The sequence below is a fragment of the Prionailurus bengalensis genome, chromosome D1, assembly GCF_016509475.1.
Source record: "Prionailurus bengalensis isolate Pbe53 chromosome D1, Fcat_Pben_1.1_paternal_pri, whole genome shotgun sequence".
Lineage (NCBI taxonomy): Eukaryota > Metazoa > Chordata > Mammalia > Carnivora > Felidae > Prionailurus > Prionailurus bengalensis.
Genome location: NC_057346.1, coordinates 113,764,789 through 113,826,331, shown reverse-complemented (window position 1 = coordinate 113,826,331; position 61,543 = coordinate 113,764,789). Strand labels below are relative to the sequence as shown.

At 56.5% G+C, this 61,543-nt stretch overlaps 2 protein-coding genes across 4 annotated transcripts; both read right to left on the bottom strand.

The window, feature by feature from the left end:
* Nucleotides 1–8,308: 8,308 nt before the first annotated feature.
* LOC122484389 (spidroin-2-like) lies at nucleotides 8,309–10,248 on the bottom strand. The gene is made up of 2 exons (XM_043582336.1): nucleotides 9,981–10,248; nucleotides 8,309–9,801 (listed from the first exon to the last, which is right to left on the bottom strand). Exons 1-2 carry the CDS (start codon nucleotides 10,246–10,248, stop codon nucleotides 8,309–8,311), a joined length of 1,761 nt encoding a protein of 586 aa, XP_043438271.1.
* Nucleotides 10,249–11,169: 921 nt separating this feature from the next.
* Nucleotides 11,170–58,889, bottom strand: NAP1L4 (nucleosome assembly protein 1 like 4). 3 transcript variants are annotated; one of them, XM_043581995.1, is made up of 17 exons: nucleotides 58,773–58,889; nucleotides 50,007–50,146; nucleotides 39,565–39,595; nucleotides 38,683–38,741; nucleotides 34,565–34,664; nucleotides 32,432–32,573; nucleotides 31,862–31,948; nucleotides 30,362–30,493; nucleotides 29,547–29,618; nucleotides 25,012–25,151; nucleotides 23,662–23,807; nucleotides 21,858–21,880; nucleotides 21,485–21,604; nucleotides 19,165–19,194; nucleotides 18,714–18,770; nucleotides 18,583–18,585; nucleotides 11,170–12,281 (listed from the first exon to the last, which is right to left on the bottom strand). In XM_043581995.1, the coding sequence occupies exons 3-17, from the start codon at nucleotides 39,576–39,578 to the stop codon at nucleotides 12,246–12,248; spliced, it is 1,161 nt and encodes a 386-aa protein (XP_043437930.1). In that variant the 5' UTR covers nucleotides 39,579–39,595; nucleotides 50,007–50,146; nucleotides 58,773–58,889; the 3' UTR covers nucleotides 11,170–12,245. The 3 variants fall into 3 exon arrangements, with proteins under 3 accessions (XP_043437930.1, XP_043437932.1, XP_043437931.1); XM_043581997.1 differs by lacking the exon at nucleotides 18,583–18,585; XM_043581996.1 differs by lacking the exon at nucleotides 50,007–50,146 and having other exon boundaries at nucleotides 58,773–58,846.
* Between the last annotated feature and the right edge of the window lie 2,654 nt (nucleotides 58,890–61,543).

Here is a 61,543-nt window from a genome sequence, read left to right as displayed (position 1 = left end):
CCGGCGGCTAGTCCCGCCGCTCGAGGGCTCGCGGCGGACGCCCCCCGCGCCTTGGGGACCCTTCCTGGGGACACCGTCCGATGGCCCTGCCCGGCCGGCCTTGTCTCCCACCTGCCCCTCACCCCCCGCCCTCCTGCGGGCCGCGCCTGGCGGGAACCTTCGCTCGCCCACCTGGGCCGGGCCTACCCGGAGAGCAGGTGCTCCGAGCCGGCTTTCTCTTCTGTGACATGGGGACAATAACACTTTCGTTAGATTGGGGAACACGTGGCAAGTGCTGGAACAGCACCCCGAGGGGGCCTGTCCTCCCTAGGTCCTCCTGGCGTCTGGGCAGAGGACTCCCATCGCCTGCACAGCCCCATGGGGCTCGGCCCTAGGCGCTGTGGGTGCTGGAGGGTCGGCCTGGAGAGGGGCGGCGGGGCGGCTGAGTCATGGGTATTTCCTCCCTTCCTCTGAAGGGTTTACGGGAGCAGGAGTGACGGCTGCCCGCTCCCGGCTCCTCAGAAGGGGTCTCTGGGGGGCGGGGACCGCTCCAGAGCACCCACCTTCCAGCGCCCCCCAGCCCCCCAACCCAGCTGTGGGGGTGGGGCGGGGAGGGGCAGGGGGGGCGGAGACTGCGCACAGAACGGGGAAGGACAGAGCCCCCTGGGGGCGGTGACCGGCACTCCAGGCGGCACACCTGTGGGGCGGTACAAATGAAAACCAGGTTCCCAGGTTTCAAGCCAATGACAGTGGAGCATAGAACCGAATGCAGGACCTTCTAGGTGCAGGTCTGTGAAGCTGCCCCCACCCCCCACCCCCGGCTCTGTGGCCTTGGCAAGTCCCCTAAGCTCTCAGAGGGCGGCCCTTCAGGCTCCCGGGGAAGCAGGACACCGCCAGCTCACACGAGGGCTTGGGCCAGGCCTGTGCAAATGGCGTCAGGTGTCAGCTGCCCAGCGGTCCCCACCGGGGTGCGAAGGGCAGGGCGAGTGAGAGGGAGTAGGTGAGGCCGGGTAAGGCCGCCTCCCGCCGGTCCAGCGCTCCTCTCTTTGGCCGCCACTGGCGGGGCCTCTCTGGGGAGCGTTGACGGGTCAGGGACCCCGGGGTGGGGAGGGGGGTGCTCTGACAGGTGTGCGTCAGGCAGAGCTGGAGGGGCAGGTGGAGAGTCCTGGCTCCGACCTTGGCAGGGAGACCTGGGGCGGCACAGCCTGGGTGGGTGGGAATCAGGCTGGGGATTCCGGAGGGTTGGGGGTCGGGGGCCCGGCCCACCCAGGCATCTCCACCGCCAACAGCCCCTGGCCTGGGGCCTGAGACCCGCATCCCCCAGACGCCCCGTGGGGAGCCTGCCGGCCTCTGCTACCCTCCCCACAGCTTAAGCCTGGAGCCAGGAGGGGGCCCTGTGCCCCCCCACCCCCAACAGGCCCATCTGGGGGAGCTGCTGGGGAAGGGGGCTGGGAGGGATGACGAGGGAGCAAAACACTGAGCCAGCACCCCCAAGGGAAGACCTTTCAGGGGGAGCCCGCTTTGGGCCATCGGACAGCCACCAGGACGGCTTCCCGCCGGGCACTGGGGACCCCGGTGTGGATTTGGGCTGCACCTCAGGGGCGCTGGGGCCTCCCCAGGCTTCTAGGCCCGGCGGGTGCCGGACTGCCGCAGGCTGGAGAGACGGGGCCCCAGCGCCCTCTACGTCCCTGATGGTCCCTCGACGAGGTGGGGGCTGTTGGGGTTGCTCTCTTGGATCCGCGGGGAACGGAGTGGGGGTCTCAGAGAAGTTAGGGACTCGGCTGAGGTCACACTGCCAGCCGGAGGGGTTCAAACCCAATCCCTCCTCCTGCGCCCCAAGGCCTGGGGGCAGGAAGCGGCCCCGCCCAAGTGAAGGGGGTGGGGCCGTGCTGGGCCTCGCCTCGGTCTGTGGCGTCAGACTGTGGGTCAGAGCCAAGTTTACTAATGTTTATCCAAGGGTCGCATCTGGGATTCACGCAGGGCCTGCCCCGGGGGGACACCCCCTTCTTCCCCTGGGGGCAGACAGACTGGTCTCCAAACTTCCGGCCGAGGCCACTCGCTGTCCTGTCCAGCTGGGCCCAGACGGAATGAGGGCACCTCTCCGAAAGGCCCCTCGTGAGGTCATGCCCACAGCGGTGAGAGGCTGGGCCCGGACGCTCTTGCCCAACCAGCCCTGGGAACAGCAGCCTGTGAGGAAGCCGTGCGTCACAGCTGGCCCATGTGCCTGGGGCTCAATACTACCCTCTTCCTGTGGGAGGCCGTGCTCAGGGACAGCCTGACATGGGATTCCCTGCTTCCCCTGCCCGGGAGACCCTCTCCTCCACTCCTCTGGCCTCCTCCAGGAAGCCCCCCGGGTTGCCGGGAGGGGCATGCCCTCAGGACTGCTCCCACCAGCTTTGTGACTGCTGGGCCTTGGGGGTCCCGCAGATGCTCCAGCATGAACCTCAGGAGGGCGGGGAGGCCCACGCTGCCTGGAGTCACAGCACCAGAGGTCGCGGCCTGTGACCGACTCAGGTCTGCCCTGCATCCCTCTCCTTACTGCTCCAGCCTGGGAAAAGCGAGAGGCCCCAGGGCAGGAGGCTGGTTTCAGGCTTGCACCGCCAGCCTGGCTTCGGCCCCTGGGACCTGTGTCTCTCGTCGCCCCGTCTGGTCCTCTGAGCCCCTTGGCTGGAGTCTCACAGGTGGGGGGCCTGCCTCCTAAGACACTAAGGATCCAAAGAGAAAGGGCCCAGAACGCCTTTCTCCCCCTTGGCCCCTGGCAAGCTCCCTATCCAGCCCGCACTACCTTGTTCAGAGGTCACTATCAGCTCCTGGAATGCAGGGACAGTGTCTCAGTGTCGGGGCCGCCAGGGCCCAGCCCAGGCCCTTGGGGAATGTTTTTGGAAACCAGTGGCCCGAAAAGGCACCTGCCTCACCGACCAAGAGATGCGATTAGAGCATCTGCCTGTGTGGAGGCCGCAAAACCAGAAGGGCAGGCACGGGGTCTGGGGTGGGAGCGGGGAGGGGGAGCCAGTGGGCATTCCCGTCATGTCATGTGGCCGAAGACGGCCCAGGGCTCAGCCCCCGGGACACGGGGACGTCTCCGGAGGCCTGAATGAAAGCATGAATATGGATGAAGGGAACGGAGGGTGACGAGGTGGGCGAGGCTTGGCTGCCACCCTGTGGACGGCGGTCAGTCCTCACAGCCCCCGGGCGGTGTCCGCACGGGGACACACGGGGGGCCGGGCTGCCCCCCCCACGTCCCGCGGCTCTCACGCAGCGGGTGCGAGGCAGGGCCCCGTCGTGCACATTTTGATCAAGCCCCTTCCTACTTTAAAAATTTTCCAAAATTAGGGCGCCTGGGTGGTTCAGTCAGCTACACGTCCCACTCCGGATTTCGGCTCCCGTCGTGATCTCACGGCTCGTGGGTTCGAGCCCGCGTCGGGCTCCGCACTGACGGCGTGGAGCCTGCTTGGGACTCTCTCTCTCTCCCCCTCTCTCTGCCCCTCCCCTGCTCACTCTCTATCTTTCTCTCTCAAAGTAAAAAATACGTAAACTTCAAAAAAGGAAAAATTGCCAACATAGTAACCGGTTGTTGGCATAAAAAGTAATAAAGGCTGAAGCGATTCCAGAGTGTCCTCATGTTGCCCACCCTGGGCCACTCTTGCTGTCTTGAGTGAACTTTCATCCTTGTTAAGAGGCATTTCCCGGGGCGCCTGGGGGGCTCAGTCGGTCGAGCGGCCGACTTCGGCTCAGGTCATGATCTCGCGGTGTGAGTTCGAGCCCCGCGTCGGGCTCTGGGCTGACGGCTCGGAGCCAGGAACCTGCTTCGGATTCTGTGTCTCCCTCTCTCTCTGCCCCTCCCCCGCTCATGCTCTGTCTCTCTCTGTCTCAAAAAATAAACGTTAAAAAAAATTTAAAAAAAAGAGGCATTTCCCCCCAAAATTAAAAATCGAATTACCATGTGACCCAGGAGTCCCACGTCTGGGTCCATCCCCAAACGTGAAAGCCGCCCAGAGGTGGACTGATGCTGACCTGAGGGTTGCATCCAGGATTCACGTGGAGCCTGCCTGGGGGACGCCCCCACCTGCCCCCAGACAGAAGGACTGGTCCCCCGATCGGGAAGCGACCCCGTGTCCACCGACGGACGGATGGATGGATGTGGTCCGTCCGCTCCCTGGACGGTCCCTCAGCCTGACGAGGACGGACGTTCTGACACCTGCCACCACGTGGGTGGACCCCGGGGACCGTGATGCTCACGTGTGATCCGCTCACACGAGGCCCCTGGAGTCTCCAGGTTCCCGGAGACGGAGAGCGGACAGTGGGCGCCCTGGCTGGGGGTCAGTGTTTCACAGGGACGGTTTCCATTTGGGAAGATGGAAAGTTCTGGAGACGGAGGGTGGGGATGGGCGCACAACGGTGTGAACTGTGAATGTGTTCCATGCCACCGAGCTGTGCACCTGAAAATGGTTGATGGTAACGTAACGTCACATGTACTTTGCCACAATGTAAGAACTGTATCCACGCACACACACACACACACACACACGCACACACATGCACGTCCAGATAGAAGCTTCCCAGGTTTCGCAGAAGAGAAACACAATGTCTGTATTGTTCCGTGTGTCCTGGGTGTTCCCCACACATCTGCCTCCCTTCCCGGGAAGGACTCCGGGATTTCATCACCTCCCATAACACTCAGGCTGCTGCGCCCAGGCTTCTGCGATTATCTCGATGTCGTGTGAACGTCCCTGAACTTCACTGGGACTCACGGCTGGATGTGGAACTGTCGTGTTAAGGGCGTGAGAGCTCTGGCAAGACCGTCTGCCGGCCGGTTTGCAGTCCCACCTGCGCGTGCCGGGCGCCCGTGCCCCTACAGCTGGCCCTCCAACGGGCAGTCTGCATTTGTGTCCCTTTTCCCCAGTCCGGGGACCAAAACCCGGGGTGTCGTCTCCATGGAGTCAGCGAATGTGACTTTACGTGGTGAGAGTGTCACCTAACACAAAAGATGCGATTCAGGACCTGGAGCTGGTGGCATCCTGGGTCACCCGGGTGGGCCTGAATGCCATCACGGTGTCCTTCCCAGACACACGGGGAGGGGTGGGGGGCACATGACCACGGAGGCAGAGGCTGAGGGGATGCTGGGGCCCCAGAACTGGAGGCAGGAGGGACCCTCCCCCTGAGCCTGGCCCCGCCCACACCTGGCCTCCGGAACCCAAATAGGCACAGACTTCCGTGCGAAGCCTCCCAGTCGGTGGTCATTCGTCACAACCACCCTGAACCGGAATGCAGCCCCCAGGTGGTCTGGTGTCAGCCCTTCCTTGGCCTGCCACACAGTCCGGTGGCAGATGAGAACCAGAGTGATGGCATTAGCTGGTGACTTCTGAGCTGGGGTTTCGAGGACGAGCGGTTCTCCACATCACAAGGCCGTCCCAAGGCAAGGGCACGGGAGAGGGACATTCGGTGTTCTGTGCTCCCCTGGCCTGGGACGCCTCTCATGGCCCCCCTCCCCCACCCCCACCCCCACCGCAGAGCTGGTGCAACCCCTCAGGGGGGGCAGCCCTACTGGTACCTTCCAGCCCCCCCCCCCCAGAAATGGGGGCGAGCTGAGACCCAAGGAGGTTCAGAGACCTGAAGGACATTCCCGTCAAGCCAGCCTTCCGGAAGCCCCCAGCCCGGCCCAGCGGGGGAGGAAGCAGCCGGTGCAGGACATGTGTGTGGGGTCTGCCGCAGAAGGTCCTGGGTCACAGACCCCAAGAGGCCCCGAGCCCCGGCTGGGCCAGGCACGCCTGTCTGGTCGTCAGAGAAAGTAACATCCGGCCACCGCCCTCCCTGCGCTGAGTCAGCCTGGCATCTTGGGGGCGGGCAGGGGCCCCGCCCAGGTGCCCCGAGAGGACTTGGCCTCAGGGTGTGCCCGGGCCTCACCCTCCCGGTGGCCGGGGTCAGTATTTGGTGGGAATGCAAGCTTCTGCCGGCCACCGTGCCCTCGGGGGTGCCGGCTCCTGCCCTCCGAGCCTCAGGGGCTCCCAGGAGGGTCCCAGGCAGACGAGGTGCCTACAAATTCTGAAGAACGGAGGGTTCGGCCGGGGCCAGCGGAGGACGGTCCTGGGGCCCCTGCTGTCGGGGGGGTTCTGCCTGCCACTACCTCCCGGCGGACGGGAGACCGAACGGCTGGTCGGCCCCCGTGTCCAGGTGGCCAGGCGCTGAGGCTGGAGCGGGAAGGATGTGTCCAGGGGCCAAAGTCCAGGGTGCCTGAAGGCTGGGCCGGGGCCAAGGAGCCCTCCGGGAGCGGGAGTGGGAGCGGGAGCGGGAGCGGGAGCCATCCGGCCGACTCGGCCTGGCTCCGGAGGGGGTGCGTCAGGCCTCTGCTCGGCCCCCGGACCCACGGGACAGGGCCAGGAGCCCATCCAGCAGACTGGCCACCACAGAGCTGCGGGCGCTGCGGGCACGCTGTGGAGCCCTCACCCGTAGGCGTGGACAGGGGCGTGGGCGACCCGCCCCCGCCCCCGCCCCGGGTGGCCACAATTCCCAACCCATCATGGGGGAGAACCAGGATTTCAGGTGGACGGACCCCGACTTGGGAGCACTTCTGACAATGCGGGTTCCCCGAGGTACGGTTTGCACACACAGCCAAGCGCACTCACTGAGGGGTTTCCACGAGTTTCCACCGCCCGGAGGGACCCTGGCCGCCCCCACGCCTACTCCCCAGTGACCACAGTCCGCGCAGAGCCTCCAGAGGCCACCGTGTCACCTGCACGCCCTCCCTTGTGTCTGGCTGGCTTCGCTCAGTCCCTGCTTCCAAGGTCCCCCCGCTGGGACCCCACCTTGAACTCCAGGCATCTGTGGAAACCCTGGAACGGCCCAGGGCAGAGCCGAGCCGCCCAGGGGCCGGGACACAGAGGCCGGGGCAGGACGGAGCTCAGAGACGGCAGCCACTCGATTCTGAGCATGCCTGAGGGGGCACGGTCTCGTGTGACGTGCGAGACTCCGGCCCTGTGGCCTCAAAGGGGGCAGTCTAGGGAGGGAGGGAGGGCATGGACAGCAGAGGCCGTGAGGACGGGAGGTGGGCCCGGATGCTCACCTGACCCTCTCAAAGAAGCATCGTGACGGCCCCGCCCACGAGGGTCCCAAAGAGGGGCCGGGTGGGCCCGGCTCCAAGCGGTTCAGGGGGTCAGTGGAGACAGAGGTCAAAGAGCAGCCAGGCGGGCAGCCCTGGGGCCCCGAGGCGGCGGCAGCCCAGCCCCTGCAGAGTGGGCCAGCCCCCAGAGCTGCTGTCTCCTGGCTGCTCTGGAACTTTCGGGAGCAAGCGGCAAGGGAGCGTCTGCAGGTTCCCTGAGGTGCTGAGGGCCGGCCGGCAGAGGCCCCGCCTTCCCCTTCCTGTGACTGCGCAGGGGTGAGGTCAGGGAGCAGCTGCGACGACAGGCCAGGAGGCAGGGCTGCCGTGGACGGTTGGGGAAGGCACGGCTTCTCAGGGCTTCGAGCTGCATCTTGCCATCCGAATATGTTTGGAACAACCAGCACCAGCCTGAGGCCGCGGGGACCCAGCTCCGTGGAGCTCGCGCACTCTTCTTCCCGCAGGGAAATGAAACCCAGCGTCTCCGGGGACGGCCGGCATCCAAACGTCCCTCCCGCTGCCCGTCCGTGCACCGGGCACAAACTCTGACACCCACGCCCGCTACGGCCTGCAGCGCGACTCACCACGGCCAGCCAGCAGGCCCGGAGTCCCGTCCCACCGCCCCCGGGGCCCAGCCGCCCTCTCCAGCTCCCCGTTCAGCTCAGACCCCGAAGGTAACCCCTGTGAACACGCACTCACAGGCGTGCACCCACACGGACGCCCGTTCTTGGTGGCCACGCATGGACTCGGCTGGTCTCCGAAGGGACGGAGCTCTGCACACACGCGCTCTGCACACACGCTGGGTGCAGACTCCCGCCCGTGATGCACACCTACTTTTTTGAAGGCCTCGGAACTGCCGGGCAGGGGGGTCCTCGGACGGGGCCGCCCCCCGCCCGCGGAGCTGTGCCCTTCGAAGACTCTTCCCACGTGACCTGCGTTTCTTCAGTGAGGCCCGGCAGCCGCCAGGCAGAGAGGTGCTGCGGCTCCTAGTGGGCGTGGGTCCGCCAGGGGCCGGCAGGAGGGAGGCTTCCCCTGAAAGGTCACGCTTGCAGTGAGCCCTGGGCCAGTGGGACCAATGCTCACAGAGCCGTGTCCGTCCCTGTGAACCTCCTGCACATCACCCCGGCACACGGTTGTTCCCTATCCTGCGGTTACTCGAAGCCACAGGTTTGTAAACAGGTTCATTCTGGATGCTCCAGGGGAATGTGCCAGTCGGGAGTCCTTGGGGAGCCTGGATCAGTCAGGATCTGCGGGGACAGCAGCTGCCACAGAGGTCGGGGGCCCCATCCTCCAGGGGCGCTCCGAGCCGGGGCCCATCCTCCAGGGATTCTCCCAGCCGGGGGCCTGTCCCCCAGGGGCGCTCCCAGCCGGGTGCCCGTCTTCCAGGGGTTCTCCCAGCCGGGGGCCCGTCCTCCAGGGGCGCTCCCAGCCGGGGGCCCATCCCGCAGGGGTGCTCTCAGCCGGGGGCCCGACCTCCAAGGGCGGCCTGTCCCCCAGGGGCTCTCCCAGCCGGGGTCCGTCCTCCAGGGGCGCTCCCAGCTGGGGCCTGACCTCCAGGGGCGCTCCCAGCCAGGGCCCCGTGCCCCAGGGGCTCTCCCAGCCGGGGGCCGTCCCACAGGGGCGCTCCCAGCAGGGTGCCCGTCTTCCAGGGGTGCTCCCAGCTGGGGGCCCGTCCTCCAGGGGCTCTCCCAGCAGGGTGCCCGTCCCCCAGGGGATCTCCCAGCCGGGGGCCTGTCCCCCAGGGGCGCTCCCAGCCGGGGGCCCGTCCCCCAGGGAATCTCCCAACCGGAGCCCCGACCTCCAGGGGCGCTCCCAGCTGGGTGCCCGTCTTCCAGGGGTTCTCCCAGCCGGGTGCCCATCTTCCAGGGGCGCTCCCAGCCGGGGCCCGTCCTCCAGGGGCGCTCCCAGCTGGGGCCTGACCTCCAGGGCACTCCCAGCCGGGTGCCCGTCTTCCAGGGGCGCTCCCAGCCAGGGCCCCGTCCTCCAGGGGCGCTCCCAGCCAGGTGCCCGTCCCCCAGGGGATCTCCCAGCCAGGGCCCCGTCCTCCAGGGGCTCTCCTACCCGGGGCTCTCCCAGCCGGGTGCCCCTCTTCCAGGGGCACTCCCAGCCGGGCCCGTCCCGCAGGGGTGCTCTCAGCCGGGGACCCGACCTCCAGGGGCAGCCTGTCCCCCAGGGGCTCTCCCAGCAGGGTGCCCGTCCTCCAGGGGCTCTCCCAGCCGGGGCCCGTCCTCCAGGGGCGCTCCCAGCTGGGGCCTGACCTCCAGGGGCGCTCCCAGCCGGAGGCCCGTCCCCCAGGGGCTCTCCCAGCCGGGGCCCCGAACTCCAGGGGCTTTCCCAGCCGGGGGCCCGTCCCCCAGGGGCGCTCCCAGCCAGGGCCCCGACCTCCAGGGACTCTCCCACCCGGGGGCCCGTCCCCCAGGGGCTCTCCCAGCCGGGTGCCCCTCTTCCAGGGGCACTCCCAGCCGGGGCCCATCCTCCAGGGGTTCTCCCAGCCGGGGACCCGTCCCCCAGAGGCGCTCCCAGCTGGGTGCCCATCTTCCAGGGGTTCTCCCAGCCGGGGGCCTGTCCCCCAGGGGCACTCCCAGCCAGGGGCCCGTCCTCCAGGGGTTCTCCCAGCCAGGTGCCCGTCTTCCAGGGGTTCTCCCAGCTGGGGGTCCGTCTTCCAGGGGTTCTCCCAGCTGGGGGCCTGTCTTCCAGGGGTTCTCCCAGCCGGGGGCCCGTCAGGGGTTCTCCCAGCCGGGGGCCCGTCCCGCAGGGGTGCTCTCAGCTGGGGGCCCAACCTCCAGGGGCAGCCTGTTCCCCAGGGGCTCTCCCAGCCAGGGCCCGTCCTCCAGGGGCTCTCCCAGCCGGGTGCCCGTCCCTCAGGGGATCTCCCAGCCAGGGCCCCGTCCTCCAGGGGCTCTCCCACCCGGGGGCCCGTCCCCCAGGGGCTCTCCCAGCCGGGTGCCCCTCTTCCAGGGGCACTCCCAGACGGGGCCCGTCCTCCAGGGGTTCTCCCACCCGGGGGCCCGTCCCCCAGAGGCGCTCCCAGCTGGGTGCCCATCTTCCAGGGGTTCTCCTAGCCGGGGGCCCGTCCCCCAGGGGTTCTCCCAGCCGGGGGCCCGTCCCCCAGGGGCGCTCCCAGCCGGGGGGCCGTCCCCCAGGGGTTCTCCCAGCCAGGAGACAGGGAGCTGCATGCAGGCGTCTTCTCTGCAGACTGTCCTCCGGGATGGGGTGTTTAACTGTGTGTCAGCGGGAAGAAGGCAGGCCTGGCGACCCAGGTGAGGCGCACCCGTGGGCTACTCTGGCCGGGGAGTCTGAGCCCCAGCTCGCCTGGGTACTTCAAGAACCAAGAACGTTCTGGCTCCAGTTGTCTGGGGCACGCTGGAAACACGGCTCTTCCAGCTACTCCCGGTTGTGGCCGCTTTCCCCCTTCCAGCTACTCCCAGGGAGAGGCTGGTCCCCGGGCAGACAACGGGTGGACCGGATGCCGGCTCCTGGGCCGCAGGGAGGAGCAGGCTGGTGTGCTTGCTCTCTCCCGGCCCCGGCCCCGGCCCCGGCCCCGGCCCCGGCTCCGGCTCAAAGAGCAGACAGACACCCCCAGGTCAGGTCCTGAGCAAGAGCCCGTGCCGCAGGTGTCCTGGGAGGGAGCGCTCCCTCTCATGAAGGAACGGGGACCCCAGCAGAAAAGCCCCAGTGAGAAGACACAGCAAAGGTGGCCTTCGTGCGGGACCTCTCCCTCCTGGGAACCTCTGCGTCTGGAAGGCACAGCCCCACAAACTCTGGGAACGGCTTTCTCCTCGGGGAGGGCAGACCCTCTCCCGTGGCAGCAGAGGGCCCACCCGGGGACCCTGAGACCCCGCTGGCGGTGAAGCGGGTCCGGAGGTCTAATGGGCCAGGTAGACGCAGCCTCCTCCCGAGAACCGGCTGCAAGAGCCCCAAAGACAACACGGGAAAGGCCTGAAGTCCTGGGTCTGCTCACTCCCCACGGCTCTACAGACACAGTCCGTGCGGGCGCGCGGCCACGGCCCGGAGCTGCCGCGTGGGAGCAGGTGCCAGGACCCCCGCCCGCTGCTCCCACCAGGTTCTCCCCCAGAGACACACTGCACAGCGCTGGATTCGTGTTTCACAACTTTAATAGAATATTCTAACTATTCTGTACAAATTGAAAACACCGTATTCAGTTACAAATGTATTGTAAGTAAGGCTGAGCACTCTACAGGCCTGGTCACAGTGTGGACACGGCATCCCCGGCTGCCAGAGACCGCGGTCACACACTCGGAAACCTCACACGCCAGCCAAGAACGGGTCACTCCGAACCCAGGGCTTTGAAGACAAGATGAGCACAGGGCCGAGAAACAGGGGCTACTGAGGAAGCAAGACCCGACATGCACACACTAGGAGAAGCGGCCCCCCGCCACGGGCGCCCCCCGCGCGCCCCTGCCAGAGCCGGAGGTCCGTCCAGCAGGAAAACGAGCCCGGCCTCGGCCGCTGGCGGGACAGAGCGAGGGTCCCTCTACGCAGGCCTGGCTCGCGTGGGAGCCGCCAGCACACCCACCTGGGGAGTCACCGGGTCACCAGGCACACACACGGGTTCAGAGACTGTAAGGACAAGCGACGGCAGGCGCCCCGAGCCCTCACGAGCAGGAGAGAATAAATAAATACGAGGATGGGCCACAAGCACTGGCGCCTCGGGGCCGGGGTGCGCGCACCCCCTACGCCACCCCGAGGGAGACAAAACTGGAGAGGGAACGCTCTAAGAACGGGACTCGACTCCACCAGCCCTTGGGGCACGACGAGAGCACAGGAGACCAAGTGGCGGAAACACAAAGCGTGTGAGTTTCTCCAAGTGAAGAAGAATCCGGTCCGACTGCGGAGGGGAGTTACTGGCTCTAGATGCCCTGGAACCACGTCCCCAGACGTCTGCCCTTGGCGTCGACCGACCTTCCACCGCCCCCTCCTCCCAAAGGCAGGGCCTGGGGAAGTCCACCGCGCTGCACCCAAGGCCGTAGAGGGTGCTGGAAGCAAACCTCCTATCTCTGAAATGCATTTAAGTCGCCACTGTACAGGTTAAGCCAAATAATAAGGATAAAGGAAGAGTTAACGTCAAAATCATGCACTTGAAAACGAGTTAGAGGCGAGGGCCGCCGGTGCAGTCGCGCTGCGGCCGCGACGGGTCCTCGGTGGCGTCGTCTTACTGCTGTTTGCACTCGGAGGGCTGGCTGGGCTCCTGCAACGAGAGAACAACACTTGTAGGGAACCGACCTCATCAACCAGCCGTCTCCAACCAACGACGGAAGGCAAGACTCAACGAGTGTGCTCATTCTTACTGAAAAAACGGTCCCTGCAGACACACTTTTAAAAGAGTAGTGACAAAGGGGCGCCTGGGGGGCTCAGTCGGTTAAGGAAGCGTCTGACTCTTGATTCAGGCTGAGGTCACGATCCCAGGGTCGTGGGATCGAGGCCTGCGTAGGGCTCTGTGCCTACTTGGGATCCTCTCTCCGCCCTCCCCTGCTTGCTTGCTCGCTGACTCTCAAAATAAAGAAACTTAAAAAGTAATGTGAAATAGTGGAGCGCCTGAATGGGGCTCAGTCGGCTCAAGTCACCATCTCACGGTTCGTGGGTTCAAGCCCCGCGTCGGGCTCTGCGCGGACGGCTCGGAGCCTGGAGCCGGCTTCCGATTCTGTGTCTCCCCCTCTCTCTGCCCCTTCCCCATTTGCACTGTCTCTCTCAAACAGACACTAAAAAAAACTTTAAAATTTTTAAACGGTAACAAAAAATAAGTCAGCTTCCCAGAAACAATCTCAGTAGGGCAGCCTTTCTGTTTCAAGCCATGCCCCGAGTCTAATCAGAGGGCTTGCGTTCAGAAGGAGGGCCCGTCAGGGCCGCAGAGACTGAGCACGCGTGCAGGAGGGCCCGTGTTCCAGAGCTGCAAGGTGGCCTCGAAGCTTCGTGGCGGCCCCTAAGCGCCGCCTGCGTGAAACAGCAGCAGACTCCCCCTTTCTGCTCCCGCCGCCCCGAGACAGGCTCAACACCGGAGACGAACAGGGGCCACCCCACCCAGTGTGGGCCAGAGGCAGCCGAGCAGCCACACCTGACGCCGGGAGGCCCCTGCGACGGCTGCACGCACCGCCCCCCACCCCCATGTCCCTCCCCAGGGGGGAACCCTACCCTTCCAGAAAAGGTGTCAGGGAGAGAGGGGGTCTCCTCAGCACAGAAGAGCACGTTCACCTCGATACAATCTGTCTCCCACCTTTACGAGCACATTTAGCAAATCCTAACACACGTTTTGTGTGAAGGCCACCAACAGCCCGACTCACACGACGAGGTCACTGGCCATCCTCAGCATATAAACGCACCAGTCAGTCGCCTAGAATTCTTGGCTGCCAAGGCTACACATCACTCGGAACACGATCTGGCAAGCCTAGGGAGGCTAAAACCCCCGCACTACGTGGTCCAGAAGAAACTTCTGGGAAAACAGAACTGGCAGCTGCTACGGTGGAAGCTCCAGCTCGTTCTCCAGAAAATCACACTGAAGACAGGGAAAAAAATCACACGCAGAGTCCGCAGAAACATGAAACAACATCTGGGACCCTGTGAAAGCGGATGGAGAGGGCACAGGGACGAGGCCGGGCCCCAGCTCTCTGTCCAGCACCCCCAGCAGCGGGGCCGCTCTGGGAGGGGGTCCTGGCCCTGGCACCCGCCTGGCACCCGCTCATCTAAAATACCGCTGAAAAGGCGGGGCACCAAAACAAAACACACGTGACCAGAAATCCAGACTAGAAAAGATCAAAGTCCCACCCCACACACCTGGAGGTGACCCACCCAGGCAGCCGAAGAGGCCCCGGGCCGCTGGTTCTCCGTCGGTGCGGCGATGGCAGGAGGGGGGGAGCCGCAGGCAGCTGTCCGCGCACGGGGGGGGGGGGGGGGGGGGGGGGGGGGGGGGCGTGTGTTTCCACAGTCGTATTTGCGACAAGGAAGTGGGTTAGAGGAGATGGGGCAAAGGAGGTGGTCGAGTAGGGGGACAAGGCGGGAACAGGGGAGGGCGGCACGGGACAGGAGGGACTTCTCTACCTTTCCGCACACGAAGGGTTCCACATATACAGTGTTTTGTAACACTGGGTGGGAAACAATTTACGATGTGAAGTCTGGATGATTTCACACGTATATGTATAGGTTTTAAGCCTGAGAATGTATCACCTACTCACTCAAAACACATTCAGTAGCTTAGGTGATAAAGGCTACTGGAGGCAAGCAGGGCCTCACGACAACCAAGACCAGGAGAGAAGCTGGCGGCCCCACCTGCGGGAGCAGCATCCACAGGGACACAACTCCTAGCTGGTAAAGGTGACCCAGAATCCCAAAGCTTCTGATGTGAGTCTCATCAACGAGACACCAATGGTTTTCAACCTGTGACACAGGCCAAAACAAAACTGCACTGAGCCCCAGCACCCTCTGTTTCACATCACAGAGTCTGATGACGGCTCAGTCACTCAACGCCACTGCTCATCAAAGGAAGGGAGGCAGGGGTTTCAAAGGCGCACTCTAATAGCCCAAACCCTGCCTGTCTGGGAACCATTTAAAAGACAAGTTTTCCCAGACAACACGTGCCGGGGAAGGAGTGGAAAAGGGCCACCAAGCACACAGCCGGCCGGCACTGCGTCACGGGGGCCCACGGCCCCAGGGCCCAAGAGCTGCCCGACTATGGGGGGAATGGCCGCCTCCCCCCACCCCCCCGGAGAAGCTGGGACCCCGGCAAGAACCTGACGACATCGCCACAGGACTGCCAAAACTGCCGAGGCACGCCGGTGTTACTCGGGGTGGCCACACGCCAGGAGGGTCCCTCTGTCCTAGAGACACGGGCTGCTGGGCTGCGGACGCTCCCAAGCGACTGGCGGGGTGGGAGGAGCGGGGCTTGGGTGGAGCAAGGCTGGCTGCTGGTCCTTCAGACGGGTGGGGCGGCGGGAACCAAGCAATCGCGCTGTCATCCGTGCACGTCAATCATCAGACTCGACCCTTCAAACACGCGGGTCCGAGGCCGCGCGTCTCCCCTAGCTAAAACGTTTCTTTGGCTTCGTCTATGAGAACGAGCCCACGCGAGGGAGACAGGAAGGCGATGCAGACAGACGCTCAAAGGTGTTTGGTCTAAATGACGGTCAGGATCAGCTGGTCACCTGCAGCGGGAAGTTCAAGTTCCTGCTCACGGGCTCCGCTGTATAAGCGGCCACTGCCGCTCAGCCTTCCTCTCCTGGGTATGAGCATCGCCTCCCGCCTCCCGTGGCACCTGCCGACCACCACCCCGGACCACCTCCCTCCCCAACCCCACCAAGTGAGGACGGTGTCCCCGGGGGGAGGGAGCTGATGACTGGAACAGAGCTGCGATGGCGAGGATGGCCCTCGCCGTGGGGGACGGGAGTGGGGGGTGGGCGGCCCCCAGGAGACTGCTGCTAGCTCTTACCCGCTCAGAACTCTCCAGCAGCCAGCCACACCAGCACCTGCCACTAACGCTACACCAGACCACAGCTTTGGGCACAAAAATTCTGGCACGAAGTTTAGTTAGCCCTTTGTGACCTACCGGTCTGCACCACACCTGATTAAAAAGTATAAACAATCACTAGAAACACATCAAGAATAAAGCAATGGGCTCATTCCTACCGCAAGGGGTGTGGCTGGTCCTAGCACAGCCCAGGAAACACGGTCTCCACCTCCCAGGGCCCTCACTCACTGTCCTCTTCCTGGAGGGCCGTTCTGTCAAAATGCCACACCAGTCATGCCTTTGCTACTCGGTCAGAAACGAACACTGGGCTTGCAAAGCAGGAGCCAAATGTTTCTGACAGTCAGTTTTAGAGGTACACAAAACAGGGGCACCTGGGTGGCTCGGCCGGTTAAGTGTCTGACTCTTGACCTCAGGGTTGTGAGTTCAAGCCCCACGCTGGGCTCCATACTGGATGTGGAGGCTACTTAAAAAAAAAAAAACAAAAACAAGGCGACAACAGATGCTGGCAAGGATGCAGAGAAAGGGGGAACCCTCTTGCACTGCTGGTGGGAATGCAAACTGGTGCAGCCACTCTGGAAAACAGGATGGAGGTTCCTCAAAAAATTAAAAATAGAACTCCCCTCTGACCCGGCAATTGCATTACTAGGTACTTATCCAAGGGATACAGGTGTGCTGTTTCGAAGGGACACGTGTACCCCAATGTTTTATAGCAGCACTATCAACAATAGCCTAAGTATGGAGAGAGCCCAAATGTCCATCGACGGATGAATGGATCAAGAAGATGTGGGATGTATACGTATATATGTAACGGAGTATTACTCGGCAATCAAAAAGAATGAAATCTTGCCATTGGCAACTACGTGGATGGAAGCAGACAGTATTACGCTAAGCGAAATTAGTCAGGGAAAGACAAACATCATATGACTTCACTCACATGAGGACTTTAAGAGACAAAACAGATGTACATAGGGGAAGGGAAGCAAAAACAAGATAAAATCAGGGAGGGGGACAGAGCATGAGAGACTCTAAAACATGGAGAACAAACAGAGGGTTGCCGGAGGGGTGTGGGAGGGGGGAGGGGCTAAATGGGGGAGGGGCGCCAAGGAATCTACTCCGGAAATCACTGTTGCACCAGACGCTAACTAACTAGGGTGTAAACTTAAAAGAGAAATTGAATTAAAAACAACTTAAAAACAAAAGCCAAAAGGCCGCATACACAACAGGCCCCTGCGCAAAAATACCGTTCCTCAGGAAGCCGCACGCTCAGCCTGGTGCACACTGGATGTGCCTGGCCGGCAGCTTCCTCTCTGTCCGCAGAGCGACAGTGAGGCACAACCGTAAGGCACAGGCCAGGAGACTGGGTTAGAAACGAATACAGCTCCACCTTACCTAGAAACGTATGAATGATTAGCAGACAAAAATTACACCTACGTGGGGAAAAAATTGAAAGGAACTGTCAGTGTAAAGGAAAATAAACTGCACCAAATTATACCGGCAGAAACAGCGACTCTCTCGTGATGCCAACGGCTGCAAAATCTCGAGCTTGAGATGAACCACCCCCACCCATCACACCGGCCCCTTTAGTACCCAAACAGCCCCTGTCCCGGTCTGCCTCCACTTGTGCAGACCCTGACGGGACAAATCCCTCCGCAGGACCAGACGCGGGCCCTTCTGGCTGCCCAGACCCGGCGGTCCTGGGGCCTCACGCTGGCGAGGCTACTCGTTCAGTCACCGCTCTCCCTCCCCTGACCGACACCACAGACGGAGACCCGTGGAGCGCTAGTCCTGACTGCCCTCCCCCGTGTCACGTTACTGGTGAGAGGACGCTCTTCCAGCAAAACAGACGTGGCAGGAGACGGAAGGCTCGGCGAGGAGAGAGGAGAGGACAGACAACAGAAGGAAGCGACGTGACAACGGAGCCCTCACTGCCGGCAACAGGGGAGACCGGAGGCAGCCGGGCCCCGAGTCTGGACGCGGTCTCGGCTCTAGAATCCAAACTGTGGGCGTGTGCGCCAGCGGGAGAGCAGGAAGGAGCAGGCGGCCGGTGGGGGCCACCCCAGGCGGGGCCCCGGTGTCGCGGAGGCGAGCACGGGCGCGTCTGCGCGGCAGTCCTGCCGTGGTGCGCGGGCCGGCTTTGCAAAGATGCCCCTCTCCGTGAGCTTACGCCCAGAGGAGAATTCTGAGCGTACCTTTTCCTGAAAGTCTGACGCCTCCCTCCCATCCTTCCCTAGAAGGAGCTAGTACGGTAAGCATGCATTTACGGAAAGACTTGGTGTTAAAAACAAAACCAAACCAAACCACTTACAGAGCCAGGTTATTACGCCGACAGTTTACGCACGTCCCACTCGGGGCAAAAACGGGGGACGGGTGGACAAACAGTGTCTAGTTACGCCGAGACCCAGTCAGCACACGCAGGGGACGCCAGGGCTCTGCTGGCCCACCACGGATTCGACTCTAAGCTGCGCGCGCGTTACCGATCCCACGCTCGCAGACACGACGTGCGGCTTCGGGACTGCGTGAAAGCGGGTCTGGATTCAGAGGCTGTGGCAAGCGGCACGGTGCCTTCATTTAAGCTGACCTGAGACCAGAAGTCAAAACTCACCTCTACAGGTACAGTTAATGGAGTTGCCCGTTCTCCTCAGCTGGTTTTTTTGTTGGTTTAACTAAAGCTTCCTAGTTCATCTGCAATCGTGGGAGATATTTACACGCAGCTCCGAGTAATCTCAGCCCAAATACAGTCACAAGATTATGTCTACAACTTCACTACTCTATTCATTAAAAGAAATAATAACAACCCCCCAAAGTCCCTCCTTTCAAAGTCCCTCTTTTCCAAAAATAAATACACAGAAGTTTACCACGTCGCCATTTAGTCGTTACCTTAGAAGAATTAAAGACCTGGAAAATAAGGCTGCCCTCCCGACTAGTTTAAGAAAACAAAGGACAGCTCAGGAAGGAGCTGGAAAAGCACTGACTGGTTATCTACGCCTCACACCAAATGACACCTGAGGTGTCTGAACAGCCCCTGTTCGAGAACCTTCTGCTCTGCTCTCAGGACTGACGGGAGGACACGCGGGCCCCGCACCCGCACCCGCACCGCCTCCTCGTGGGGGGCCGTCTGAGCACACGGCACGGGGCTCGCAGGTGCGCGCAGCCCCGACAACTGACCTTGGGGTTAATTTCGGCGTCGTCCTCATCCTCTCCCTCCTCGTCACCTTCCAATTCCTGCACAAGAGAGTGAGAAGGAGCTGAACGGACGGGATTTAAACTCTCGGGGCTTCACTTGCCCCAAACCAACTAAACAACCCCTGGATTTGGAGGGAATCGACGATCACTGTCCGGGACTGATTATGTCACCTCCTCCGGACACAATGGCTTCCGGGTACTTCATCCCCTCGCAGATAATGGGCATCAACACACCGCTGAAAACGCAGGGTCAGCCACCGGACCCTGGGGCGGCGCTGGCCGCCCCCCTGGTTTTAACAGGGTGCAGCCCTCGGAGGCGGCTCCGCACAAGTTGGGTGTAACTGGTCTTGTGCTTCCGCGACCTCGCGCACTCGAGCAGGGGCAGCCCGGCGCGGCCGCAGGGAAGGGACGCTCCACGCGGGCCAAGTCTTACCTCCTCTTCTCCTTCCTCACCCTCTTCAAACTGAAAGAAGAAAACAGAGACGAGTTTTTAAGTCTCTGGAGCGCAAGGGTGCCCCGACCCAGACACAGTCCCCCCGGCAAGTGCCCCTACTGGTCAGGCCCGAGGAAAGAGGTCGGTCGGCAGCACCCGTTCCAGGCCCAGTTCTCAAGGGGAGGGTCTGCTGCTGGGCATCTTGGCCTTGGATCGGGGACTAGCCCACTGCGGTCACAGGACTCCGGGTAGCTGAAAACAAGGCCTAAGGATGGGCGGCGGGGGGAGGGGGGCGCTGGTCAGCATGAGAACATACTGGGTTCACCTGGGAAACTGGCTGACCTAAGCAAGCCGGCAGAGGGCGTTTACTACAAAGATGCATGAATTTCCACGGCATTTTATGTCTCATACAAGGGTAAACGTTTCCGTGTTAGAAGTATGATAAAACCTTGGTGCTTAGCCTTTAAAAGAAGTCAGAACTAAGGCGTGCAGAAGAGACCCCCAACACTGTAGCTGGCTGGTCTTGAGTGAATTTCTCCCAGGTCCAAAGACGTCACGGGTCAAGCTCTCATTTAAGCTCCAAACATCAGACTCCGATCACAACCAAACCCACAACAAACCTTATCGCTACTGCCTGCACGGCACAAGGGACCCATTTAAGCCGGCTTTTTCTTCGTTGGAGTCCACACACGTCCCCTCAGGGACAGCTCACACAGAACTCCAGAGAGCGGGGGGCCGGGGGGCCCAGGGCGTGCGCCCTCCCGCGCCGGCAGGTTTCTGAACACACCCCAAGGCCCTTTCCCCCTTGTGCCCCGACCAGCCTGTGGCAAAGGAAGACCCTGGCCTGGTGTCTGGCAGCTAACTGCGTTTCGGCTCAGCCTCTGACTGGAACGGGCCTCCGACGGGCCCAAGTGCGGCTTTCCCGGGGTTCTCAGCAGATCACCTCGCTCTGGACCCGGAGGGGCCTGGGGGTCCTGCCGCAAGCACACCTGACACTCCCGCAGAGCGCAGAGTGGCGGCCCCCGGGTGGGGGCGGGGCAAGCGAGCTGGGCCCCCCGGCACCACGCGCGGGGCTTGGGCAAGGCTGCCGACGCCACGGAGGCCTGCAGGTTGACCTCTACCCGACAGGCGCCAAGGAGCGGTGCCAACGGGAGCTACTCTCACCGCCTGACGCGTCACCAGACCCCCCACCACTGACCGCACTGTCCCGGGCAGACTCCGCAGCAGAGGCTGCCACGTGGCTGCTCAGGGGTCAGGACCCCGGTCCGAGCAGTCAGGGTGCGGCGGTGCCTGCCCCTTAAATAAACACGTGCGGGCGCTGCCCCCTCAAGTTTTAACACTCGTGGGTGTGTGATCAACGGAGTCCGGGCACCCCCGGTCTGGAGACGAGCTTTCCGGGGCACGCAGTGACGAGAGTCTTGGGCCACACTAAGTAAAGCCAAACATCCGGTTCCTCAGTTGCCAACAATCTCAGTTACGGTCTCTACGCGTCCCATCAGGGGGTCCTGCTGCATCGGACAGTGTGGGCAGGGGAGCACAGAAAGTTCTGCCGGATGGGCCGGTCTACCACCCGTGGTGTCAATTTCAGCCGTGCTGCTTACACACCTGACACGACACGACCCCACCCCACAGTCGCCTCCTGCCCCAGCCCGGGATGGAAGTTAGCTCATCTCACATGGTCTCCGGCTCCACAGCTGACCCCCACACAACGACCGTGAGCACAGAAGAGAACTGTGGGAAGCAGGCCTGCACTGCCCCTGGGCGCCAAGCACCCGGAACCTGCCTCGCTCCCGCTGCCCCGTCTAAGGCCTCGGCAGACCCCTCAGGAAAGAAACCTAGAACCGTCTGGAACACTCAAGAGCTCTAAAAGCAAGAGAGTAAATACCACCTAAAACACTTGCAGCAGATGCTACAAAACTGTATTTCCATGTGACCCGGGCCTCAGTTGTGATGGAGAACCGTCTCCGGTGACCACGGGACAGCTCGCTAGACCGTGCTCAAGCAGAGAGAGCAGCCTGGCCACCCTTCCATGCAGCAGCACGGGCCTCGAGTCTTCGGGGCTGGTACGCCACAGGCTAGCAGGGGGCAGCTCGGTGGATGACCGTCTGCTGTGCCAGACCTCCTTGAGTGACACTTTCCTCCCGTTTCAAAGTTACCCAAAGCTTACAGGCAGAAAGCAGGACACGGCAAGCACCCGGGGCCCTCCGAGGACAGGCCGGCACTCCGCTCTGAGGCCCCCCAGAGTCCCGCTCCACCCCTGCCCTCTGCCCCGCCAGCAGGGGACCCCCAGCTGCCCCTCAGGGCACCCCTGCCCACGTACGTTGTCGTCATCCTCTATGGCCTCGCCCGTGAAGTAGAGCACGGCCCGCGGGACTATCCGCTCACGGAAGAAATGTCCGATTTCAAAGTCGGAGGCTAACGTGAATTCCGAGTCTTCATCCTGAGAGGGGAAAACGTCAACACGACTCGTTTCCACGAGACGAGCACCACGCCCTCCCACCCGCACTGTGCCCGCGCTCTGGGCGGCCTGGCAGGCAGGGGCACGGGGACACGTGCTCCAGACCTGCCCCATGGTGCAGTGGACAGAAATGACAGAAACGCCCCCCGGGTCTAAGGGAGGAGGAAACAGGACTAAAGGGAAGGCAGAACGACTCTGGACACAAAGGAGACTCTGAGGACGACACAAATCTTACCAGTGATTCTCCATCCCCAGATGCTAGAAAACAAAGACAAAACACATCAACGTTACAGGGACAGCCAGGACCTGGGTAAAGCGCCCTCGGGCGGCCCGGCGGACAGGTCGAGTGCCTCGGCGCACAGCCCGGCCCTGCGCCTCTCTGCCCGCCGCCCGCACCGCCCGCAGACCTGTGCAGAGGGCCAAGGGGGAAGGCACGCCCAGCAGGTTAGGGCTGCCAGGTGGAAAGGCCCATCGAGCGGCGGCACACTGGCCGTTCTGCGCCTTCATGCCATAAGCGGAGCTCGCACCCGCGCCCCGCAAGCCCGCGCGGGACCCCGCCGAGAAGGGGGACGGCAGCGCCGTGTTAGCAAAGCAGCGCCCCTCGGCTGGGTCCGCGGGACGTCCTTCCTGCCAAACGAACGGATTCCCTGCGGGCAGCAGGAAGCACCGCACGCCTCGCCGATGTCCCGCTCGGCACACGCACAGCCGCCCAGATCGTGGTGCCGAACCAGAGCCCGGCCCAGGACCGAGCGGGACAGGAAAGACAGGGACCGAAAAGTGGACAAAGCCCGGTGACGTTCGGACCCCCGACTTCAGAAGTGCTCGTTCTAGGCCGGGTCTCAGGAGGCGAAGGCTTACCGCGCGGTGGGGGCTGGGGCCCGGCGGGCAAAACCCAGCCCTGCGGCCCGCGGCCCCAAGCCTCGGCATGTCAGCCCCACACCGTGCCCCCCACGGGCTGAGCCTCGGGTGTGGGGACTCTGGCCTGGGGGCCGGGGCTTTGCTCCCCTGACTTTGGGACCTGTTTCTTAGATCTAAGAACAAAAAGGCCACCTTAGATCTTCATCATTTCAAAAAGCATTTTATCGATTTCGGTACTTTTTCTTGAGTATCTGTCACCAACCCACCGTCACCTCACACTCGTTTTTACAGAGCTCATCACCCGACAAGCTGATCACATTCATCACACGACAAACTTACCCTGTCTGTCTCACTACCTTAACAACAGCTGTACACGGGGTGCCTGGGGGGCTCAGCTGTCTGACTTCGGCTCAGGGCACGATCTCATGGTCCGTGAGTTCGAGCCCCACACTGGGCTCTGTGCTGACAGCACGGAGCCTGCCTGAGATCCTCTGTGCCCTGCCCCCCCCAACCCTTCCCCTGCTCACGCTCTGTCTCAAAAATAAACAAACGTTTAACAAATAAATAAATAATACTCGTCGGAAGAGTCATTCATCTACCACAAAATTTCGGTGCACGGTTCAGGGACCCCTGGCCCGTCTGTAGAGTGACACGACCAGGACAGTACAGTTTTGGGGTCCCAGAAGTCACCTGCCCAAATGGAGTCAGTCCACTTAATCTCACTTCAACTTTCTTCAATTACTTAAAACCCAGTTTGGAGGCTTCCAGCAAACGCACCGCCTTTCAGGGCGAAGCCGCGTCTACTTCGCGGGGAGCGCGTGCAGGTGGCGGCCACCGCGCACGCGAGGCTGCAAAGGGCTTCTTCTCAAACAAGGAAGCCGAAGCGCTGAATGGACAGCTGCGTTTACCCCCAAGGCAGCAGGCACTGGCACCCCGGAGGCTCCAAGACGGACCCAGGAAGAGAGGGGCCGAGCGGTGAAGGCAGCGAGCCCAGAGCGCGACGGCCCGCGGCCGAGGCCGAGCAGCCCACGTGCCACCGCGCACCTGCACTTCCCAGTAGTGTGCGCGCACACACTCACGAGAAACGGTCTTGCGTGTGTCGTTTTCAGGGGGCCGCCGGACAGGACCCTGAGGGTAAGTGACTCTAGGTGGCACGCGACACTCCCAGCGCCACCACTCACCTTTCAGCGGGCTGAAGAAGTTGAAGAACGAGTCGTTGGGGACTTGTTTGGTGATCGTTCTCACCGTGCCTCGGCCCTTGTGCTTCTGCTTCTTCTTGATCGTTTTGACGGTGACGTTTTTTCCCTTCTTCCAGTCAATGACACACCTGCGGAGACAGACGCCCATCACACACACGTACACCCGCCACGGGAGAGCCCAGCAAAGCAGAGCCGCGCGCCTAACCCGGACAACCCTGTCAAAGGAACCCGCCCGTGGGTCCCCGCACGCCCAGGCGCATCCGAAGCTCAGCGACAGGAGAACGGCCAGAGGGGCGGTCCGCCACCATCCGGGTCGGGAGCACTGCCTTAAGCGTGACGCATTTCTCCCGAGACCTTCTGTACTTCTTCTGTGGCCGAGCCCGGTCAGCGCGGGGCTAGGGTGCCCAAACGCTGCTCACAGGTTGTCACCTGCTGTCTCTTGGCCCCAGAGCACAGCTGGACTAACTCATGCACCCAAATTCTCAAGGCAGCTAAGCAAGCAGAACAAGCTGCCGGAAGGCGGCAGGCGACCCCTGGCCGTATTCGCGACCGGGGCACAGCACGCCGCTGCCGGCTGCCATGGCGGCCCTGCCGGGGGGTGAGCCCGGCCGGCTTTCTAATCTTCCCATCACTGGGGCTCAACAGGCAGCCCCTGGCAGCACGTGACTAGTGTCTGCTCAGGACGCTGTTTCCACGACGACAGCCTGGGCCTGGGAAATGATCTGACAGAGTCACCATTGCCATTGGAGCCCGGCAGGGTCTTGACGGGGCGCAGAACTGTCACATGGGGAGATTGCAGCACCTGGCTCCAGTGAGTAAGGCTCATGGTTTCGGCTCAAAGATAGAACAGACCACGAGGAATGAACTCCAACCCACACTGTCTCCCTGGTGATCTCGCCTGAAATCACCGAGGTGCTGGGTCACGAGTCAAACGACAATTAAACTGCCCCATCACTTTTCGAGGAAGCAACGGACCAACGCTGCCCTGCACAGACCCGTCCATTCGTTCAACCAATATTGGCCGAGGGTGACTTATCAGTGCAGCAAGGACAGCTTCGTGTCAGGGGACCACAGCAGCCAATGCCTCCTCCAATGAGGAAACCCGGCCACTTACCCTACACGCTGGCACGCGTGACCTCGTGAATGACACATTTCCCAGCACAGGCCATCACAGCCCCAAACAGAAAGACTATTTAACTTAAATCTCTCTGTCTACTGGGCTTTTAAGGAGATTACAGACTTTCTGCTTTATTCCTAATTTCTCCTCCGCGTGGAGCTCTGCAGTCACCTGCTTCTGTCTCACAAAACGAAGCTGGAGCGGCGTCTCCTTACCCGTCACAGTCGACTATTTCAGGGCCTTCAAAGGAGAAAGGATCGGCCTTGTCTGGCTCTGACTTCATCTTGTATGTTTTTGTCAGGACTGAGTTGGTAAAGTAGTCGTTGGGTTCAAAGTGGAACTCTAAGACAAAAGACTGAAGACAGAAACTCCGGGTGAGCCCGGCTGAAAACACAAGTAATCAGTGACAGATCTCGTGAGCCGCGCGGCGCGTCCTAGAAACCAGCTCCCCCGAGCGCGCCGCCACAGACGGAAGCCACCAATGAACAGCTCAACAGCGACGGCCACGTGGCAAGAAAAACTTCTGTTCCAAAAAACACCGGTACAGAGCCAAGACACAAACGACAGGTGGGGGGCCGCCTGCCGTACTCCAGCCCCAGGAGGGCGCACGTGGCCCCCGAGGCCCCCTTCCCGGCGACCCCCTTCCACGCTCTCCTGAGGGATCCCAGCTTCTGTCTGCTGCCCCTGGCCCACCCTGCCAAGGTGGGGGTGTGGATGGGGAAAGCAGGCGGCCGCGGCCCAGCCCCCCTCTCCCTGCCGTGCCAAGGGGCCAGGCCCTGTGGGGTGCGGGAGCACTGACGGGGCCTCCTCAAGCCACACAAAGGACAACTGCGTCCTCTGTTCACAAAGCCCTCTAGAACCGGAGAGGAAAAATGGACACAAGGTGTGTACAAAGGAGCAGTCAGGTCACCAATAAAGTCAAGCGGCCAGGAAGAAAGATTCTAGTTTTCCAGTCCGTACGAATAACGTCATACTGGCAAAGCGTGTTGGGAAAGCAGGTGCCCTCCATACTGTGAACAGTTTTACAAGGGCACACCAGGCACAATCCAAAGATTAGTGAAAGTAAAATCAATCTAAGGAATTTAGATTCCATGTAAAGAAGACACCCGGATGGATGTGTCACTATGTGCAAAGACACTCACCTCAGCCCCATCTTCAGGAAAAAAAGATGGTCTTGGTTAAGTAAGTTACAGACACAATTTACGAGACTGACTCTGAGCTCAGACAGCCCGGGTTCCCAACACTCTGCCTCTAAGTGCGGTGCGACTTTGGGAAGTTACTCAGTGTCTCTGTGCTTTTGTTTCCTCATCTACCTATAAAATGGAAGTAACAATCCTCTCTCTCTCCCCGAGTTGACTAGAACAGAGTTCATGTAAGTTCATAGGCAACGCCTGCTAAATGTTACCTATTTCAATCTTCTTAATAATGGCATAATTACCAACTGGGAAAAAAACAGATTAAAAAGCCTAAGACTGAGAGCTCCTGGCTGGTGGAGCATGAGACTCTTAATCTCAGGGCTGAGTCTGAGGCCCATGATGGGTGTGGAGATTTAAAAAAAAAAAAAAAAAAAAGTAAAATCCAAGGGTGCCTGGGGGGCTCCGTCGGTTGAGCATCCGACTTCAGCTCAGGTCATGATCTCATGGTTTGTGAGTTCGAGCCCCACATCGGGCTCTGTGCCGACAGCTCAGAGCCTGGAGCCTACATTGGAGTCTGTGTCTCCCTCTCTCTCTGCCCCTCCCCCGCTCACGCTCTGTCGGTCTCTCAATACTGACTAAAAGTGAAAAAAAAAAAAAAGTTAAAAGAAAAAAAAAAGTAAAATCTTAAAAACAAACAAAAAAGACTAGGACCAAACCATATCCACTAAGGGAGAAATGAAAGCCTGACCATCCAGAGCACAAGTCACTGGTCTGGCGGAGTAAAGCGTCAGATGGAGCCCCCCCTTCTCCATCTGGCCCGACCCCCAGGGCTAAAAACACCACCCATCCTGGAAAAAGAGCACCCAGTTCGGAGGCTGCGATCCATCACTCCAAGTCTGTTGGGGGCGGGGGGCGGCGGCCACAAGCAGGCACAGGTGGCCGGGGACAGGGAGGGCTGGCGAGCGGCACACCGTCACTCCCACTTTTGCACCGACCACCGTATCCCCTCCGTCCTCTGCCATCTCCTTCCCTACCAGCTCTCCAAACAAGCGTACGACTCCCCGTCCTCAGGTTTTCCTCCCCGTAGGCCGCCGTTCAAGTCCAAAATAACTAACCCACGATGGGGAGGAGTAGGAAAGGGTTCAACGGGAGAAGAGGGCCCAAAGACAAGGCCACGTCCGTCACACACACACCCCCACAGCCGCGTCAGCCGTAAACACGCAGCAGATGCCTCGTCACACTCACACCCACACCCACGTGTAAGATCGGAGCTCGCGCTCGCCCAGAGAGGGTGCCGGCGCTCCCGCGGGGACGCCCAGGAGCAGCCCGCACCCGGCACGGCCCACGGCAGGGGCTCCCGTCTGCGGAGCCGGCGTGGGGAGCTCCGATCCGCCGCTGCTCGCAGTTACGTCAAAACAGAGACACGAGGGCACGGGGACGGCAAAAAAGGACGTGGACCAAGATACCGCCAGCAGAAACGCGAAGTGGGCCTCTGAGCCTTGCAAACGTTCCTCTCCTTTGCCCCGGCAAAACTGCGCTGAGACGCATCCGAACTGAGGAAACCCCCAGGAATGTAAACGAGACCCGGGGCCCCGTACGCTGACCCGAGCGCAGCCCTTTGGACGGGGCAGCGGCCGCACGCGCCTGGGCACCGCCCGATCACCCAGCGGCCCCAGGGGCAGTCGCGACCGGGTCCCACCGCTGCGGCGGCGCCCACGCCACACCGTCCACACACGCGGTCCCCGTCTGCTGCAGCGTAAGCGTGGGGACCCCGGGGGGGAGGGCGGCAGGGCGGTCACGAGGAGCAGCAAACACACCGGCTGCGCTTCATCCTGAGGCTGGACGGTTCTCGTGCCTCTGACTTTAGCGTCGAAAACAGCTCATGACCTTTAGAAGACGACCGCGGAAACTGGGTCCGCAGCTGAGCTACTTCTGCAAGACGGAGATCTCTGCGCTTCCCCGTATTTCCTAAGTTTTCCACCGACGGAGGGAGCCACGAGGGAAAAAAGACTGGCTCGCGGTCGACCAAGACCAGGGCTCCTGTTTGCCTAGAAACCTCTGCAAGAGACGTAGACAGGCCGAGAAAGAACACGGACCCGGGAAATCACCAAACGGGTGTCTAGTAACAACAAAGAAAAGAAGGAAAAAGAACCGATCCAGAAGAGAAAACTTGATAAATGGAGTCTAGGTGCCCCGGTGACTCAGTCGGTTAAGCGTCTGACTCTTGACTTGAGCTCAGACCGTGATCTAACCGCTCATGAGTTCAAGCCTCCCATCGGGCTCAGCACTGACTGCAGAGCCTGCTTGGGATTCTCTCTCTCTGCCCCTCCCTTCCTCTCTCTCCAAATAAACAAACATTAAAAAATAAACGGAGACCAGATGACTCAGAGGTGAGGAAGAAGTGTTAGAAAAAAACCGACACAGGATCTTAAAACGGCATGCACGCAACCCCTTGGGAAGGTGGGGGGAGGATCACAGGAGTCCAAGCACCGGCCCGTGACCGCCCCACACGGCTCCCAGGGGGCGCTGTGGCCAAGCGCCCCCACAGGCCAAAGAAAAAGCCCCGGGAACCAGGCTGACCCGGTGCGGCAGGAAAGGGGTGCCCCACAGCCTGGGAGCAGGCTTCACCACGGTCCGCACCCTCGACCTGCAGGCGGGAGAGCCAAATGTCACTTCCCAGAGTGAGAAGGGCAGGAAAAGTGGAAGGGACAGACGCAGTATGGCCCCAGCCCCTCGCCTCCGACAAGGCACCCGCAGGACCAGGGAGAGAAACCCACTTGGCGACACTGGCCCTCGTCCATGGCGTGGGGCCAGCATTCTGTGACCGGGAGGGAGAACGGCCAGGCCCCAGGTCTCAGGCCCCTCCACACCTTCCCCCAGACCCACGGCCCTGGGACGCGGCCCGGGGCCAGAAACGGAGAGCCACGAGTCAGTCAGCCATGTGGCGCTGGAGCGGCTCCGGCACCGGGATGGAGCCCCTCGGCCAGAGCCAGGCTCACAGGCCCGAACGTGCCCGTGCCAGGCCCCCCCTCACGCAGGGTGGCGGGGGGCAGGCTGACCTCACACTCCTCCCACACCGCAGCAGGAGTGCTGGAAAGAGGTGCCTTGTGGCAGTCAGGGCGGGGGGGCATTCTTCAGTGTGGTCCCCCTGCAGTGTCTTGCGGGCATTAGCATCTGGGGTTCCTAGGACAGTGCCGCCCGAATCTGAGGACACACCTACCATTCTTTCCACACACGTCCGAGCCTCACAACCCCGGGAGACGCTTAGGAGAAAGACGCCATCACGCCCTCTGGCAGGGGAGGCAGGGGACAAGCCAGCTCAGAAAGCAGCGCACGGCACGGCGGACACCACGGCCAGCCAGTCCAGTCCTGCATTGGACTCTGGCCACCTGCCACGGGCAGCTGGCAGCCTGAGCGGCCTGTCAGGCTGTGCGGCACTGCTTGGCGAGGCCCAGGGAGGCCACAGGAGAACATCCCAGCTGTTGGCGATCATCTGGCTCGGGACCACCCCACAAGCGGGGGCCAGGTCTGGATCCCCTGCCCCGGCTCCGAGCCCCTCACCCTCAGCAGCCCGACCCTTTCTGACGCCAAGTAGGAGCTCGGTCAGTACTCACCATAGGCTGCCCGGGGTCTGAAAACTTCACTTTAATATCCTGCAGGTGCTTCAAGATCGGCTCGTCGTACTCCTAATCATAAACAGAGCAGAAAGAACTTTCTAGCAGGCCTTTTCAAAGCAGCAACACACGTGGTCTTTGAACCACTGCTGCTCACAGCCCCAGGCGCTGGACCCACAGCCCTGCCGGGCTCCGTGCTCGTCAAGCAGGAACTCCCAGGAAGCCACCCAATCTGTTCACCGACCATGGGTCTCGGTGACAGCAATCAGGGGCAGCCTCTCTCTGGCACACTGGAGTGCTGGGAACCATCGACGCCAGGGAGGAAGGACAAGGGCCCAACTGCTTTCACACTCCGCCAGCTGCCGCCGCGTACGGGTGTCGACCAAGACTGCTGGTCTGCACGTCTCCGAAGAGAGAACAGGAGAAGCCCCTGGGTCAGCCCACTGACTTTGCTGGCCAACTTCCTGGCCTCCTGGCCTCACAGCTCGCCACTCGTTCACCCACAGTAAGACGGGGAAGGGGCTGGAGCCTGGGAACGGCACTCTGGGCTGAGGCGGCAGGCCACCGCGGAGGGGAGAAGGCTACTCCAGGTCTCGGCTCGGCCCCAGAGCCGTAGGCCTTCCCGGCAGCACCGCAATGGAAGCGGGGGTGGGGGGGTGGGGGGCGTTGCAGCAGTGACACCCTCCGCCCCCCTCCGCCGGTCACAGAAAGGGCCTTTCCGCCCACCACGACCAACCAACCACTAAACGCTCAGATGGTTCACAAGTGAGCAGCTTTTAGACGAAGAGCTCTCTGCGACGTGGACATCTGCTCACCTGGACTAATTCACTCAGCATATCTACGTTTCTAAAGATGGTGAACCAGAACTCTGGGATGCCTTTGGGGTTTGGCTCCTCTGCTGTCGCGACTTCCTTTTCCGCGATGACTACTTTACTTTTCACGTCTCCCTAAAAAAGCAAAGATGCGACAGAGGGCACTTACCGCAAAGCAACAAAGTTACAAAGAATTCAATGGCTTAGTGCACAACGGAAGTTTCAGAACCCTGCACAAACTTCTCTCAGAAGCTGTTCTCGGAACCCGCGTCCCCAAGACCACTGAGCAGGTCACACTTTTAAACGTTTCTAAGGAACAAAACATTCAAGGCATTCCATCGGATGGATTTCCATGATACAATTTTACAACATGGCACAGCGCCAGCAAATTCAGGAAAGGCTGTCCAGCACCAGCTCTAGGAGACGTCCGTCTTGGGACAACCACCCACCACCGGAGAGAGACCCCGTCCCCTCGGCAACAAGAAACAGCCAAGCAGTGTCTACCCCAAACGATAAGGTGACTATTAACATCGGGACAGAAACTCCACGCAAACATCAGAGAGGTGACCGGACAGGCTACGTGCAACCCGGGGGGTGGCGGGGGTGGGGGTGGGGGGAGGCTTTTCTAACATCAAAGCCCAGGAGAGGGCGGGCCCAGGAGAGGGCGGGCCCAGGAGAGGGCGGGCCCAGGGAGGTCAAGGACAACACCAAACGGAGCCACTGGAAAGTGCAAACGTCTCCTCACACGGGATTCTCGCGTGAAACGCTCGCGAGGGGCTTTTTAAATTTACAGAGGATTTTCCTTGAGCAACAAGGAAGCGATTCACAACTATACTCGTCTGTAGCCATTGCTTCAACCGGGCCGGGTTCTAAGGCTATTGGGACTAACACACGCTTCAAAACAATTCCCTGAGAACTAATACTGGAGGATAGAAGACACTGGTCTCCCAAACAAAACCAGGCGGAACTTCCGGTCGCACTGGAATGGGACCAATCCTGGAAGGCTGTCCGCCGATCTAAAGCTCCCGGGCACTCTGCGACTGCTCCGGGGTCGCTGCTGGGCCCCGAGCAGGGCGGCACAGACATCCACCACACCCTCCTCACAACCCTGACCTCGTAGTGACCGCTGACGCGGGTGTCCCCTCCTCTCATGGGACTGTGCCTTTCTCTTGACCGAGACTTTGCTGATGTTTTGAGTCCTGCCCATCCGACCCCACGTCTCAGTGCGCTGCTGTACCGAGTGGCTTCCACGACCAGACGGAGAAGGGAGACGTTGTCTGGTTCGCAGTTTTAACTGCTGCCAGCCCTGCTGGCCGCCCGGTGCTCCCCGCCACAGAGAGATCCAAACAGCCAACCTAACAGTGAATTCGCACCTACTGGGAGGAGCTCCTTCCTTGGTGATGTTAGTTACACCGAGGACTGAAACCTGTTCCAAGAGGTTGCTTATTTCTAACTGCACCGAAACAACAGAACACAAGTTGCACTCGTTAAAAAAATACTCACGGCCAGCTTATCCTCCTCTTCGTTCTCACTGTGCCACTCTGATTCCGCGTCTGTCGGTTCAACATCCCCAGTGATGAACTCCCTTCTCTTTAAGTAAAAGCGAGACCTTCTTAGAGCTATAGTAAGTTATCCAGGAACTCAAGAGTTAAGTTTGCAAATAACATCTGTGAAAAACCGAATGCTTTTATCACTTAAGATTCTAGGGGTGCCTAGGCGGGGGGTGGGGAGGGGGGGTGGCTCAGTTGGTTGAGTGGAGTCCGGCTCTTGGTTTGGGCTCAGGTCACGATCTCATGGTTGGCGGGTTCGAGCCCCACATTAGGCTCTGTGCTGTCGGCGAGGAAGCCTGCTTGGGATTCTCTCTGTTCCTCCTCTGCCTCTCTGCCCCTTTCCTGCTGTCTCTCTCTCTCTCTCTCTCAAAATAAACAAACATTAAAAAAAAAAACAAAGCAAGATTCTGAGTTTTAGGGCTTAAAGGGTAACGTTCAAGGATTCATCACTAGGTACACGGGGATGTTTTACTTCAACTTAGATTTGAAATCCGTGAGTGAAATGTCCGCGCAGGCCGCCCACCTTGTCAAAGAGAGGCTGGTACAGTGCGGCATACTTCCTCTCCAGGTCATGCACCTCCTCGTAGAACTTGGCCTCTATGTGAGCACACTTCACCTGCAGCTGTTTCAACGCATTGATTCTTCTCTTCACCGCTTTGGGTAAACTGACACGAGATAAAAAGTAAAACATCCTTATGGCTGCAAAAGAAGGCAGAATGCTTTTCAATTTTCTTAAGATAAACGTAGCTTACCACAGAATTAACATCCTTACTACAGAAAAGGGCTCCTAAGCACCGTTAAAAGGACAAACATCCCCACGGAAAAGAAAGGTGGGGGCGTGGGCAGAAGCGGACAACTAATCAACAAAGAAAAAATACAAATAATCAAACGTGGAAGAAAGGTTCAATCCCACAAAATATCTGGAAGAACGTTGATTTACAAGAACCGCTGCCTTTTCCTTACCTAATTAGCCAACAAAAACAAAAACAAAAACAAAAACAAAAACAAAAACAAAAACAAAACGACTCCCGGGTTTGCGAAGCCTGAGAGGCAAACCAGAACCTGAATGTTACGGAATGTTCCTTGGATCCAACAACTCTACTTGCAAAGATTTACCCTAAGGAAATAACCAAATATTTATGCGCTGATATGTCCACTGAGACATTATTGGTCAAAGTTAAAAATAGTGAAAATAAGGACAAGCTGAGCAGGGCTAAAACACAGCGTGTCCACAATCACATTTTCACACAATATTCAGCACCAAGAGAGGCGTTCACACTCACACACCGAGGGAGACCCCAGACATGACACGGACAAATGGGGCCTGTTCCCTTCCAGAGTCAGGTAACTTTGAGCTTCTTTGCCTCCTGACACTTTTCTATACTCTAAAAATATTTGTTTGTATGCGTTACTTTTATAAACAGATTAAAAAAAAAACCCAACAAAACCCTTTTAACCCATCAGAACGAAGTTTAACCTGAAGCTCTCGGTCCCCATCTGGAACAAAGAGCAGGTCTCTGGGCCTCATCCCAGACCCACACGGCCCCCTGGACAGCGTCCACCTGGGCGGGGCCCTCAAGGCGGGGCCAGCAGTAGCCTGGACAGCACAGCCTTCCTCCAGGAAGGCACAGAAGGAACTAACCTTCCTTCAGCAACAGTCCCAGCTGCTCCTATGCACAGCACTGTTTAGAAAGGACCGGAACAGCCTTAAATCACAGAGGACCCCGGCCACCTCAAGGTAAAGGTCCTTTAGCAAGACTCGTAAATCCAGTCCCCCTTCTAGGACCTTCTGCTGGCAGGACAGCAAAGAGGAGGCACAGTGAGGATGTAATGAAACAGCACATACATAAACACCTGTATTTCTTTTGTGCATTTTAAAAAATGCACAATGTTTTTATATAAAAACATCTTTAAAATTTTGTTTTTAATTTTGTATTTGGGAGAGAGACCGAGAACGAGCAGGGGAGGGGCAGAGAGACAGAGGCAGAAGCGGAAGCAGGCTCCAGGCTGCGAGCTGTCGGCACAGAGCCCGACGCGGGGCTCAAACCCACAAACCGTGAGATCGCGACCTGAGCCGAAGTCAGACGCTCAACCGACTGAGCCCCGCAGGCGACCCTCTTTTCTGCGTTAATCACACAATTGCAATTATTTTTAGCTTTCCACATCCTCCTAACGGAGTAAAAATAGCAAAAGACTCTAAGCAAACTGGGCCCTGACAGCCCGCACCCACTTGCCCTCCGACCTTGCATTAACTCCAGAGTCTCCCCCGCAGGCACCGTCCGTGATTCCACGCAACCCTGCTCCTCCCCCGGCATTTCCTCCCCGTGAGCGCCAGCCCACTCGCCCGCAGTCTAGCCAGAAAGTGAGAGACCGTCAGCGCCCTCGAGTCTCCTTCTCCCGGGCCGCGGGCAGCGGGGAGAGACCGCGCCCCGCCCTGAGCCTGGCCCCCCTGCCCCCGAGCCGCACCACCCCCTACAGGCCTGCGTTTCCAGCACACGCTGAGCCCAGGCGCTCCTCTCTGGAACCCGGAGCCCGGCTCCCAGCCCCCAAAGTCTGCTCAATGGGAAAGACATTTACTCCCAGTCTAAGGAACCAGGAAATCGGTCTTTTTCCCTTTCTTAAAGTTGCACCAGGGGCCCACGCACAGCATACTCACGTCTCAATGTAACTGGAAGGCGTGTGGGAGACACTGTCAAGCCGTTCCTGTAAAGCCGCCAAAACCTGGGGATTCTGCATCGCCTGATCGGTGAGCTTTTCTATTAAGAGGTAAAAACAAGGCCAAAAAATTGAAAATATGCCCACCACAGAAGAGCCAAGAGTTTAAAACTCATCAGCACACACCTACTTAGCTTTGTTTATTTAATTTCTAATTTTTTTTAAATAGATTTTTACTTATTGAGAGACAGGGAGACACAGAGCATGAGCAGGGGAGGGGCAGAGACAGGGGGAGACACAGAATCCGAAGCGGGCTCCAGGCTCCGAGCTGTCGGCACAGAGCCCGACACGGGGCTCAAACCCACAAACCGCGAGATCACAACCCGAGCCGAAGTCGGACGCCCAACCGACTGAGCCACCCAGGCGCCCCCACGTTTATTTAATTTCTAAATGTAGCAAGTAGCTGAAGTACATGTTTTGAAAATACTTATTATGTATTTTAAAGGCGTTGGATAGCCTCTGTTAACTACCTGAGTGGTTAGAAACCCACTGAAAGGTACCTGGAGATTTCTGGTACTCACGTTAGCTGTCTAAGCCCCAGATCTCCCCAAAAGAGGACAGAGTCATTTCCCAACGTAGGGACCTATCTCCTGCCGCCCCGCCATCCTGAGGGGACCCAGAGGCCAAGGACAAGGATGAGGCAACTGTCCCTCAGAGAAAACCATCGTGCACCTGCGGTCTGGCTCACAGCCCCGGCCGGCTCCTGGAGCGTCCAGACGTCCAAGCGTTGTGGGTCCCCAACCTCACCTACGCTGCCCTGCCCAGACCCACCCCCAGCACACAGCAATCCCTGCCCGTCCTCCTAAAACTCACTGGCCTCGTCCACCACACTGCCCTTACAGCTCGCACAACATTTGTACTATTTCCCAACAAAGAAGCAAGACACTGAGGAGGAAGGAAGTGTCTCTGGCTCAACTGTAACCACAGAGTGGGCACATCATCTAGCCCCCGGTGCAGACTCTCAGCGTCTGCTGAGCCAATGCCCTCTTACTGACACTCTACAGGAACCTACGCAGCACACTCACCTGTCTCCAAAGGTAGTCCATACCTGGGAGCTCTCTCTGCTCCCTCACGCTTTTTTTTAAAGATTTTTAAGTGACCGCTACACCTAACACGGGGCTCGATCTCACAACCCCGAGGTCAAGCATCGCAAGCTCCACCCACTGAGCCAGCCAGGTGCCCCTCTTTTTGTAAGCAAGTGATGTGGGCAAGCAAAGGACACTAAGTAGGCAACTGGCTTTCAACATTTTAATTACAAAGAACTGCCACCATGAAACAGTGTGTATGTGTATTTAATCTATGTAACTGTGTAACGTAACACTGTATACGTGTACAATGCATAAATGCTACCTGCATATACACAAACACACGTGTCCTCTAGCTCTGGCCACTGAAAGGCCTAGAAACAATGACAGCATCTACGTTCTGTTTTTTTTTTTTATGTTCATATTTATTTATTTTTGAGAGAAAAAGCACAAGGAAGGGAGGGGGAGAGAGAGAGAGAGAGAGAGAGAGAGAGAGAGAGAGAATCCGAAGCAGGCTCCAGGCTCCAAGCTGTCAGCACAGAGCCCGATGCGGGGCCCAAACTCACGAACCGTGAGATCATGACCCGAGCCAAAGTCAGGTGATTAACTGACCAGGCCTCTCTGGTGCCCGTGTTCTGGTTTTAAAATGTATCTCTCCCTACTAAAACAGGGCCCCTGGGACAAATGGTAGATTCCAGGTCTGGAGCAAGGGAAGTACAAGGAAACACAGAACATCACCTAGCACACAAACTGATGGGGACATAACAGAAGGCAACAGAAGCCAGCTTGAAAGGAACTCCACTGGCAATGTGGGACAACGTACATACCAGAAAGAATGATGGCAACTGATAAAACACTGGAACGGAAATCGAGGAGCCTACAGTAACACTAAAATGGGGGTTGGGAGAGTAGGGAAGGAAAGCCGGTCTTTTTTCTTCCTAATGTTTATTTCCAAAGAGAGAGAGCGAACGAGCCAGGGAGGAGCAGAGAAAGAGGGAGAGAGAGAATCCCAAGCAGGCTCCTGCTATCAGTGCAGAGCCCGGCGTGGGGCTTGATCTCACAAACTGCGAGATCACGACCTGAGCTGAGATCAAGGCAGTCGTTTAACCGCCTGAGCCACCAGGCGCCCCGACTGTCTTTGACAGATGTAATACACAGCAGGACCGTCTTAGAGAAACGCCTTGCTGCAGCCACCGACGTCAATCCTGATTAAAGGATCACGACCACAACTCACGGAAAATAGGGTACCCGCAGGATAAGCGACAGGTCACTCACTGACCGGACCCTCCCAACGGGGAAAGCTGCCAGGCGCTGACGTAACCAAGTCCTCAATCTCAGCACTGACCCCGGGCGCAGCCCCAGTGCCCCTCCCACACCATGTCCCTGGTGTGGCAGTCTGAGTGTGACGGGGAGGAAACCGCCTGACCCACCCAGAGTGTGGACGTTCTACACAACAGCCGGGGCACGCAGCCCACTGATGTGTCATCGCGTGGAGGGCGGCTCTGCCACGAAGGGGACGGAACTAAATTGGAGACGTGACCTCTGGCCAGTCTCGGACTTGGGTGCGGGCGGCAGCTGGAACAGAGCTGCTGAGAAGCCCAGGGAAACAGGAACGTGACTGTGCTATCGGCTGGTGGTGCCCCGTCAACCCCGCATTTCTCCATTGTGGCAATGGCACTGCGGTGATGGCTGTGCATCCTGCTTTGTAGGAAATTTAATTGGATCGGTTTTAGGAGAAAAGAGTCAGGTGGTCCACAACTTGCTTTCAAACAGTTCAAGGGGAAAAAGTACAGATACAGAAATTCTAAAATGGAGGAGAAATCCCATCTGTGAATTTACAGACCGAATGACATGATGGAGTCTGGGGTTTGCTCCAGAATAACCAGGGAAAAGAAGAGAGGACACAGATGGGAAGACCAGTCCCCAGCTGAGGCACAGAGATGCACTGTGCAGGTCACCGCACTTCTGGAAAGCCTGAAGTTCTGACCGTAAGTTTGAAATGAAGTCCCGATTTTCAGGGTGCCTGCTGGCTCAGTCAGTTAAGCATCCGACTCCCGATTTCCGCTCCGGTCGTGATCTCACAGTCTGTGAGTTCCAGCCCCACATCGGACTCTGCACTGACAGCTCAGAGACTGCTTAAGCTTCTGTCTCCCTCTCTCTCTGCCCCTCCCCTGCTCACTCTCTTTCTCTTTCTCTCTCTCTCAGAATAAATAAACTTAAAAAAATAATAAATAAAATTAAATTAAATTAAAATAAAATAAAAATAATAAAATAAAATAAAATAAAATAAAATAAAATAGGGGCACCTGGGTGGCTCAATCAGTTAACATCCACCTTTGGCTCAGGTCATGATCTCACAGCTTGTGAGTTGGAACCCCGCGTCAGGCTCTGTGCTGACAGCTCAGAGCCTGGAGCTGCTTCTGATTCTGTGTCTCCCTCTCTCTCTGCCCCTCCCCTGCTCACTCTCTTTCTCTCTCTCAGAATAAACTTAAAAAAAATAATAATAAAATAAAAAATAAAATTAAATTAAATTAAATTAAATTAAAAAATAAAATAAAATAAAATAAAATAAAATAAAATAAAATAAAATAAAATAAAATAAAATAAAAAAATAAAATAAAATAAAATAGGGGCGCCTGGGTGGCTCAGTCAGTTAAGCGTCCGACTTTGGCTCAGGTCATGATCTCAGTCTATGAGTTCGAGCCCTGCGTCGGGCTCTGTGCTGACAGCTCAGAGCCTGGAGCCTGCTTCCAATTCTGTGTCTCCCTCTCCCTCTGCCCCTCCCTGCTCATGCTCTGTCTCTCTTGCTCTTAAAAATAAATAAATATTTTAAAAAATAATAAAGCAAATAAAATAAAATAAATGAAGTACCGGTTTCCACTTCAATTACTCTAACTCCTCCACGTCTTTGAAGCACAGTAACCCTGGACTTGTATTGCTTGTGTTATCGCAGTAAATGGGTCGAGGGTGCAGGATGCCCTGCTGTGCACACAAACTCTCCAACTGTCACCTTTTCCGCGGGTGGCGCACTGACCTGTATTACTTGCATTTTTAGCAGCCTCCAAGGCGTCTGAGGGAACACCATCTGAAAAACTAAGACCACGTGTGCAGTAAGTATCGCTAGCAAGGAACTTCCGGAGACAGACAGCACAGGGCACTTTCTTACTTAACCCAGGGAGAGGGATCTCTGCAAGGACAGAGCACAGCTACGGATGCACAGGTGTTATCCACGAGGTGCTTTCCTGTTCGCAAAAAAAAATCCTACCATCTAACCCCCCCCCCCACCCCCCTGCAGTTCTGATTTCCAGCCCTGGCCAAAGCGTCTTAGTTTACACTTCTCCAGTTCCTTTCCCCCAAACTCTGCGGCCCACCCTCAAACCAACCCCGCGAGCCAACCAGCATCCCGCTACAGCTTGGTCGGCCGCTAAGGGGGTCAAAGGAGAGCTGCCTTACCGGGTTTCTGGGACACGGTGCCCTCAGTGGCTCTGTAAGCCGGCCACAGAACGTCTCCACAAACAATGGAACTTCCCCAAAATGGGTGCGACAGGTGTCAGAGACGTCTGGACACAGCTCCCTTACCAAAATCAAACCACATCAAACACCACACCAGACCTTCAGAACAAGCCACATAACAAAACTCTTCACTTGAACACCAGGGGGCGTGCGACGTGAGGAAGGCGGCCAGGACTTCACCTGGGAGGCACGAAGGCCTAGAGAGCAAAACACCTTCCCATAAAAGGTGTCCCAGGATCAGTATTTGAGACACTTCCCACGCGTGAAGCAAGTTTTCATGGGCTCAAATACAGGGGGGAAAAGGAGCTATCAGCCAGAGCTGCCGCTGGTGCTCACGGACGGGCAGCCTGGCTCGTGTTCATCAACCAAAACAGAAATCCCAACAAAGTCCGTCTTGGCTTACCTGTTATCTGCCATCTGAAGGCTCTGACCTCCTAGGAATTGAAAAAGAGTTGTAACAATTAACATCAAATATTCACAGAGAACTTTCCGCCAGTGTGCCCATCGGAGCGGCCGTCTGTGGGGGCGAGGGTCTACCAGGAGGGAACTTTCTGGGCCGATGGAAATGTTGTAGATCGTGAATGGGGTGTTGGTTTCTTAGGTTTCTTAGACACATACACTTGTCAAACTCATCAAATCATACACTAAGGACCTGTCAATTTCAGCGTATGCACATTTTACTCACAAAAAAATGTCTTTTCGGTGCTACAATGACCAGACTTCAGGGTAAGAGCGATCAATCCTCGTTTGCCTTTTCTCTATAATAAGCTTTAACAACAAGGACGTGTGTTGATGCTAAGCCAATTATTCTGGAACCAGTCAAAGCATTTACTGGTGTTTACACTGTCTCACACGCTCCGAATCACAGGATGATTTTTAAACTTTGTTCTGTATGTTCCCTTACTCCCATGCCAAAGATGGCACTGTCTGTGTAAAAGCACGATGTAACATTCTCAGTCCAATCCCACTCTCAGAAGACACACATGAAAAGGGTTATCTTCAAATCAGTTGAATTTCTACCTCTAAATATTAAAGTTAGGTTCCAGGACGTTTATGCCTCAAAAAGAACTCAATAAAACTTCAAAACCCTATCTAAATGCACAGCTAAAGAGAGGTGGTGTCGTTCCTTAATCTCAGACACGGTAAACACACTTCGGAGCCTCTCCCTCTCCCTCCTCCCCATACTCTCCCCCGCCTCTTCCTCCTCCCCCTCCCTCCGAACCAGGGCAGCAACCTGTCAACGGCCCGGGCCCGTCGACGTCTTATTCTCAGGCACTAGAGCAAAGCCCGAGCCCCTCAGTCACAATGTTTCAAACAAAACAGCACTGAACACTTTGTACTGAAGAAAAATAGCCGGAATTTATGATCTGCAAGAGTTTTGTATTGAACTCAACTGCGTTTTCTTAGGTGATTTTATTTTGCAGATGCAAAGCAGAAGGAAGAGAATTCAACAGGTGCGGCAGGGGCTGGCCACAACGGCCCTCCGCCTCACAGCCCCCACATCAGTGACTTTTAAAGACCTTTCCTGGTCCCCGCCACCTTCTGTGGAGTCCAGTCACTCCACACAAATGTGAATCCCTGCCCTTCCTAGCCGCCCACTGCGACCCTGATTCCCAGCCCCGCCCCCCTGCAGCTCGCTACATCCCCGAGCTTCCGTTCCGGGAGCGCAGACCTCGGGACAGGGGAGACGGCAAAGTGACAGCTGATGCCAGACCCTAAGAGCTGAGGCGCCCGCCTAGCAGGTGCCAGCTGTGGAGTCCTGACGGCTCTCCCTACAACACGCCTTCGCTAACGTCTGTCCGAACGCGGTCGTCTGTGTGGCTGCCCGGGGCCCCCGTTGTTTATTTCCACGCCAACAGCAGGATTTCTGGGTTGAACAGTACGAACGGACGCCCGCACCTCCTGCCAACCTCGCTCCCCGTGGGCACCCACCGCCGCGTGGCTCCACCGTGTGGCGGTGTCTCTGCTAGCACCCTGGAGACCACACACGTGCTGAGGGCCGGGAGGGGCCTGCTCTCCAGAAGCAGCGGCACCGCCAGCCCAGTGGACGGGCTCCAGCCCTGACCCCGAGTCGGTAGCTGCCCATCAAACCACACACCTGGTGCCAACACCTCGTATAGTGGCGAGGGCCCCACGGCGACAGGCACTTCCCTACAGTTTACACCCGACACCAACTCTGCCAGGGAGCGAACACCCCTGGCGGGTAGGGGACGACACTGAGGCTGGGAAGGCGAACCGCCTGACCGAGGTCCCCCGGCTGGGACGATGCGGACTCGGGTCAACCTAAAAGAAAGGAGACAAGCTGAGGCAAGTTCCAAAACCAGAAAGAGAGCCTCCTGGGGAAAAGCGGAGGAACTGTAATTCGAGAGCTAGGGGTGAGGCCGCCGGAGGTCTAGGGCGCCCGCTTTTACGGGCAGAGGACACAGAGGAAAAGCGAGTCGGGAGCCATGCAGCAAGCGGGATGGCTAAAGACGGGGAGAGATTCCTGGTGGACACTCACTGGGGGGAGACCACTTCCACGTTCTGGAAATCAAGCGTTTGTAGGAAGTCAGCCTGACGGTCCTCGGGTCCGCTTTCCTGAGGGCGCATGTGTGAGACTCCCCACCTGACACCTTCGCTCCCATCGAAGGATACAATCCTGCCGGCGTCCCCGTGATCGGCCTCTGCCACAGAAGGCAGCGCCGGTCAACTGGTCTGTACGGGGTCTTGTTCAGAGCTGTCCTTAGCTGTGAGTGGACGGAGCCCGTCAGAACCCAGGAAGACTGTCCCCGGATGTTTGTCCTCACGGGAGGGACGCGGCCAGAGGGCGTCAGGCCACACGTGAACAAAAAAGTCACGAAATGGGGGATCTCGGCCACGTTCCTCCCAGTGGAGCTTCAGGCTAAGTCTTGGGAAGGAAGAGAACTCTAGTTTGTACACACGTCTAGGAGGCAGGCCCCTGCCTGATATGAGGCAGCACAAACTTCAGCGAGAGGGTTAAACCCAGGGCCCAAAGTCCAATTATGGCTACTGGCTGGAAAAACTCCTCAGCCGGTTTCCCTCGCTGCCTGTGATTTAGGAAGCTGAAAACGTCCGAGGTCTCTAGGGCCTGGCTTATTCCAGTTCACAGTTTGATATTACATTTCATTATTATTTTTTTTTATTTAAAAAAAAAATTTTTTTTAAACGTTTATTTATTTTTGAGACAGAGAGAGAGACAGAGCATGAACGGGGGAGGGCCAGGGAGAGAGGGAGACACAGACCCGAAGCAGACTCCAGGCTCCGAGCTGTCAGCACAGAGCCCGACGCGGGGCTTGAACTCACGGGCCGCGAGATCGTGACCTGAGCCGAAGTCGGACGCTTCACCGACTGAGCCACCCAGGCGCCCCTACATTTCATTATTTTTAGTTCTTCAGTTATTCCCCCCATTTGTTAACATACAAACAGCATTCTTCCCCAAACAGGGCACCGGTTCCTCCCTGCTACTACGGGAGACGGCTCAGGACTACCTTCTGCGACTGTCTGTCTGGGTCCGTTGATGTTCAAAGCCCTCAGAGGAGCAGTACAGCTAGAACCACAGACTCGGAGTTGCCTTTGTAAGCTCTGCTACTCCCACCGAGGGAAAGGCTCAGGCAAAGGCATATCCAAATGCCTCTCTCTCCACTGTTGGGCTATTCGTGGGCAACCACCCGAAACTGTATCCGTCCCTGTTATCGTGTGCTCTTTCAAGACAGTAGGGGAGAGAGAGAGAAAAAAGACAGGAGAAAGAACCCAGATTGGATATGGGAGTGGCGGGCGGAAGGGTGTTCCCGCCTTCGGCATCAGGAACGCGGGCAATGACACCACAGCATCCTTTCCGGGAGGAGTGTGGAATAGATGTTTCTGCCACATAGAAAAACATAACTAGTGTTTTCTCAAGACAGGGCCTCAGGTGGACCCTTTTGCTAGATTAGTTTTTTTCCCCAGAATGAGAGAGACCTCGTGATTAAAAACATACTCACTCACACTAACAGGTGACAACTGGTTAGCACCGCAGAGACGGTTATAGGAATGTCTTAAGCTTCCAATATACGTGGGTTACCAGGTGAGTATGACGGCTGCAAGGGAGGTTGTGACGGAGGTCTGGGGATCTCCCAGGGAGAAGGCATGCTGAATGAAGTTCCCACCAGAAGGAGACCAGTCAGCTTCCCATTCCCAGTGCCCTTATCATTTTCGACACCCCACCAGACACGCTGATAGAGAAGACCTTGGAGTCTTCTAGATTCCAGTGGGGAATGTACTCCCAGTCTTCTGGGTCACGCACCACTGCAGAGTTACAAGTCTACTGGGAGGCGGCCTCAAGTTTTGCCAGTCCCGTTACTGTTTGCGAAATAGAGAAAAGACCTTGGGTAAACGCACGGACTTGAGTGAAGGGTATCCCTTTACGGGTGAGGAGCACCGAACGGAATGCCGTAACGGCTGGTGCCAATTTGCCAGAAGGGAGAATACGTACAGCCCCGAAAGTACCAGAAGAAAACCCCGTATCTCTGCTAGAAAGCTCTTGCCATCCTTCTAAGGAAAACGGCCAGACCACCCATTCAGGTTTATCACCAGTGTTAACTCCGGTGCAAATCCAACCATCAGAGGGTTGGTGGGATCAAAGAGTTTTTGTAAGGTGAGAAACAAGGAACGTGTTACAGGCAAAGGAGGGGGCGGCGAGTAGGCCGGCGAAAGGACAACTACAACTTGAAGCAGGATCCGGTCGCTGAATGATACCGAATACCGTCAAAGGGGAGGCTCCACAGGCCGGGCCCGAGCGTCTGGGGTAGGTGGTCTTCTTCCAGTGTCATGTGCTTCAGTCCTCGAAAATTTTCAGCCTTAAGTCACCAGATGGGGTGCAGGTCCACTCACGCTCTTTTAGATGGCACGTGTGACCCCGGGAGTCTGTCTCCTGGAACCTGGTGGCACAGGGGTTCGTCAGTACCCCCTGGTACGCGCCTTTCCAATGAGGCTGGAGTGAGTCTTCACGGAGATGCTGTTTCTAGCAGATGAATTCGCCTGGCTGTACAGTGTGATGTCTTTTGTCTCTAGGGAGCTTGCTGTGGAAAGATCGTCCTACCACAAACACGACGATTCTCGGTGGATTTAATTAGACCCTTACAAAACTAACATATGTGCCCTTTCTTTAGCTGTGGGTCAAAAGCAGCAGCAGCTAAATACATGGTCTGTCCTGTGATTATTTCAAAAGGTGAGAGTTTATGAATACTGGACGGAGCAGATCTGAGATTTAGAAGACCCGGGAGCAGTACTTTGGGCCAAGGTATTTGGAGGCTCCAACTAAGTTAGCAACCCGGATCGTTATTCTTCCGTACGTTGGACCAGTCCCGAAGTCTGAGGATAAACACAGCGAAAATGATGTAGAATTGGCCAGATGGCACAGACTTGTCCAAGTACTTGCCAAGCGAAGTGGGTCCCCGGGCCACCACGGTGCTCCCCAAGCGGGAACGATGTTTGGCAAAAGGACTTGAGCCACTTTAGCCACAGAAGAGGCAGTCGTTTTTCCACGTGGAAATGCTTCAATCCAACGTGAAGAGACGGGAACTACCGTCAGAAAATGTCTGTGTCCGCGAGGTGGGGCGAACGTGTGAAATTCACCTCCCAGGGCTCGCATGGTCCAGCGGGAGAACTACAACTTCCCGGGGCGGTGCAAGCAGGCTCCCCTGGGCTATACTCAGGGTCGGGTGGAAGCAAGACAGCACTTTTTATGGCCCTGCTGCTGTTGCCTACCAATACGGACCCACAGAAGTTACCATCTCTCAGGGAACCAGTGGCTTAACTCAGGCACAGGGGGCAAAAAGGAACACTTCAGACTTTCTGGCAGGATCAGCTTATTACCGGGTCCAAACCAGAGTCCCTTTTCTTTGTGGTACCAGCAGCCTTTAGATTTCCAACCCCGCTTTTCTCCCTTTCGGAGGCCGGCCGTTGGACTCCCTGCCTCACACCTGAGGTCCCCGCTGGGGGGTCGTCTTCTGTGCCACGACAGAGGTTTGGTCAGCGGAGCTCATGAGGGTGGCATTTCTCACAGGGGTATCGGTGAGGCAGATTCCTCTGGCTTCCAGGGGATCAGACTTGCGACACGTAGCAACAGCCAGAGCCGCTGGTGGCATTACGGCGGCCAACAGGTTTTGGACAGAAGAGCCATTCTTGTTTGTAATTTTACATCCCAGTTAGTTAGCGTCTAGTGCAATGATGATTTCAGGAGGAGAGTCCAGCGATTCATCCCCTACGTATAACACTCAGTGCTCATCCCAGCAAGTATCGTCCTTAACGCCCCTTGCCCGTTTGGCCCATCCCCCCAACCGCAACGCCTCCAGCAACCCTCAGTTTGTTCTCTATACGAAGAGTTTCTTTTGTTTTGTCCCTTTTTATTTTTTTTTAATCTTTTTATTTTTATTTTTTTAATTCCTGGGAAGCTTTGAGGGGGTGGGAGAAGTAGGGGCAGAGGTGGGGATAGCTGGGGACAGGAGCAGCCACTGTGGCTCTCTTGCTTTCTCCATGTGCTCAGTGTCCCCAGACAATATCCCACTGGGCACTGGGGCCTTCCTTCTCCTCCCTGAAGCCCTCTCCAACTCCTGAAAGGGCCAGGAAAACAGTGGCTGGGACAGTAGCTCTTTTAAGCAAGACTGAGATTATCAGCAGACTCCCCTGCTATCTCCTACGATATGCAAGGTAGGCATACTGAGCGGTGGTTAAGAACTGCTATACTTTAAGATGGGGCCTGTTCTGTCCCCTTTTAATGTTATTTTTGTTTCCTTTCCCCTATGGTCATCTGTTTTGTACCTTAAATTCCACATATGAGTGAAGTCACAGGACACCTGTCATTCTCTGACTAATTTCACTTACCGTAACACCCTTTAGTTCCATCCACATTGTTGCCCATGGCAGGATTTCATTCTTTCTGATTACCGAGTAATAATACTCCATTGTATATATATATATACACCACATCTTCTTTATCCATTCATCCGTCGATGGACATTTGGGCTCTTTCCATCCTTTGGCTGTTGTCGGTAGCGTGGCTATAAACACTGGGGTGCATGTGCCCCTTAGAAAGAGCACACCTGTATCCCGTGGATAAATGCCTAGTAGTGCAATTGCTGGGTCGTAGGGTAGTTCTATTTCTAGTTTTTTGAGGAACCTCCACACTGTTTTCCAGAGTGGCTGCACCAGTTTGCGTTCCCACCAACAATGCAAACGAGATCCTCTTTCTCCGCATCCTCGCCAACATCTGTTGTTGCCTGAGTAGTTGGTGTTAGCCATTCTGACAGGTGTGAGGTGGTATCCTGTCATGGTTTTGATCTGTGTTTCCCTGATGATGAGTGACATGGAGCATTTTTTCATGTATCGGTTGGCCATCTGGAGGTCTTCTTTGGAGAAGTGTCTGTTCGTGTCTTTTGCCCATTTCTTCACCGGAATAAGAGCCATTCTTTACCTCCACTGGAAGTGAGGAAGCCCTGTTGTTTCCCTACCGTTCCAAGGTCATGGGCCACCCCAAAGGCATGTTGGATGTCAGTATCCATGTTTGCTGTCTTGCTTTCGGCTATAATGCATGCTCAAGCGAAGGCATGTGATTCAGCCTGTTTAGCTCCAGAAGCCAAAGGCAGAGGTGCAGACTTACCAACCTCAAAATTGTTATCACGTGCCCCACACAGAAGCGCCATCACACACCCAGCACAGGATACAGCATGTTCACAGCTTAGGTAAGAGCCATCAGTTAGCCGGGAAAGATCAATGTTTGTCAAAGGGGCTTCCTGGAACACCTCACAAGGGGTCACCAGCTGATCCGTCCAAGTCAGAGAGTCATGGGGAATTTCATCAGGGGAGGAGGGAGAAGGGAAAGCAGGGTTGAGATGGTTCCAGTGAGCAAGAGTGACACGAGGGGCGGTTAGTAAGAGGGTCTCACAGGAGGGAAGAGCTCGCTGCAAGGCACTGAGCGTGGTATGAACCCAAGGGAGCCTCAACAGCCCTGAAGCATAAAGAGTGGAGGAAGACGCCGACTCCCTCTGCAGTAGCCTTTAGTATGAATGGTGGCAGCAGAGCTCTGAGGCCGTGGGGACGTCCTCAGGCAGTGGATCGAACTGTTGGTTACAGGAGCCTAGGAGTCTGGGACAACTCCGCATTTTTGGTAAGTAGTCTAAGGGTATCCCCTTCCTTCTCATATACAAAAAGGAAAAAGGGCAGCTGGTAATTTGGGTGTCCAAGTGTAGGTGGACTTACCAGCTTCCTTCAAAAGCCTAAAGAAGTCACTTTGGTCATCCCAAACAATGGGATCAGGTTTGGTGTTCTCGAGTGTGGCATAAAGGGGCCATTAAGAAGTCTGGAATCCAGGCGCGCCTGGGTGGCTCAGTTGGTTAAGTGTGTGACTTCAGCTCAGGTCACGACCTCAGGGTTCATGAGTTTGAGCCCCACATTGGGCTCTCTACCGTCAGCTTCAAATCCTTTGTCTCTCCCTCTGTCTCCACCCCACCCTCACTCTCTCTTTCTCAAAAATAATAAACCTTAAACAAGAAAAAAGAAGTCTGGAATCCAATGGCAACCAACAGTGTACGGACCAGAGACAACAGGGTGAAGGGATTAGTGTTTACTGCCTTAACATGCCAGGCCAATCTCCATCCTTGGCCAGAGGGGTATTTTATGGGTAAAATAGGGATATTACAAGCACTAGTACAAAGGATAACGAATTCTTATAATCTGTGATAAGCCTTATACCCTGATAAGGCCTCTTATTTTTATTAATGTTTATTTTTGAGAGAGAGAATGCACGAGCAGGGGAGGGGCAGAGAGAGAGGGAGATACAGAATTCGAAGTAGGATCCAGGCTCTGAACTGTCAGCACAGAGCCCGACGCAGGCCTCAAACCCACGAACTGCAAGATCATGACCTGAGCCGAAGTCAGATGCTTAACCGACTGAGCTACCCCAGGTGCTCCAGGCCTCTTATTATTTATAGGATGTTGATTTATTCTTGGAAGAAGTTTTGAGAGGTCAATCTGGATTATTAAAGGGAGGAGCATTATGAATTCTGCCTCTGTGTGTTGAGGGCTTTGCCCGAAGAGTGGGGGTACCAGGGGATGTAGACCAAAGTTTGGTCGTCTTTGGTTTGTAGACTGCAATAAAGAACGCTGAGAGTTTCCCGAGTACTGGATTTGACCTCACGGCACATTTCCGCTTTGGGAAAGGAACAAAAAAGGCAATGTGTATCTCCAGGAAAGCTCATCCTAGATCAATGTACGGGAGCTAAATCACTGAGAAGAAGTGGTTGGTTGTCTGCAAAGGTCCCAGACGAAAGGATACGGGCTAAGAAACAGGAACGTATGGTACTTCATCTGAGAGCCCCGCGGTCGGAACATACGTATCATCTAAAGAAGGGACACTTTAATTTGGGGTTGAGCACTGACAGGGTGGTTACTGTGTTAATTGATACAGTGAGAAAATTGGTCCCCAATCTGGAAAGCAGTCTTCCCATCCTATTTAGTCTCCCTCCCACAAGGCTGGGGAATAATCCCCATGTGTCCTCAGAGTCCCATCACTGGGGTGGCTCTGGCCATTGCTCCTCGGGGGGCTGCAACTGTTTGGATTTCAATTTAGAGCAACCCTTTTTCCAGTGGGCAGACTGTCTGCAATGCTAACGTGACCCTGCAGGTCACACCCGCTGTGGAGCCTCCATGCCTGTCCCATACCGGCTGTTTTGATCAACAGTGTTAAGTCCTTCCTTAGTCCCATTTACAAACATGGACTCAGAGCTCATCTGGGTGGACTCCACATCTATGGGAAGCTTGGAATTTTCTTGAAAACAACTTGGAGTCACGGACAGTCACGTAACAGTCATGGACGGATTCAGCTGGCTTCTGGGTGCATGCCTGAATCTGAGTCTAGTCCACGGGCTAGCCCTACAGATGACTTCGTGTAGCCTCATGGTCATACACCACAAGCTTGGTCATGTGAAAGGGCTGGCGGCTGGTCTAGTTTAAACTCTAGAGACTGTTCAGGGGGTTTCCAACTAGCAGCATTCATCCAGCGCTGGGCTTGACCTTCTCCAAGAGGCATGTCAACTAACGGACAGAGACCACAGCCCAGATTGGTGAATTCCACAAATCTACAAAGATCCTCAGTTACCTTGGGAAAGACCTTAATTATAGCCCTAAGCTCAGCTTTTTATCCATGGGGTACAGGAAATTTGGGGTGGTTTAACAGCATCCTCACAAAGTCAGTTTTGAAAGGAAAGGTTTTGATGGGTTAGGATGGTGAGGTTTCAGTGACAGGAAAGAAAGTTCAGATAGAGGGGCAGGGTGATGAGGCAAAGAGGGATGTGTAAGGAGGTGGGGCAGTGGGGGGGGGGGTGTAGGAGGGAACCTTGGCCAGCACCAAGAAAGAAGCCTCTAACACTTTATTTTTATCCACCTTTAGTTGTTTATTTGCTTCAGTCACTTTGGAAACAATATTTTGTAAAGGTGCAATTTTAGAATTCTGAACACGTTTAGAAACCTTCAGATACCAACGAAAATAACTATCCCACTTGAACGGTTTTAATTTTCTAACTCGGCTGGGAGAAAAACAAGTCTGAAGAGATGAAAGGTTTCCCAGAATGGCCGTCAGGGCTCCAAGTTACCTTTCTTAGCAAGACTGGTCCATATTGTCAACACCGGGTATGAGGAAGGACCATCATCTTTTAATGAAAAACTGGCCAGGGTTCCTGAAAGGGGGCCACTCTTAGACCATTTAGATGACTGGGATCCCATGATCAGATTAAGAACAAGAGTACGACAAATCCTGAACAAAGTCTGAGAGTTCAACCAAAACAAGGGAGCCTGATATTGGGGAAGACTCACCAAACGGAAAGTTATGGTGACTCCGTAGAAGCAAAGAGCACAAAAGGCTCAAATGTGAGTACCTCGCTCGATCCCAGGAGTCACAGTGCCCCCGCAGCTGGCACCTTCAGATCCCACTTCTGACACCATGCAAGGTGAACCTAAAAGAGAGGAGGACAAGCTCAAGACACCAGACACTGAGTGTATTCGGGAATAGCAAAGGAGCTGCAATTTGGGACACGCAGACCGCAGCGAGCTACAGAGGGGTCCACTAAAGGTTTAGGGCAGGCTGCTTTCGTGGGCAGAGTACAAAAGGGGACATTTGAGAGATTCTTGGCAGACACTCATTAGTTGTTGAATGAGTTTTGATCTTCTGTAAATCAAGAGTTTATGGGAAATCAGTCTGTCTTTAAGTCTGATTTTTCTGAGACCATGTATGTGAGATTCTCCATTTCATTTCCTTTGGTTCTTAGATTAAAATCTTTGCACGTTTGAAACTGAGACCCTGGTGAACTTTCCCTACCACCACTGACCACTTCACTTCCTGCTGCCATTTCCACCTGCGCAGCTCAAGATCACTGTTGCTCCTGCTGGAAGAGTGGCCAATCAACAGCTAGCTCAGAGTCAGTCAGAATCGGCGGTGCAGCAGCATTCCCGAGAAACACGCAGTCCAGAAATGGGAAAATAAAAACACTCCTCGATGATGCTCACTATGTGGCCCCGGGGCCCTAAACAGCGTCCAGCACGAGACGTGACTGTGGAGTGATTATATGCCTTCTTGAGAACACAGGCCAAAGAGCTTCATACGCCACTCCAAATTAACGGATTCCTGGGATACAATGATCCACTTTATTTTCAATTATGTGAGGCCATGTGCTATTTAATACTATTTTTGGTGACACGATGACAAAGCAGTTATGTTAAACCCGACACAACACTTGTGCATGCACGCGCACGCGCGCGCACACACACACGGCTAAATCAAGGACAGAATAACAAAAAGATGAGTTTAAACAATAGGAAAGAAACTATTTTGAGAACTAAACAACAATAAAGCCAGAACTCAACATCTAGAACGAAGACACACAATAACCTGGTTCTGAACCCTAATCTCTACTGTCTCCTAGCTGTGTAAGTTCAGTTTCGACACCCACAGCCTAGACAGTGCTGACTGAGAGGCTGTCGAGAGGACAAAATTCTGTGCATGTGCAACACTCAGTGTGTGACCCATTAAGGTCTCCCTCGGCGTTTACAACTGCAACGTGCTTACAGATCACTCTATTGCTTGACTGGAAACCAACAAATCAAGTTATTCTCAACATTTTCCCCTTCACATAAGAAAAAATAATCTAGAGTTGGTGACATAAACGAACTAGAGTTCCACTTGTCAGTCTTCATTGCCATAAATGATTTACTTTTGTTTAGCAATCCCAACTAGTTAAAATACAAAGTCATGGGATGCCTGCGTGGCTCAGTCGGTTAAGTGTCCGACTTCGGATCAGGTCATGATCTCACAGTTCGTGGGTTCAAGCTCCACACTGGGTTCTATACTGACAGCCTGGAGCCTGCTTCGGATTCCGTGTATCCCACTCTCTGTCCCTTCCCCTGCATGTGCCCTGTCTCTCTCCCTCAAAAACAAATAAACTTAAAACAAAAATGCTTATTAAAAAAAAAAAAATACAAAGTCACAAGGACTACCAAATTTGCAGGTTTGAGAAATATTCATTTGTTTTAAATGTTGGTACGCTTAGCTTAACATCAAAATCACGGTCTCAAGCCTCATTTGGAGAACCTTCAACCTCATTTGAAGGTTCTCCTAAGTCTATAAGGCAATCATATTAAAATACAAATGGGTCCCCAGGCAAAAGAATATTCTAAAATTTCAAAAAAATACAGCAGTTCAGATCTAGGGCTAAAAACTTTAACTGAGTCTAAGATTCTAAATTTGGATTGGCATGCAAATTTCTATGACTATACAAATAATGCTTTGCTTTTATGTATGTAAGATACCTCACAACCCTATTAACGGATTTTTACCCCAAACAAAAAAATTGTTTTCGCGGGGAAAAAATTCTTAGTTTTTGTGGCAAATTATCCACTATAACTAAATTCCTGTTTTTTTTAAAAAAATTTTAACAGGGATGTATTGTTCGGCCCCCTCTCAATTATTCTTTATTTCTCATTAGAATGAGAACTCATAGTATGAAGGAAAGTGGGCTTTTTTTTTTTAATGTTTATTTTTAATCACCTATTTTGAGAGAGAGGGTGGAGCAGAGAGACAGGGAGAGAGAGAATTCCAATCAGGCTCCGCGGTGTTAGTGCAGAGACCAACACGAGGCTCAGTCCCAAGAACAGACATCATGACTTGGGCTGATATCAAGAGTTGGACACTTAACTGGCTGAGCCACCCAGGCGCCCCAAATTCCTAATTTTAAAACACTCAGTCTATAGCTAGAGTAATCATATAACTTCAAAGGGGGTCACTTTTGAGAGACAAAGGAGTAAACTGGGGAATACGGTCACCCTTCACATAACCAAAATTTCTATACGTAATCGATCTTAAACCAAGTCAAAGATCCTCAGTGTCTTCCCATGAAATAACTGAATGACGAAAATTAAGGCAAATGGACCAAATGCTTCTGTCAGACTTCAGAATTTCATTCTAGCCTATAATTCTTATTAATCTCACAGTTCACATAAGCGTGAGGGATGGTGATCCTACCCTGTCAACCTAAGATGGAGTCCAATCAGCCCCAAGGTCCAAGTCCAGGTCCTCCAGAGTACCAGATCATGTTCTGGCTTGAGACTCCATCAGAAAGGACAAAGGAACCGTCTCTCCAAGAAGGAGTCAGGATACCCCCGCAACAAATCCCTAGGTCTCCACCCCCTAAGCCCTGGCATAGTCCGGACCTCATTTATGTTGCCCTGATTTTTTTAATCCAGTCTGTCATTACATTCCTCACCATCAGAAGGTAACGGTGTTGGATTCAATACGCAAGCAGGTAAACTGAAAACATGCCTGAAGTAAACAACCAAATTAACTTCTGTAAGGTTCCCAACTAATAGAAAACATCCTTGTTAACTTAACATATCCTGCACTTATGCTTGTAGTCTTAGCCAAAGAGAAAGAGAGAGAGACAGAGAGAGAGAGACAGAGAGAGGGACAGAGAGAAAGGTGTGCCCAAGTCCTAAACTCATAAAGGTAGTCTTGAAATTGGGTTCAAACTGATTTCTTTTTTTTTTTTTTTTAATATTTTTATTTATTTTTGGGGGACAGAGAGAGACAGAGCATAAACGGGGAAGGGGCAGAGAGAGAGGGAGACACAGAATCGGAAACAGGCTCCAGGCTCTGAGCCATCAGCCCAGAGCCCGACGCGGGGCTCAAACTCACGGACCGTGAGATCGTGACCTGGCTGAAGTCGGACGTTTAACCGACTGCGCCACCCAGGCGCCCCAAGTTCAAACTGATTTCAATCATACATAATGATTGATAATCTAATATATATGTTCTTCCTTTCCCTTTGGGCGTTTATAAAGTCTTTTATTTTTATTTATTAAATTTATTTTTGCCAGACAAAAAGAGACAAAGCGTGAGCAGGGAAGGGGCAGAGAGAGAGACAGAAACACAGAATCTGAAGCAGGCTCCAGGCTCCAAGCTGTCAGCATGGAGCCCAACGCCAGGCTCGAACGCGTGAACCACAAGATCATGTCCTGAGCCCAAGTCGGACGCTTAACCGACTGAGCCACCCAGGCATCCCTATAAAACCTTTTAATTACAAAAGCGTCTGTATAGGTTTACTGATGAACTAAGATTGGCAAACAGTTAATTACTGCAGCTGTGGGTTAGATATGGGGGTCATTATGTTTGCAGGTGTTTGAGACTTTTTCTTTTCTTTTCTTTTCTTTTCTTTAAGAATGGAGAAACCATGCACGCTTGTCTTTCCACTGAACAAGGTCCAGGAGGGCAGGGACCCGTCTACTTGCTCGATACGGCAGTCCCCGGAGCCAGCGGCCAAGCAGTCTCCGCTTCACTCACTCACCGCCGTGCCACCCGTGCACGCAGCACGGCATCCGGGACTCGGAGCAGAGTCTGAAGACGCAGGAAGTGATGTCTGCTGATGAGACCTAACTGCCACCAGACAACAGTGGACCATCTCTCCAAAAACTTGCTAGAAAACAAGCCCTCGGTTTTCCAGAAAAGAGTAAAGAACTCAGTTCCTTTCCTTGACCAAACACTCTATTTTTACTCAGGGCGAAGTGGTTCTTTGTTACCACAGCTCCACTTTCCTCTTCTGCTCTCTCTTCTCTGTAATTCATCGGCATAGGATTGAACGAGGCAAACGTTTCAAAGTTTCCCTTAATCCAGCATCTGGAAGTCTCGTCACTTGGTACGGTCCTCCCTCTTCACCCCACCGAAAAGTCACAAGCACCCAAGTCCCTGCTCCTTTCCTACTTTTCCTCTCAAGAGCACCTACCACCCCCTAAGTTGCTTATCTGTCTCCCACTACAGACACGCATGAAGGCAAGGCCCCTCTGTTTTGGTCAGTGTGGTAGCCCAGCACCCGGGACTGTGTTTAGCACCGAGAAGAGGCTCACGAATGAATGGATGGATACAAGGCACCGAAAGCTACTTTCCTACACACACAGTGTTTTATTTTATGTTTTAATGTTTATTTATTTTTGAGAGAGAGCAGGGGAGGGGCAGAGAGAGGGGACAGAGGATCTGTGCTGACAGCAGAGAGCCTGGTGCGGGGCTTGAACTCACCAACTGTGTGATCACAAGCCGAGCCGAGATCGGACGCTTAGCTGACTGAGCCACCTGGGCGCCCCAATGCACGCAAACGTTTTAATGTTTACGGCGGCATTCTTATAACCTTGGTACGTAACTGTTTGAGGGGTACAGCCGATCTCTTTACCGCATGACTCGTTAAAATCGCCTCATCATGTCTGAAACAGGCTTTCTGGATAATATGAAAACGCACAGCACATTAAAAAAAAAAAAGTCACGAACCCAGAACGGAGGCACATTTAGTTGCAACAGCTGACAGGATATACTGGTAAGCGGAGATTTAAGGCTCCACAGTGAGTGGTCAAGATCAAAAGGTGTAGGTCACAAACTGATTTCTTGTACAAGTTTTCTTACTAAAGAACACCCCTCCTGTTACTAACCACTCATGAAATTTAAAATCAATCCAACGGCAAAGCAAAGCAGCCCCACCTTCTCTGAAGAGGGCAAGGGAGAAACCCAATGGCTGTCAAATGAAAACAAACCTATGTCATCACCATCTACTTAAAAGTCTCCCAGCAGCTGATCTCGACGTTCTTCACTACCCACCGATCAGGGTCTCGCCAGGGAGGTCAACCCCACCCCCGCCCCCCAATTCCAGTCTGTGGGAGGCAAGAACCGTCAAACCAGGAGACGTGGCCCAAAGTCAGCGAAGGCCGGATGCCGACGACCTGCCCTGCCGCGGGGATTCTGCACCGACCGCCTCTCTACCACCTCCCTCCCGGTGGCGGAACAGCCAAGCGAGGGAAGCGCCCGCCTGTGGCTCCTCTCCCACCTAAAGTAAGCAATTCCAGACCAAACTCCCCACAAGCTCCTCACTGCCGCCCCCGGACTCAGATCTGGGCCACAGCTAGTGTCGGTTCTGAGCAGTACGGTTTCACACGGCTGACAGCTCCTAGGCCTTTGGGAATTTAAATCACCCTCCTGCCCACAGACACGCCACTATTGTTCCAAAACACAGCGAAAACATTTAGGTTCTCCGACGAAAGTTTTGGCAGTTCAACATAAGCTTATTAAAGTTCTGGGGTTTTTGTTGTGTGTTCTTATTTTTGAGAAAGAGAGAGAGAGAGAGAGGGAGAGGGAGGGAGAGGGAGAGAGGAAGGGAGAGAGAGGAAGAGAGAGAGAGGGAGGGAGGGAGGGAGGGAGAGGGAGGGAGGGAGAGAGGGGGAGGGAGGGAAGAGAGAGAGGGAGGGAGAGGGAGGGAGAGAGAGAGAGAGAGAGAGAGAGGGAGGGAGGGAGGGAGAGAGAGGGAGGGAGGAAGAGAGAGAGAGAGAGAGAGAGGGAGGGAGGGAGAGAGGGAGGGAGGGAGAGAGAGGGGGAGAGAGAGAGAGGGAGAGGGAGAGGGAGAGGAAGAGGGAGAGAGGGAGAGGGAGAGGGAGAGGGGGGGAGAGAGAGAGAGAGAGAGAGAGAGAGAGAGAGAGAGAGAGACGGACGCACTTAAGCAGGCTCCATGCCCAGCAAGGAGCCTGGAAAAAACGTGGGGTTCGATCTCACAAATCGTGAGATCATGATCTGAGCCGAAATCAGGAGTCGAATACTTAACCAACTGGGCCACCCAGGCGCCCCAGAAAACAGTTTTAAAACATTTAAGAACTGTGGACAATGAACAGAAAGAAAAAAAAAATCTGAAAGTAAGTAATTCTGAACTCTATTAAGCCACTTACACACTTACATTTGAGGTCACCTCTTCCTGATACTAGAAGACTGTCGACCACTCAAAATTAGAAAAATATTGACGATCTCGATCCCTCCACTGGCTCGTCAGAGCTGCACACGGGAAACTGATCTGCTCTCAGCATCAAGAGGCTGTTAAAACCCTGACACACTAACTGAAATACTGTAATTAAAGACTGAAGCACAAGTTCACAGGCTGTAATGTGTTGATGAACACACCCCAACTCTAGCCCTTCATCTCTATAAAACTATGAGCTACCTCCTATAGATAAAAACCTCCAAACTCAAAATACCAGAGTCTGGTAATCTAAACGGCCTGCTCACAAAAATAAGAAACGCCCTTACGTACTTAGAAGACAATAACCCTAAAGCATAAGTAGTCTCTCCACAATTCAGTCTGCTGACATCATCCAAACAAAAATGATTAAAGTAGCTATTCCAAAGAATCGGATCTCTCCAACCAGCATCCGATATTCCTTTTGAAAAATAATGCGACATTCGCAAATGTGTTTAGAGGTTACTTTATGATACAGAGACACAGATAATCACACACACGTCCTGAATCAGTATCACTGGTAAACCAGGGGAAAAAAGGTGCAAATGATACATGTCATAACAGGTATTTAAGACAGCACCACGCTGCTGAAGTAACCCGTTTTAGATAAAGATACCTTCAGAACGATTATTTTCATCACACCAGCAAAAGAGGACTTAAAACCCTAAATCCTAGGCCTGAATGTCCCTAAGTAAATCTGGGAAGGTTACAATCCCCATACCTACATTATCCATGAAACGAGATCCTTTCCTCACCACAAGCTTGCAACAAAGTAACTTTTGCAACAGTATCTCTACCGACCAGAAAGGTCTTACTTACCTTCCATGGATCCTTTGAATGGAAGAAACAGGATAATTAACCTCAAAAGAGGAAAAAAAAAAAAATTCCTTATCCCCAAACAAGTAAAAAAGCAACTAGTAAATTGAGAAAATTCACGTTCTGAGGTTTCTTCCCCCCCCCCCCCCCCCCCCCCGCGGCAACGCCACCTTTGCAAGTGAAGCCGCCAGACAACGTCCCACTGCACCCCCGGAACAGACGCCCCTGGAGCGGCCCCCTGGCCTCCGTCCGCTTCACTTGGCACCTGCAGACTATTTACTGCACCGGCCATCACTAACGGCAGCCTGAAACACCGCGCAGACTCTAGCCGGGGAAGCACTGGGCAATCGTCAGGACCCCAGAATTCTCGCTGGAAACCGGCAACCAGCTCAAACCCTCGGCAACGAGACTGCAGCCGGGCGCACGCGATCACCAACACCCAAGGCCTCCTTACAACTTCTCCAACCGCCTCCGGGAGCGGCAACGGCGCGTCGAGTCAAGCTGTCACCTCGGACGGGCCGCTGGATCCGACCTCCTAGGGCCTGGAGTTCCCCCGGCAGCTCCCCGGCAGCACAGCAGCACCCACCTCCCGACCCAGCGGATTATCAGGCGATGAGTCAACACGTGCAACGAGGTCAGAGGCGTCCCCGCTGTGTAGCAACAGCCATCGCTAGTCACCTAGAGGCAGCGGCACCACTGCGGGAAGCCGGCGACTCAAAGACGACTTTCTAACTTTCACGTGCGACCGCCTGCACCTTCCGCGCCGCGCACACCCGCAGCCACACTAAGCAGGGGCTGCCGGGGCCGGTGGAGCGGGCCGGCGAGGACCCCCGCCCCGCAGATGGCCCGCGACCTCGCGCTGCCCTCTGGCGCGGACGGCGGACCTGCGGACCGGGGGGACGTGCGGGCGCCGGCGTCTTATCGCCGGCACGGACACAGCGCGTTCCGAAAGGGAGCCCCGCGCAGTCGGGCAAAGACGCACAGACGCAGGAAGAGAGGCTCGGAACTTTGCCGTCCGCTGGGGACGTGTCCCGTCCCCGTCCCCGTCCCCGTCCCGAAGGGCGACTTCCCGCAGCCGCAGGCACTCCCGGCCCCGCCAAAGACACCACCCCGCCGGGCGGCCCGCGCCCCGAAAACAAAGGGGCCCCGCGGAAGCGCGCCCGCCGCTCCCCTCGGGGTCACCGCACGGGCCGCGCGGGAACAAAGCGCCTCCTGACCTTCAGGGCCGCGCCGGGGCGGGTCACCCGCGTCCGCCCGCTCCCCGCCGCCGCCCGCCCGGCCTCCCCGCCCTCCCCGCCGCCGCCGCCGCCCGCCCCGGCCTTCCCGCCGCCCCGGCCGCCGCCCCGCCCCTGCCGCCGCCGCCAGTCCACACGGCGGCCCCGGACCTCGCCCTGCCGTCCCGGCCCCCAGCGGTCGTGGCCCCGGCCACCCTCCGGCCGCCCCGGCGCGCCGTTACCCGGCCGAGCGCCTCGCGTCTGCTTCTCACGCCTCCTGCGGCTGCGGCAGTGGCGGCGGCGGTGGCCTCGCTCGCTCCAGGGGCTGCGCCGCCGTGGCCGCCAACAACACCGCCTCCCATTGGCCGAGGCTTCTGGCCACGCCCCCCTCGAGCAAAGCGGGCTGTGGTTGGGCGGCCTCGGCGCAAGTCAACGACGCTTCGGCGCCGCCGGCGACGACCAATCAGAGGGCGCGGGGCGGGGTTCGCCGCGCTGCGTCGCTCTCAGACCCGCCGGCCGTACGCAAATGAGGGCGTGTGACGTCTGCGGCGGCGCGCGTCCGCATTCCTTCCGCCTCTTTAAGGGGCGGGGGCGCGCGGAGGACGCGTGGAGGGCACCTGCTGCGGCCGGTTGCCCGCCGCCCGTCCCCGGCCAGCCCCTTCCCGAGCCCGCCACCAGTTCGGCGGCCACTCCCCCCCAGTTCGGTGCCACTTCCAGCAACGCGCGCGCGGTCCCCGCAGACCCCCGGCGTCCATGCCTGTCCCCTCCTCAAATCCCAGGGCTCACCCTGCCTCGGGGATTGGCACTTGGGGTTCCGTGTTTCTCACGCCTCCGCGTGCGCGCGCAAGGTGGCTGTCTGCCGGGCACTGGCCGAGGCAGAGCCCACCAGCGGGAGAGGGAGCGATGCGCGCTGCCCCCGACCCCCGTCCCAGGAAGGGGACCCCCGTCCCCTCCCAGGGGAGCCGGCCCTGCCGCCTGGCTGGGTCCCCACCACGGGCTCCTCACATGGCAATTTGTAGAACAGCGTTGACCTAACAAGAAATAAGAGGACAGTGCGCCTGGATAGCCATATGCCCAGGTCCGGGGTTCCAGAGGCTCTTCGTTAAGGGGCTACACCTGCAGTTGGGGGTCGCGTTATTTTGTCCGTTTTTTCAGAAATGGTTGTTGGGTAAGCAGTGCCTGGTCCTCGGGGGTCTGATGGAGGTGGGGCAGGTAGTGGTGCACTCTTTTCCTGGGGTCACTGAGCGGGTGGGCCTAAGGAGGGCCAGGGGTGTCGGAAGGCTTTCTGTCTGTATCATGTCGAGAATGCTGTTTTGATTTCCTGTGGCAGCAAAGTATACGAATTGAGGTGCTCAGAAAACACAACAGGAATTATTCTCTTGTGGCTAGAAGGCAGAAATCGAGGTGTCATGGGGCTGGGCTCCCTCCGAAGGCTCCAAGGGAGGGTCCTTCTTGCCTCTTCCAGCTCTTGGGGCTGCAGCCATGTCCCGCCCCCTCCCCAGCCCCGCCCAGTCTTTGCACCTTCACCTGGCCTTTCCTGTGTCCCTCTGTGTTCTCTGCAGTGACTACATCAGGGCCTCATTTTAACATCTACAGAGACCCTATTTCCAAATGTCAAGTGCACAGGTACAGGGGTTAGGGGCTGAATCTCTTGGGGGCCACCATTCAGCCAGCAGCACACTCAAAGGTGCGTCCTGTCAGTCATACTGGCCAGAGGGCTGTGCATGGACAGAGCAAAAGTAAAAGGGTGGGTGGGCGTTCCTGGGTGAGACCCCTGGGGCCAGATCCGCGACCTTCCCAATTCTAGCTGGATGGTCCTGACAGAGAGCCTGTGCCTCAGTTTCCCCATCTGTCAATCACGGGCACTTGTAGTACCCGCTTCATAGAGCTAGCAGAGGGTTGGGACAATGCAGGCAAATGGCTCAAGGCGGGTGTCCACTGTTCTGATGACGCCACTCACCCTGGCCAGAGGAGGGGACTAAGTGCCTGAGGACAAGGGTGGGGGTCTTAGAGTTGGTCCCTGGGCCTGTCACCTGGGACTCTCCTAAAAGTCTGTCCTCCGAGCGACTTAGCCTGTACCGGGCTCCAGATGACCTCTGGTCCCGCACAGGCCCTGGTGCTCAGACTGACCGGGAGCGGCCACCGTGGAGCCTGCATACTGAGCCACCCTTTGAGGGGCTGGAAGAGCTAGCTCCTGGGTCCACTGGTGGCCCAGACACTGCCTGGAGAAAGCAGCCCAGGTGAGGGACGGTAGAGTCCACCTGTCCACACCTGCAGTTTTCCACACCCACTGGCCCACCCCTCGGGCCACTTTTGGGGGGTGGTGAATGATACCAAAGTCCTCTCCATCCACATTTTCCTTGTCGGCTCTTGTCTGTCCATTAAGTCCAGCCGGGTGGTCACCTCTCCTGAGAGGCTGGCCTTGAACACCCTCCCGGCTGCTGCCACCTCTCCCTGCTTTATGTCCACCAAGTTCCCCATTTCCAGCGTCCCTGATGCATGTGCACCTGATTACACGCATGCCTCCTCCCCCCTGGTCCCTCCGTTAGGAGGAAGTGTCAAACAGGCTTCCAGAAGGAAGCAGTGCCCCAGCCCATACCCGAGAGCCAGTAAGAGTGGGCCAGCAGGGAAGGCCCTGTCGGCACAGTGCATTCCAGGACCTACGCAGAGCTCAGGGTGGCTCTTGTCCCTAAAGACGGCATGTGAGGTCCCCACGGGAGGTGAGTCCTGGGCAGGTGCACACATTTGCGTGGCAGAGATTTGGAGGCGGGGGGTAATGCGTGGGGCAGGATGTACTCAGTGTTGTCACCTGCTAGGGAGAGTGACAGGCAGGGCTCCAGGCTCAGAGTGACGCCAAGCAACCCTGCCATCCCGAGCACTCTGCCTGGCTCTGACCTGTTCTCAGATCTCGGGCACTGGGTCTCCGGTTCCCCAGCAGAAATGGGAGCAAGAGTCCCATACGCTTGACCTCGTGGGGAGTGGCCCTTTGGAACATGCAAAACGTCCTGTGTGT

What these genes read in the sequence shown, in the direction of transcription:
- LOC122484389 (XM_043582336.1), bottom strand. Translation starts at nt 10,248, where the DNA reads ATGCAGCTCCCTGTCTCCTGGCTGGGAGAACCCCTGGGGGACGGCCCC. An exon ending in CCTGGGGGACGGGCCCCCGG is followed by an intron (nt 9,802 to 9,980) that starts GTGGGAGAGCCC and finishes CCCGGCTGGGAG; the next exon opens with AACCCCTGACGGGCCCCCGG.
- NAP1L4 (XM_043581995.1), bottom strand. An exon ending in TGCTGAGTGAATTAGTCCAG is followed by an intron (nt 29,619 to 30,361) that starts GTGAGCAGATGT and finishes GTTTATGATTAG; the next exon opens with GAGTACGACGAGCCGATCTT. An exon ending in CAGACCCCGGGCAGCCTATG is followed by an intron (nt 25,152 to 29,546) that starts GTGAGTACTGAC and finishes TTCTGTCTTCAG; the next exon opens with TCTTTTGTCTTAGAGTTCCA.